The sequence below is a fragment of the Gymnoscopelus braueri genome, assembly GCF_963280865.1.
Source record: "Gymnoscopelus braueri genome assembly, chromosome: 6".
Taxonomy (NCBI): Eukaryota; Metazoa; Chordata; class Actinopteri; order Myctophiformes; family Myctophidae; genus Gymnoscopelus; species Gymnoscopelus braueri.
Window position 1 is genome coordinate 39410302 of NC_137607.1, and position 71894 is coordinate 39482195.

General features: G+C 39.6%; 6 protein-coding genes across 10 annotated transcripts in view; 2 read left to right on the forward strand and 4 right to left on the reverse strand.

Annotated features, from left to right (window-relative positions):
• Positions 1-844: 844 nt before the first annotated feature.
• On the reverse strand, positions 845-6487 carry LOC308086937 (uncharacterized protein; the record flags this gene model as incomplete). The annotated part of the gene is made up of 2 exons (XM_080430580.1): positions 845-2364; positions 5740-6487. The coding sequence occupies 2 exons, from the start codon at positions 6485-6487 to the stop codon at positions 845-847; spliced, it is 2268 nt and encodes a 755-aa protein (XP_080286706.1).
• Positions 6488-6963: 476 nt separating this feature from the next.
• dnase2b (deoxyribonuclease II beta) lies at positions 6964-14015 on the reverse strand. Of its 2 annotated transcripts, none has more exons than XM_080431532.1 (6): positions 13826-14015; positions 13175-13349; positions 11770-11848; positions 10286-10447; positions 8528-8725; positions 6964-7999 (listed from the first exon to the last, which is right to left on the reverse strand). In XM_080431532.1, exons 1-6 carry the CDS (start codon positions 13933-13935, stop codon positions 7665-7667), a joined length of 1059 nt encoding a protein of 352 aa, XP_080287658.1. In that variant the 5' UTR covers positions 13936-14015; the 3' UTR covers positions 6964-7664. The 2 variants fall into 2 exon arrangements, with proteins under 2 accessions (XP_080287658.1, XP_080287657.1); XM_080431531.1 differs by having other exon boundaries at positions 11770-11863.
• A 2671-nt stretch (positions 14016-16686) lies between these two features.
• On the forward strand, positions 16687-24095 carry uox (urate oxidase). Its single transcript, XM_080429973.1, has 8 exons — positions 16687-16749; positions 17548-17760; positions 18510-18626; positions 20053-20131; positions 21507-21693; positions 22385-22508; positions 23352-23435; positions 24018-24095. The coding sequence occupies exons 1-8, from the start codon at positions 16738-16740 to the stop codon at positions 24087-24089; spliced, it is 888 nt and encodes a 295-aa protein (XP_080286099.1). The 5' UTR covers positions 16687-16737; the 3' UTR covers positions 24090-24095.
• Positions 24096-24479: 384 nt separating this feature from the next.
• Positions 24480-28867, reverse strand: samd13 (sterile alpha motif domain containing 13). Its single transcript, XM_080429974.1, has 4 exons — positions 28677-28867; positions 26471-26513; positions 26210-26321; positions 24480-25626 (listed from the first exon to the last, which is right to left on the reverse strand). The coding sequence occupies exons 2-4, from the start codon at positions 26506-26508 to the stop codon at positions 25483-25485; spliced, it is 294 nt and encodes a 97-aa protein (XP_080286100.1). The 5' UTR covers positions 26509-26513; positions 28677-28867; the 3' UTR covers positions 24480-25482.
• A 352-nt stretch (positions 28868-29219) lies between these two features.
• prkacba (protein kinase, cAMP-dependent, catalytic, beta a) lies at positions 29220-44849 on the reverse strand. Of its 4 annotated transcripts, none has more exons than XM_080429751.1 (10): positions 44485-44849; positions 39139-39200; positions 38609-38737; positions 37945-38043; positions 37493-37575; positions 36789-36915; positions 35873-35968; positions 35250-35372; positions 32097-32261; positions 29220-31909 (listed from the first exon to the last, which is right to left on the reverse strand). In XM_080429751.1, exons 1-10 carry the CDS (start codon positions 44528-44530, stop codon positions 31784-31786), a joined length of 1056 nt encoding a protein of 351 aa, XP_080285877.1. In that variant the 5' UTR covers positions 44531-44849; the 3' UTR covers positions 29220-31783. The 4 variants fall into 4 exon arrangements, with proteins under 4 accessions (XP_080285877.1, XP_080285876.1, XP_080285875.1 ...); XM_080429750.1 differs by having other exon boundaries at positions 37472-37575; XM_080429749.1 differs by lacking the exon at positions 44485-44849 and adding an exon at positions 41216-41431.
• Positions 44850-64022: 19173 nt separating this feature from the next.
• Positions 64023-71894, forward strand: part of ttll7 (tubulin tyrosine ligase-like family, member 7) — an 86383-nt gene continuing 78511 nt past the window's right edge. Inside the window, 3 exon segments of the mRNA XM_080430067.1 lie at positions 64023-64076; positions 64782-64913; positions 70420-70541. Coding sequence (XP_080286193.1) covers positions 64052-64076; positions 64782-64913; positions 70420-70541 — 279 coding nt within the window. The 5' untranslated portion in view covers positions 64023-64051.

Here is a 71894-nt window from a genome sequence, read left to right on the forward strand (position 1 = left end):
ACAATTACAAAAACACAAGAGTCAGTCAGAGTTTGTGTAAGATTACTTTCCACACCATTGCTGGCCATAATGTGATAATACAGCATTATTTCATCATTTCAATCAGGTAACTCTACTTCCAATTTAGGTATTTAAAGTAATTATCTTTTACAAGCTTAGAATCATTTTATTTCAAGACGTATGTGAACACACATCTGTTGATTTCATAAATCATTTCAGACTGTTAGAAAGTTGAGCTTTTATTCAAAGCATGGTATCATTTTGTATTAAATATAAAAATTGACTGCATTACATCATGGTACAGTGGAAAGGCAAAATAAAATTAGTAGTTCCATATAGAACCGTGTGATTATCTTTTTGTTCCATAAATCCATTTATTTTTTATTTTTATTTTTTATACAATTAATTGTGTACAATTAATAAATGTACACAATTTTCATAGTCCAGTTCTAAAGTTAAGGAAAACGTGGTTGTAAAAACTGTAGATTACAGACCTGTTGGACAGTATGAAAGCAGTCTAATTCAGGTGCAGTGTCTCGTACCGATACATCATATTAATGGAATCCAGACTTACAGTTCATCCAATTTTTCAGTTTTTTTTTTATGGATTATGTTTGATTTAGACATTAAAAGCTAATCAGAGGCAAATCTGCTATCTTGAGCAGTGTAATTATTGGCCGTGGTGAACGGATCCGCCAGGCACTTGTGTTATAAAAAATTACCATTTTATGGTCCTTCTCCTCTCCAACAGGCCACAGCGCTAATGATCCTTTGCCACAGTAATCAGAGAGAATGTTGGTTTTAAAAGTTCACTGGTAGCTGAGCTGTACTTGGGTGGTCTGGTCTACAATACAGAGTTCTTGCTTCTGCAGCCCAGATTGCAGCTTTCTTGCTTGTTCTTCTGCCAACACACGAGGCCAGTGATGATGCTGCTGGTAATGGCAGTGCACACTACCAGTGTGGCCGGTAGAGTAGTGGAGGTTGATGCTGTAGTGGTGGGGGCCGTAGATGGAGCGGTTGTAGTTTGAGTAGTTATCAGTGTGGTGGTTGTGGTGGTGATAATTGTTGTAGGAGGGGGAGGCATGGGACATATCAACTGATCCTCTGTCAGCGATTTGATCTCCTGCCCCTTCAAATCCTCTGGATGCTCACAGACTTCAGGCAAAGTGGACTTGATTTTATCGGAGTTGGCCTTCATCCACTGGTACAGATGAATCAGCTTGCAGTTACAATGCCAAGGGTTGCCGTTGAGATAGACTTTGGTAAGTTTTGGTAGAGGTGTGAATATATCCTCAGGAAGAGTCTGAAGGTTGTTGTTAGCTAACCTCAGGGTGGACAGAGATGCTAGTTTTTCAAATAAGTCTGCATCCAGTGACTTGAGCCTGTTGTTCATTAGATTCAGCTCTGTAAGCTTCTCAGGGCCCTCAAAATATTCAACAGACAAGGTTTCAAAGTGATTTTTAGACAGGTCTAGCTTTTTAAGTTGATCCAGAGCGCTGAATAATCCATTAGGAAGAGTGCTAAGGTTATTTTCTTTGAAATTCAACTCAGTCAATTTGGGCATTTCTCCAAAGAGCACTGGAGGTAGACTAGTCAGTTCATTTTTGTCTAGAGTCAGTGTTTTAAGCTGCGGGAATCCCACAAAGAACTCTTGAGGTAACCCAGTCAGACGATTCCCATCCAAATACAGCTTAGCCAATTTAGCTTTATGTTGAAACAAACTGGGCGATAATTCAGTTATTTTGTTTGCCTGCAAGTTAAAATCCCTCAAGTTGGGAAGGTTGTGCAATATCCCCTCAGGAAGGGAGGTCAAGTGATTTCCATAGAGTCTCAATATCTGTAGTTTTTTCAGGTTTGAAAACAGACTTGAAGATATGGCAGTGAGATTGTTCTTGGCCAAATATAGGATCGTAAGGCTTTCTAGATCATCAAAAGTCCCTTCCTCGATGTATTCTATCTCGTTAAGATGCAGTTGGATTTCATTTAGGTTTTTAAGGCCATCAAACAAGCCTTTCTCTAGACGACGGATCTTGTTGAGTTTCAGGACAAGCCTTTCTAGATTGCCGAGGCCCCTAAAGACTCCCACTGGGACAGATGTTATTGGAGTACTGGAGATCTCAATTTGTTTGAGGTTCACTAAGCCCTCAAAAGCACCAGGCTGGATAGACATAAGTGGAGTGTCCATGATGTTCACCTTTTCCAGCTGGGGGTTTTCATTAAAGACTCCTTCAGGGATGGCAGTGATCTGACTTTTCACAAAGAACACCTCTGTCACCTTTGTGTCCAGAAGTCGTGGTATGTCAGTTGTACGTGCATCAAAAACCTTCTGGTGTTCCATGGGACACTCAAAGTCACTTTGACAATCTGGAAATGATTCAGATGAATATTCAAACAACAAAGGCAGAAAAAAGAGGAACATTTTGCTTCCAGGCATGCTTCTTCTATAGAGAGAGAGAAAAAAAAAGTTTTGGTATTGAGTTTGGGATCAATCCAGTCATTTCAATGATGGCGTTAACAATGTAAACTGTTTCAGGAGGCAGCTTAAAGCACATCCTTCTCTCACACTTCTTCACCGGAATTGCAAGCCATTATAATAAAGTGAATAGTTTAAAGCGTATAAAGTAAATTGATGTGATTTCAAACACACAAAATATGACCTACCTCATTATCATTTGCTGCACCAGACGTGTTATGGAAGGTTATTTCAGTTACAGAGAGAAACAAACAAGGGTTATGGTATCTCTTTTATGTGCTGTATCTGGGCTGGGGTGTGTTGGATGCCTCTGTGAGGCGTGGCGTCAAAAGGTCTCTGCTGTGTGAGATAAGATAGATAGAATAGAATAGATGGATAAAAATAGTCCCCACTCCTTTGGGTGTTTTTTTTGGTCACCGTATAGTTGCACAGACGTGAAATTCGTCCCTGCATTTTATTAAACCCCAACTACTAGGAGCAGTAAGCATCCATTCTACTGCGCTCGGCAAGCAATTGGGGTTAAGAGTCTTGCTCACACGATCGACATTGCTGGCCTATAGCCTGGCCTGGCACCAAACCTGGGACAACCAGGGCCTCTGGCTTCCCAGGTGGGCTCACTATAACCACTAAGCTCTGGCCGCCCCTAAGAGAAATGAAGGAACATGTGCAGCACTTTCTGTATTCTATTTATTTCTCTGCCTTGTACAATAATCACTGTCAAGTTTTCAAAAAAATGTCAAAGAAATGTAATGAACTCATTTTTATTTGATTTTTATTGTTACTTGGGGGGGGGGGGGGGGTGTCGGCAGTTCTAGAAAGTCCTTGTGCAGTGGTAAACGTCTGTGGAGAATGTGTGGAGAATATCTGAAGAGTGCAAACTGACTGTGGAAAGTGGACTGATTAAACCACTGCACTCCCTCGGTCCATAAAGTTATATATAAACTTCGGTCCTCTGCGTGTGGCGAATTTGAAGTCGACGGGTTGAACGGTTCTCGAGATACGTGGATTACATACGTAAACGTGAAAAAAAAAGACTATGTTTTGCACCCTGTCCATCCGTGCATCTGTCTGTGCGTGTGTGTGTGTGTATACGTCTGTCTGTGACCAGCTAATCTCCGGCACCGTTGGGCCGATCGCAGCGAAACTGTGCATGCACACTCCTGGATGCCAGAGCAGAACCTCTGCCCCAAATCTTTCACATGGGCCTGTTATAGCGCCACCAGGAGGCCGATCCGGGTCTGTCGGACATTTCCTATTCCATCCTGATTGGCGAATTCCCCACAATAACCTACCTGTCCTGGTGGAGACCTGTGCTCCGAGGAGCACTTTTTCTAGTTTATTCTTCTTCTTCTTTTTCTGCCACTTTTGCAGTTCTGGCTTAACCGTGCTGTCGTTTTTTTTTTCAAAACGTATAATTATATGGTAGAGGGTTATGCCAAACTATGCCAAATCTAAGCTCCGCCCTTAGATTTTCTGCCATTTTGAGTAGTTTGAAAAACACTTAAACCCTTACTGCTCCTGGGATTTATGAGCGATCTGCATGAAAAGTTCTACACACAATCTATGGACCATATAGAAACCCAGTTGAAGAGAAGTTTGAAGAATGAGGCAGAGTGCACCCCCCCCCCTGCACAAAATTTTGCCCACCCAAAATGAAAATCCTGGCTACGCCACTGTGCTACATAACTAGCTATTTGTACGCCAAAGGTTTGTGTGTGTGTGTGTGTGTGTGTGTGTGTGTGTGTGTGTGTGTGTGTTTGTGTGCGTGCGTGCGTGCATGCGTGCGTAATAATAACATGTTGAGTGTCTGTTTCAGTGTGTTTGAGACATGCATGTTTCAAACATAGGACATGGAAGGATATGATTAACTGGATTTATTTTATTAACATGAATTTGTTTATTTGTATGGGACAATACAAAGAAACTAAAAACATTGTGGTTACAATAAACATATTGGCTTTTCTTCAAGAAATGATTATGTATAAAAATACTCTAATTACAATAAACACATTGCAAACAACAACAGTGAACACGTAACAAGTAATAACATTCTTAACATGATCATAAAATACATGTGTGTGTGTGTGTGTGTGTGTGTGTGTGTGCCTAGTCTATGAGTATGTATATATTTATGTATGTGTTTATCTATCTGTATGTACATGTTTGTGTGCACAAATGCATGATCAAAGAAATGGTCACAGATTTGGATTGGTTTCAGCAGTGATTTGATTCGGAAAACTGAAAGTTTGTTTAAGCTTATGCCTATGCCAAAAGAGAGGACTAGTGTTTATGTTATGTACAACAGTAGTATAAACAAATGAAAGCCTTTCTTGCCATGTACAGTACAATGGCTGTGCAGGAATTTGGCTTGGTTTCAATGGTGCAGGGACCTATTGACACTCAATGTGACACAAACACAATGTGTTCCCTCACAATGTAAAACAGGACCTCAAATTCAGAACAACATGACAAACATGACATTCTACAAATGCCTTCAAATCAGTAGTTCTCACACTTTCAAGAGTGTTCAAAAATGTGTAGCAGAAAAAATAGCAGATTTACAAGTTCGCAGTGTGGCACTAAGTGACGCTGTGTGAGCTTGTATAATCTGCTATTTTTGAATAGCCAACGCAAAAATCTAAAATGAGACAGATGCTTTTCCGGTTTTAATGGGTTAACTAGTTTTTTCCTAATAAAGACAGTTTTTTGTTGCTGTTTTGTAAAGCGACTTTGAGTACTTAGAAAAGCACTATATATTGCATGCATTATTAATGTTATTATTATGTACAGTATATCTCACTACATGACTGGATACAGCATACTGTTATACCACAATGCAAGGCAGCAATCATGTATGTAAGAATTTATGTTGGGTCTAATGAAACATATTGAAACAACATAATTCGCTTGGTAACGTAAAATCTGCGTTACATATGTCATATCAGTCACACAATTATACCTCAGTGTAATACATCTTTCTTTTCTGCACAATGAATGTTGAAATATCAACTTCTAACAATCACTAATAACAATTATTGTGACAAAAAGTCACACATTGGTGGTGGTAGCCCGCAGAACAACATCTTCATTCTCTCTGTTCCTTGGCCAAATCTTCCGAAAAGAAAAGGCATAGAGAAATGGGTCAATGACTGCACTGAACAAGGGAAAAACATGAACCAATTTGGCCTTTTCTGAGAAATGTTCGATTGTATATGTCACATCAGGGTGCGATGTACGTAGTAAAGCTCCCGCTATTCCCACGATACCGACAATCTGGTGTGGAACCCAGAGAGCTACGAAGGTGATGATGATTCTTGAGATCAGCTGGCTTGTTCGCTTGTTGCTGGACAGAGCCGTCTCTCTCACCTTCCGGTAAAGACAGATGTAGAAAGTTGTCATGACAGAGAAAGGCACAAGGAAAGCAAGACATAGCTCAACCAAAGTGGCAGCCAGGGCATGCCCTTCCATTTGCGGTGGTCGGCTGCAGACAAAGCGCCCATCCTTCAACCTGCCATAGGAGGCAACTGATGGCCATGTCATGAGGCAAGACGCCGCCCACAGTCCCAACAGCAGAGCCCTCTCACCCTTTTTGCCTATTTTAGACCAGCTGTGACGATGAAGTACTTTCACAAAGCGATGGATGCTCATCAGTGTCATAGTGAAAATGTTGGCAAAGAGGCTGCAAAAGTCCAGGAACATGATGACCTTGCAAAGCTCGTAGTTTAGGTCCCATTGTCTCAGCGTGTCAACAATCCACACAGGCACGGTGATAAGACAAAGCACGTCACAGATTGCCAAGTTCAGCATCAAGAGATGAGTGTAGTTGTTCTGCTCCAATTTGCGTAGTAGAAGCATCAGCACAGCCACATTGCCAGGAATACCCAGGACACAACACAGGCTTAAGAGAACCGCTGCGGTCAGATTTGCTGGGCTTACGGTAAATTCCACTTGGCTGGAGGGTGAGGTTGGTGAAGTGAGGAGACGTGAGTTGTTGGAGAGGAAAAGCTGTTCCATTCTGTTCTAGAACACAAACGTGTTGCACCAGAAAGTATGTGGACCGAGGAGTGATTGTCTGTCTTGCCTTAAATGGTGTGTGGTTTATATAGGACAGTAGATGTGTATATTAATGATTCTAAATATAGGCAGGAGAGAGTAGAGAGACAGGAAGTTGCACAGCAAAGATCCCTGGGGACTAGTAGCACTAGTTGAATTAAAACTATGGTGGACCTGAGTAAATTCCTTGAGGAATTCTTCTGACAACCCCAAATGGACAGCCAAGAATAATAAAGGATGGCATTATACATATAAATTGCTTTGTTATCAGACAAAGAAATCAGCAATAACAAAGCAAGTGTAATTTAAATAATCAGAGATTAAGTATTTTGAAATTTTACCTTTTGAGTCACACAGATACTGTATGAACCAGCTACACAAGCATGGCTTCTAATAAGAAACAGATACAGATATCCCCTGAACAAGGAAATAAAATATGGTCATAAAGACTGTTTTATTACACGGTACACTTTAGATACAGTAAAAAAAAGACAACAAGCCACGTGACATTCTGATTCAGAAGTGTGAGATCTAGGTCCCTGGCTGTAACCTATACTATGCATGCTGACTAGCCACACGTTTTATAGTATAGTTACACAGAGAGTTGATGGATGGAAATGTTAAGTTGTAAGTGTAGATGTTCAGTAAACAATTTACAAAGACTTCTTGCAAATGTTTATCATTTGAAAAAATAGTTGACTCACACTTAAAAAAATGTCTACTCAAGGAGTTTCAAATTGATGGTCAACTTGACATAAAGACAGCCTCCTCTTTACAATGAAAACAATCTCACTCCTTTATGCATATCCAACCCTCGTTGTTAGTTTCAATTCAAAATGATGTTCAAAATTGCAAATGACAATACATGACCTTTTAGTAAGTATTCCCAATGTGTGGGTAGTTTGTGAAAAACAACAGCCTTCTCATGGATATAGAAAAGTGGCCAACAATCAAAACTTTAATTTGAGTGGTAATATATGGGATTTCAAAACTCAGACTACTTAGTCAATGTTGGATTCTAACCAACCCAAAGCTGTATGTGTTTCCCCTCTCTATCCTCAGCTTCCCATCTCTCTCATGTCTCATGACCTCTTACAGTATGTTACTCTTTCTCTGTCTGTCTCTTTGCCCATCAGATCTAACAGGCTATGTACCAGTCCACCACCTGTCGGAAGGCCTTATATATCAAGGGATGATGGGAGCACACCAGTCCCCCACCCCGCCAAGCCTGAGCCCTCTCCCTGTTCAGGTCCCCCAGGCAGGCCCACTGGTCCTCATAAGCCTGGGAAACGCACCACTTGGAGTGGTCATAATGGGACTGGAACAGAACCGGCCCGGGGAGCCGCACCCTCCTCACGTTCATGACGTGTTTGGGAAGAGTGCAGTTGGAGGGAAGCTCGTGGTTCTGAGTCTGCCATGTCTCCACCAGCAAATCTGAACCCAGGGCTTGGGCAACCCAACCCGCATAGATATCTGAGGGAACACAAAAAGTATTTGACATGCAGTTCATTGATGAAATATGATTAGAAACGCTGCATGACTTTAATGACAAAACTTACTTCCATTGAGCTATTACAATAAACTATAGAACAGTGTCCTCCAATAGTGGCTTTACTGAATTAAAGTTAATGAAGTTAATACGTTAGTTTAATAAGTTAGTTTGCTTTCTTTGGTAACTCCTGAGAAGGTACTATCCAGGTGTGTTGGTTGCAAAGATAAATTATGTAAAAATGACAAATTACATCAAACTCTCACACTCTCACACAAAGGTCACAGAAACATAGGTCTAAAATTCTTATTTCATCAAATTGTCTCCATGCAAAAAAAGAAAACATTGTGGAAGAATACTTTACTAACGTCAGTACTCCAGCTTTACTGAATAACCATGAATTTCAGTTCAAATATTAATTCAAGCACATTTTTGAACAATTATATACCTTTCCGAACATCAGCAAAATGGCTACAATTAAAATAACAGACTTTCCCCAAGAAATCACTTACCATCAACAAAATGTTCTGATTTGGCAAAACTGACAAACTTCTCTCCTTGGGCAGAGAGAAGATGTTCAACTCTTTTACTGAAGGACAGTGGTGGTTTGGAGCCCTTGCATAAGTGGGCAAGTGGTGTCAAGTCACTCAGGAATGAAGCAGGCACAGAGCAATTATACACACGTGGGTTGAAATACACCAACTGCTGGGCTGTAGGTACAGTAGTTCACAGCAGAAGACAGAGAGATACAGGAGAGAACAGTCATTTTATTGGTCAAGCACCACTGCGTGTACAACAAAATTCACACAATAGAACAAAACAAAGAAAGAAACACGGGCCACTGGTTTGAAATATTACTATACAAATCCGCTTCACAAGAACAATGTTGGTGTAACTTTACAGACATTTTACTGACATTTTTAGTTTTTCCCTTAAATTCATGGGTTACACTTCACTGGCTGTTCAGCCAGGAAATTACAGTGAAAGTAATTAAGAGAGTTATACATAATGCCTAGCCTAATGTAAATGATATAATCTATGCATGCATGATCTATATGCATTCAAAAACTTTAAATAAACAAAAAGCCACCAAAAAGTCACACCAACATTGCTCTTGTGAAGCAGTATTGAACTGCAGTTTAAATATTTTTTTAAGATTGCTAAAATGTACTGTGGAATGTCTGTTTGCCAAGATTTCACATGAGATTTTATAGAACACCATCAATGCTGGAGTTGTGTCAAAACACATTATGAAAACGTGATTCAGCGAACAATCTGGTACTAGCCTGCTGTTGGCTAATGGAGCTTGTGTGTCAGAGAGAGAGAGAGAGGGGGGAGATCTTTTTAGCTTAGCTGGCTTATGGCAGTACAGTGTGTGTGTGTGTGTGTGTGTGTGTGTGTGTGTGTGTGTGTGTGTGTGTGTGTGTGTGTGTGTGCGTGTGTGTGTGTGTGTGTGTGTGTGTGTGTGTGTGTGTGTGTGTGTGTGTGTGTGTGTGCACAGAGAGAGCAAACTAAGGATCATCTGTACTATCGCTATAGCCAACATTAGCTTCATAGTTCATTTCTAGACATTGTGGATTAACCGTGTTCCCCGGTTTAGCCTGCAGTCAGCTAATGAATATTAATGACAAATAAGCAGTTGCAAAAACGTCCTGAGTTACAAGGGCAGAAAGAGGCACCTACGGGAAAACATATTTTTAGTGTAAATATCAATACAATATCAATATCCATCAATTTATTTATAGATAGTCAGGAATAAAAATATATATTTTGACTTCAACACTCTCTAGTGGACACATTTGTGTACAGGCAGACAAATAAAATAAACAGACAAATTAAAATAGTTTTGTACTCTCAGGTTCGCAGTATCTCAACTATTGGCCAGTTTATTTGTTTTTAAGTTCCATGTGCCACAACTTTATAAACTGTAATAATATGGAATTTGTAGTGATTAATGAAGTCTGAAAGCTAATATATAGTATAATCGATCGACTGTTGCACAAACTATTCAGTCACTCAGGGGGAAAAAAGGTATCTTCAAGTAATGTTTCTCGAGAGACAATTGTCACAATGTTTATGGGTCATGGTATAAATTAGCCTGGAGTCTTTCCACATTTTGTGTGCATTTGGCACCCAATAACCTATATGGTAGTCACTGTAAATGTGTTTATAACAAATATAGTAAATAATAAGTGGAAGTTAGACAGGGATGTGTACAGAATGGCAGTAAGGCCTGCCCTGCAGTTGCTTCATCATGTCCTTTCTCTCACCTATTATGGGGAACTGTGCATATTTGTAGGTCACGCACAGTGCCGTCTGGCCGTTGACTTTGCCAGAGGAGGGGTAAAGGTAGCCTCTCTCAGGGAACGAGGGGAAATGAGGTATACTGTGAGACAGCCAGAAGCCTTGGACGTGGTCAAAGAGCAGCACCCCTGCGGGATATAAACAACTATGACACCTCCAGTATACCTACGGAATGTGGAACAGGTCACGTAGGCTACAAACACTCACATGCACCTGTATGCACACCAACACAGTGTATTTCTTTGCAAAATTCAGGTTAGGGGTGGATCACCTTGTAAGAGTATTGACTGCAAAGCAGAAGGCCTGCAACACTCCAGGTTAAATAAAAGTCTTAAGGCGCATGGCTCAACAATGTCATGAAAGTAAGGAAATAGCCACGTTTTTATTTACCTCTCACGGACAGACCGTGAGAGGTAAATAAAAAACTATGTGAAAAGGACATTCATTGTGTGCTGGCTATTTCCTTACTTTCATCACCTCTTAAGAGTGCCTACAACATAAATACAGTAAGACTATATATAGTCTTTACCGCAACTTGCCCGGGTTTGATTCTGACCCGAAGCTATTTGCTGCCATGCCCATTGCCCTTTCACTCTCACACTATCAAAAATGAAAGCTGAATTTCTTAACCTTTAAAAAAAATATTGTATTAGGTTAGTCAGTGATCCAGAATAAACACATTGTATCAGACTTTGCACTGGGTCCTCCCCCATGACGCCACTCATAAAGCACACAAGTCACTGAGTGTTGTGGATCACAAAAAGGAAGGTTGGTTTTCATAGGGTTATTCTCCAACTGTACAATTTACAATTTAGGCATTTAGCAGACGCTCTTAATCCAGAGCGATTTACAGTAAGCAAGGAAAACACAAGGTAATACATCATATGAATAGAAATAGTCTAGGATCATAGGTAAACCAAGAACCTATCAGTCTGAGCAGTATAATATCCAAAACTCCATAATCTGTACATTTAAACTATACACACTATAGGATGCCAGGTCTGTAAATGACCTGGCATCTGTCTACATAACATGCTATGTAAGTTACATTTTAGCCTTTGCATAAGCCTGCAAGGTCGTCAAGGCTAGGGCAAGTGCTACATAATGCACTTGTGCATAATACGTGTGTCAAGATATCTACCCTCCACCCACTGATAGAAGCCATTTCTCATGAGCTTTAGGTCTGGACAGGTTAAAACAGGGTTACACAGGTACAAATGTTATGCAGCCTAGAGAAATAGTGAACATTTAGCAGCTTCATATTTTCCAGGTCTTAGTAGTACAGTGTTGCTCAGTTCCAGAAAGCAGTGAACTTAATTATTTCAGTAATTGCGTTCCATAGATTGTCATAGTTTTTCTGCTCTAGATTAATCAAATCCTCTGTCAGCATAAATTGTATTCATTGGCAAAAAATGGTTTAAAATGTATAATGGAGCCGTGGCTACAGTACCTTTAGTGTGTCCATATCCTCTGATGTATTCCATGTCTGGAGGTCCATCATTGTAGAGAGTGTAGACTGAGCTATTGGACTGAGAAAATATTAGCTGCAGGCGTAAAGTAGAAAAGCATAACATCATAACATAATACAATTTGTTTCTTCTTTTTTTCCTTCTTCTTTTTTTTCTGGATTTGTTTCTTTGGACATACTGTACAGTGTAACTCCCATTACTGTGGATTTATGGGTTAGGGTTAGGGTCTATGGGTTAGGGTTAGGGAAGGTAGTGTTAGTTTTGAGGGACAATACATGTAGGCTGAGGGAACATAGGTACGTTACCGTACTGGCTACTGGCTATACTGGTTTCTATGAAGAAACTTTGAACCTTATCTAACTATCAACCATGAATATAAGAATGGATATGTGTGCAGTCTATCCACAGTCTATTTACATCCATATTCTGAAGGGAGGAACATCAATTACATCACAAATAAAAAGCCACAAGGAAGGAATCAGCTGTTCCTTTCATCCACATGGGGAATTCATCACTGCTTAACCACTAAAGCAGAGGTCTTCAACAGGGAGTCCGTGACCCCTTGGGGGTCCGCGGAGGTACTGCAGGGGGTCCGTGAAATAGTTTTTTTTTTCTTCCCCAAAATGTCAAATTGTCTTTAAACATAACATGAATCCATAGCAAACAGATAAATGGAGGCACAATGCACAATAACATGGTATGTTTATACATATTCTGTAGAGAATCTTTATTTTGCACACCTACTGGGGCAGGTGCGTAGGAGCAGGCAATATAAAACACAATTGTATACATAAATATACAATGTATGTGGTAGCCTCGTAGGGTAGGGGGTCCCTGCTCCATCTCCCCATCAGTTTGGGGGTCCCTGGCCTGAAAAGGTTGAAGACCCCTGCACTAAAGAACAGATCTACATGGGGGCGGCCATAGCTGAGTGGTTAGTGAGGCCGCCTAGGGAGCCAGAGGCCCTGGTTGCCCCAGGTTCGATTCCAGGCCAGCCCAGCATATGTGTCGATGAAATGAAATTTGTCCCTGAGCAAGACTCTTAACCCCTAATTGCTCACAGGTTCTCATTGGAAACAAGAGCGCAAGGACTTTCATGAACGACCTGTTAAAAGGAATTATCCTTACAAGCTCACAACGCCTCGTGTTTGCAAGGCATTGTGAGCTTGTAGATCTACTATTTTCACAATATTTATCTGTGGAAACGAGATAAAAACAAAATAATGCCTCAACTCCTACATTCCAAGTGCTTATCAGGGTGTGGGGTCCCCAGTTCAAATATGATTATTTTGGGGGGTTGCAGCCTGAAAAGGTTGAGAACCACTGCTTTAATGAAGCAAAAATCCCTTGAAACTAATCAAAAAAGAATACGTCAAATGATCCCACCTTGTAGGCGTGCCCTTTGTAAAGCTGGTTAAGTGTGCTCCCCACGGCCCCCTGGCTGCTGTTGACCATAAAGTTACTCATCTGCCAGCTTTCCAATGAGGGGTCCAGGTACATGTAGTCAACTCCACTACCAACCTCTCCAATCTTGTACTTGGGCACCTTGTATATAATAAACCTGTTAACAGTTAGAGAGAATGATTTGCAACCTACTGTATATATTAAGCCCTATATACTTCATTGTATGACGAATAGTGAAAATAGCCAATCTACGAGCTCACAACGCATCACAATGCAATGTGTTGTGAGCTTGTATAGCTATTTTCCCTATTTTTGAAAGGGGGAAAAAAAGCATACTATTAATAATAAAAGACAATTTAGCCTATAACATGGCCAAAATATGGACACCAGGTTAAAAGTGGTAAAATAAGATGTACAAATGGTTACAATACTGTATGCTTGTATGTAAGCACATCAAATGAGCTAATAGTCTAGCAATCAGCATTATAACACAATTCACAGAGTAGAATGTAGTAAGTAGGTCTTAGCCTTACATAAAATGAGAGAAGCGCACACAAAATAGAAAAAATCAGTAAAAGGAAGAGAATAAAATTGAATAATAAGTGCCTCCTCAAATGGACACAATAAACTCACCAATCCACAGGCTCTCCAGCTTCATTACTACAGGAAATGTCTGTTCTACCTGCTGTGAAACATGAAATCACAATAACAATATGCAACCATGAACCAAACCGTGTGGTCATCTTGAGTTAGAGAGAACAAAAAATGAATTTAAAATCTCTCTTTCGCGTTTTGTGTTGTGATTGAGCAACTTATGAAAGTGAATAAGACACATCTGACTGGCGATGCAGAACAGGAAGTCATGAGGAGTCGCATGACAAGGAAGCACCCGTTTAGCGACTAGGGGTTTTAATACTTACTGAACCTGTAGGATGTTAAATAACCAAGAACCTTGCATTAAAAAAAAAGAAACTATTTTCGAGTAACGTTATAGCCCAGATTTACAATACCTCACAACGCATCACAATGCAATGCGTTGTGATGTGTGTCACACACTCACACATGAGATGGGTTTCATTCAAAAGCCTGTTTATCTTAACTTAAAATTTGTTGAGAAGTTTACCCCAGCGGTGTCACTGGAGTTACTGTGTACTGTGTTAACAAAACAAACAAAAGTTGATTGTAAAAATTACAATTCTTACTTCCAGTTTTTTTAGCAAGGCATATATCTAGAAAAGGAGCATCTTTAAGGCTTGACATGGCATTCATTCTGACATACAGTACGTAATAAAACGTAACCACATTGACCCTGATGTTCCCATTATGGGTATGTCATTATAAATGGTAAATGGTGCATTTATATAGCGCTTTTATCCAAAGCGCTTTACATAGATTGTGCATTACATTCACCCATTCACATTCATACACCGATGGTGGGGGAAACTAGCCTGGTAAACCCTCCCTCCAGAAATCTCATTTCCATTTGATTTCAGGAGTGAGGGTTTACCAGGCTAGGGGGAAACCATGCAAGGCACCAACCTGCTCATCGGGAGCAATTTGGGGTTCAATGTCTTGCTCAAGGACACTTCGACACTAACTCTTCTGGGGGAGCCCGGGATCGATCTGGAAACCTCACGGGTTCCATCCGGCCGCTCTACCGGTCACTCTACCCCTGAGCCACTGCCGCCCCATGGTGAAAATGTTCAGAAATTGTAAAAAAAAAAAAAAAAAAAAGTAGCACAAACAGCTGTCAAAAATAGCTCTTGTGAGCTTGTGGATCGGTTATTCCCACTATTCAATGTACAGCAAAGTACTGTGTATAGGACTTAAAGGGATATTTCACTTTCAAAACAACTTTTGGTCATTTTATCGTCTACTCAGGCCTTTGTGAGCCCCCCAGACAGTTTTTAAGTTGCTCGATTCAGTATTTAGACATTTGATATTCATTTTATCAGACACGCCCCCTTCCTATACAAACCCATTGTAACTTCAAACTCCATTTTAACCATGTTAGATTCATCAAAAACACCCGTCCTTGGTTCTGGTGACTCATACCGCCCCCCTAATACGCGAGGGGGCCGCGTTTTTTCAATTACTTTTTTCATTTATTTTAAATATATTTTTTTGAAATTTGAAAAAATAAAATACAATAAAAAAAAAAAAAAAGATAAATAAAAAAAAAAATCTGAAAAACACGGCCCCCTCACGTATTAGGAGGGCAGGGTGAGTCACCAGAACCAAGGACGGGTGTTTTCGACAAATCTAACATGGTTAAAATGGAGTTTGAAGTTACAATGGGTTTGTATAGGAAGGGGGCGTGTCTGATAAAATGAATATCAAATATATAAATACTGAATCGAGCAACTTAAAAACTGTCTGGGGGGCTTACAAAGGCTTGAGTAGATGATAAAATGACCAAAAGTTTTTTTGAAAGTGAAATATCCCTTTAAGTGGTTATGATGGCAAGAGTGCGCTTGAGTCATCTAGCAACCAAACAGCAGACCACTCACAGTGCACATGGGACCCTGCTGGCTCATCCCCTTCATTATCTATGTAAATGTGGTGGCAGTGGATCAGGAGGTAAAGTGGCCACTTGGGTTCGATACTCGGTTGCTACTGGCTTAGTGTTTTGTTTAGGGTGGGGGGCATTTTCAAGCCTTTATATTATTTGATAGAGATAGTGGACATGCAGGAAAAGGATCTCGAGTCAGAATCGAACCTGGGTCGCCTGTGCAAGGACTGCACCATAATGGTGCATAATGGTTTACTGACTCTAAATTTGCTTGCGAATTTACAGTTACAGTTAATACTGATTATGTGCAAATTTGCAACTACTACTAAAGGGGGCACATTTATTGGAAAAGCCAAAGTAGACAGAATGTCAAAGAACCGTCAAACTCTATGGCTGAAGTGGCATCACACATAAAAAATGTTTGGCTAGGCTGTCAGGTAGATTCCATGGACTTTGGGACCACTGTTACAATTATATAATAGGTTAGTTAACAAATGTATTGTTGTGTTTTACATGACAGCTGTAACATTTAGATGTTAATGAGGTTATCATGCAGTTTTGTTGTATGCTTTACCGCTACTGGTTGATAAACCAGACTGACAAATGACCTCAAGCAGTGTTCGCTGTACTGGTTTGTCTAGATGAACCACAATGGAAACAACAAGCCTTTGGCTTTTTTGTGATTATCCATTTGGCTTTTTTAACGTACTGTCTTTACCTTTTAAACCGTCAATACAATATTAAATCAATAAATCGAAATGGTTCTCCACAGGTTTTGTTTTGGACTCAAACCTTATCTTCACGAGGAAGCAACGACCCAATGTGCTATGTTCCAATGTGTCCGTATCTTTCGGTTCACGACCCTCTGGTTGAGGCCTAAAAAACTGTGTACACAATGCAAAGGTAGGACCGCCCTGTCGACAAAATCCTCCATCAGGGGCAAAAGCATCTCTCTCTGAGGATTGTGTTAGTTTGAATAACTAACAAGAACTACACAACTTCTGCAACGAAAAGACTGGCAGATCAAGACACCATGGCTACACAGGTACATAGATTTAATATGTTCTTATTGGCATTCAATTCTAGGGTGAAAAATAAATCATAACATTGTAATACTTTATTTTGATAATTATTTGTATATGTATATATATATATATATATATATATATATATATATATATATATATATATATATATATATATATATATATATATATATATATATATATATATATATATACACGTGTATATTTTTTAATTAACCTTTTTATCACATTTTCATGTCCATCATTAAAACATTTCATTACATTTCACTTCACCCCTCAGCACAAATACAAATTCATTATTATTCTCTCTCTTTGTCCTGTGTTCCAACATACCATCATACCCTCAGTTAATTTGGCACTATATTTAATGGTACAGCATTGGATTTTGTGTCACCTGTGAGGGTCAATGACCATGGAGTCATAGCATTATCTACCTATGTAACTAATCACAACCAATTTCTAAAGTAAACTATCTATCTATAAATCCTAATGCACAATTTGATTTTTATTAATTTTTTACCCCAAAATATTTTCACTTAAGATATATCTTTTCTGATTTCTTATTCTTATCCTCCGGAATAACCAAAAATATAATAATTATTTCTCAGTTGAGCTTTTTTACAATCCTTCAGGAGAGATCTATCAATAAAATGCAAGCATAACCCAATGTCTGACTCTAAATACATTTTCACATTTACGTCTTGGTTCATAATGTAATGTAGTATAATATAATATACTGTAATTAATATAATAATGTACACGTATAGAGTCATAACATTTGTGTTGCCTATGGACAGAATGTGGAGTTTGTGCGGACAGGCTATGGCAAGAATTCAGTCAAAGTACTGTTCATCAGAAGAGAGGGACCCCATCAATCAATTATCGAACTGAATGCTACTGTGGAGCTCACACTGAAATCCCATAAGGATTACCTGGATGGAGACAACTCAGACATCATCCCCACAGACACCATCAAGAACACTGTCCATGCCCTGGCCAAAATCAAGGGGGTAGGTGTCCATCTGCAATGACAAATGTATAGCCAACATAAGGATGCGCCATTGAGTGAGACCCAATGTCATTTTGAAAGCCATTAGCTAGTTGTACGATGCATATCAGTATGTTTGTATAAATGGTTTGTTAAAACGTTATAGACAAATCCAAGATTTGGAATTAACAATAACCACACATCTTAGTTCAGTGGTTCTTTAACTTTTTCATGTCAAGGACCACTAAATCAATATTGGCCACAGATCCCCATCTGAAAATATTTTGTGCCAGGGACCCCATGCAAGATTTGTGTTGTTAAAATATTTAAAAAATATTCCAAACGTTTCAAACATTTTCACGATTTGTTGAAACTAGCAGATCTTCATTTTTCAAAATTGTTCATGTTTTTTTCTTTTCTTTTTTTAAATAGCAGCTCACAATGTGTAGCAATGCGGTTCGTTGAGAGCTTGTAGATTAGCTATTTTCAAATAGCCGATATATATATATAGGGTTAAAGTGGTTAAACTGATTTGGATGCTATATTAACACATTTTGTCTTGTGTGGGACCCCCTGGAACTCCTGAAAAAGGTAGTGCACGCACATCCGTGGTAATAAATAAAATAATTACCAAGTGGAGCTTTTTGCAACTTTACCATTGTGCAGACTCTATTCTTTTTTTCACCCCCTGAACCCCAAGAACCCCTGTGACCCCACTTTGAGAACCACTGTCTCACACTGCACTTTGTTTCGTACATATCATGTATTCAGGTGAAGACCATTGAGCAGTTTTCTCTGGACATCTGTCACCATTTCCTGACAGCTTTTAACCATGTGCTGAAGGCCAAGGTTTCCATGGAGCAGGCTCCTTGGAGAAGGCTGGAGAAGGTATTGTATAGAACTCAGTGATCAGTCCAGAAGTTGAAGACTCCATGTAAAGCCTGGCGTAATGTTTGCCATTCAAGGTCACATTGATGATTTAACAGTTAATTTTGGACATTCTGCTCTTTTCCTTGAAGATCCTCTTTTTTTTTTCTTCTTTTTCTTTTTTGCCTGGGCCCTCATTTACTTTGGACCACAACCAAAGGGTGGGTGTAAAAACGATTGGAATCGGCATGTGTATTGTGCGAGGACCCGAGGGAGTCATGCGCCAAGTGGGAAGAGAATCCATATGGAATACGCTGATGTCATCAATATGATACGATACGATACGATACGATACGATACGATAATACTTTATTGTCAGTTCACACTGAAATTTGTCTTGCGACCCAGCAGCCATGTATGCAACAATAAACAGTACACACATTTGACATGACACAAGAAAAACAAAACAAAATACATACATAAAGACAAGAGCAGTGTCCACCTCTCAGCCTACCCCTGGCCTATAACTGATGTCCTATAACTGATGTCACAGACTGGCCTAGACTCCATATTTGGGCATGCCTGACAAGGAACTCCATATATGGACATAAAAGGGACACGGACAGACAGGCGGGTACGACAGGTTTCTGGCAATGGGTTAACCTCGCGTCACCAGTCTTTCCACCTCAGCAATGGGTACAGCGGGTATTGTATAACTGGGTGGGGAATGCATTTCCAACTTGCATCGTTGCATCATTCCTGAGCAGGCCGGTGAGGCGGCATGGTGCCCGGCATCGAGTCTGTCGGATATAGGCAGTTGTCAGGAACCGCCGATCCTACTGATATGCCCATAATATGGGCATATACTGATGGCATCAGAGGACACAGACAGACAAACAGACTGACAGACGGGCTGACAACTGGATCAACGGGTATTGCATAACTGGATGGGGAGTCGTTCCCGAGCAGGTCTAGTAATTTGAATTACCAGCTTTCCCCTCTGGGCACAAGACATCCGGAGGCAACTGAACAGAACAATTCGAATCATTTTACAGTTAAACACCCACCATTCGTTGTGGTCCAAATGATCCAACAATACGGCCCAAGTTTAATTTGTAATTTTGTATAGGAGTTTTTATTAAAACCCCTTTAAGATCAGCTAAGATAATCACTGGCACGATTTAATTGTCTTAAGTATTGCTCTGGACAACAGCGTCTGCCAAATGAGGTAAATAGTAGCAGATAACGTACAGCATAAATGTACTGTATGCTGCTGTAAGGGATGTATACAATCTGACTGTTAAAGCCTCTAGTGCAATGAATCAAGTATACCATTAGTATTTCAAATATTTGAAATGCTAACCATGCTGTCCTCATTTGCCATTCATGAGTCCTATGATAACTGAAAGAGTTGCCATTCATTCAAAGTCTCTCTGTCTCTTCACAGAATGGGGTAGAGCATGCACATGCATTCATATACAGCCCAGAAGCATGGCGCTTCTGTGACGTTGAACAGGATCTCAAAGGTGCAGAGAAAACAACAAACACAGTAAATGCGCAACACCATTGCATAACACCATCTAAAGTAGGAATACTGCATCGCAGCTGTATGTTTCCACCAACCAGTTTACATCCATGTCTAGAGTGAAGACTTTAAAGGCATTTAATAAAAGGTGATAAATGTATTTTATAGGTGTAGGTTATCACTATACTGTATGATACCTGTTTTGTGAGTTTGACCTTGATCTTTACTTTGACCACCAAATTCTACCACCAAATTCTTCACTTCAAACTGTGAAAATGTGTATGAAATGTGTATGGAATCTTGAGTGGCCAAGAACGTGGTCTGTCAACACATTTGTGTTTGTCAACACATTTGTAACATATGCAATGAAATTCCCTCGAGGCGTTCCTGAGATATTGCATTCATGAGAATGGGGTGAGGTCACAGTGACAATGTTTTATACCCCTTTTAATCCCAATTTGGTTGATCCTCCCACTGCTTGCCCCGGCTGTTGTACCCTACTGGCGCACCTGCCAATGAGGAGCCCCCACCGGGAGGGTGTAGCACCTCCGTCCTACTCCAACTGTTCAACGTTCCCTGCTGACAGGCAGGGAATGTCCCCACATCCCAGCCCGTATTCGTGCAGTGACAAAGATCACCTTCCTCAACCAGCTTCCTTTCCCCAAACACGGTCAATTGTGTTTGTATAGACGCTCAGCAAGCCAAATGCACCACGGTGGATTCCAACCCCTCATAGTGACCTCTGACCACCAAAATCTTCACTTCATTTTATCCTAGTAGTAGATTCTTGTCGTAGCAATTCTATCATAATTAGTGTAATAATTCTTGCGTTATGACTAAAGATGTGTTTCGTGACATCACAGTGACCTTGACCTTTGACCACCATCATCCTTGAGTCCAAGTGAATATTTCTGCCAAATGCTATATTGAAATTGGTTAATGGGAGGGCGGACCACGGCCACATTACTCTGACTGAGACATAGCCATAAACAAACCCGATACGCCCATATATAGGCAGGACTACGGCCATGTCACTCTAACTCAGGAATAACCATAAACAAACCCGATACGGTCATAGGCATGTCACTATGACTCAGACATAACCATAAACAAACCCGATATGCCCATACCCATATATAGACATATATGGAGATCCGGTTAAAAAAAAATATTTAACGACACAAATCTTGTATGGGGAACCTGGCACAAAATATTTTCAGATGGGGGTCCGTGGTCAGATACATATTCATTTGGGGTTCTTTGACATGAAAACATTTGAGAACCACTGGATAATACATTCCACACTCCGATTCTAGGCAGGTATTCAGCATTCCGTGTCAGGTTACAATTCAAACGCAACCTGTCAAATCTCATAGGTGTCCCGGTGGTTCACAGCGGGGTGAAGGACATGACGGTGCTGAAGACGACTCAGTCGGGGTTCGAGGGATTCCTCCGAGACCAATTCACCACCCTGCAGGGGGCCAAGGACAGGTGTTTCTGCACGTCCGTCTACTCCAGGTGGCGCTACAACAAGTTTGAGAACGTCGACTTTGACGCTTCATGGTAACAACACAGTTAATGATCTGTGATGGATAGCAAAGTTATACATTTTTAATCATTGTTTATCTCGATGTTCATCCATGTTGGTGATTGTGTGTGTCACTGAATAAGATGGCAAGCCATCATTTCAAATCAGGTTGGAATGGATTGAGATTGTGATCTTCATTAAGGGAGCAAACTTGTAATCTTAATAATGATGTTCATGGAGTTTGCATGTTCTCCCCGTGTCTCCTAGGGTAGGTACCCTCACAAAAACATGCAGTAATCCTGGTCACTATACTGCCTCATCCTGGCCAGCCGGGGCGCCTGATGGAGGGGAAAGGAACTGGTTGGAATAACGTGTTCCTTCCACGCGCTACGTCCAACCAGGGAAACTCTCCCCTGTCAGGTGACAAGGTGGTCAGTTGGCTCTCATGCATTGAAGGAGGCATGAGCTCGGCCCTGGCCTCCCTAGGTTGGCAGAGGGAAGGTAGTGCCCAGGATTACATAGACAATTGGCACTGGGTGTAAAAAAATAGGGTTACAAAATCGTGGGATAAAAATTTAAGAGAAAACAAAAAAATAATAATAATAATAATAATAATGATGTTCATGATCACTAATGTATTAATCAGTAATCTTCCAATTAGAAATTAAGATGAGATATCTGTATGTCAATTAATACTGCAATCCCACCGTTCCATCCTCGTTATAGGAATTGTGTCAAGGATACGATCATTGAGAAGTTTGCTGGGCCATATGACGTTGGAGAGTATTCCCCCTCCGTGCAGAAGACCCTCTACGACACGCAGGTTATGGTGCTGGATAGAATCCCTGAGGTACACCTGATTTCACAGCAGAACAAGAAGAAAGTAGACACAATCACGTCACATCCATTTAATCGTTCCCACTGAGAGATTTCTCTTGAACATTTCTCTTGTCATCAACATGACAAAGCGTGGTAAATTATCGGGGGAAACATTACATAAACATTAGACAGGAAATCATAGAATCCATTTGGGTGCCTACTGCCTACAGTATGTAACATACAGTTGCAGTGGTGCACACATCTGAACTGTAGGATAATACAATCTTAGAAGAAAACATGGCAAAGCCGGCAGTTCCCATTTCTCTGATCTGATTCACTGGTTGTAACGTCTCTGCAGCTGCTTTACCCGGCAGCAGTCTAAAAATACCCTCTTACTGTGACAAACACTATGGTAAGTTTAACAATAGCAAATATGCAGAGTGATAGTACTCTACTGCTCTACTTTAATGCAGGGTGACATTTCTGTATTTTCTTTGTTTTTTTTTGTTTTACAATGATGGATTATGCTATTGGAACCAAAGGTTAAAGTAAAACATAGATGATCTACAAGAGCCTATTGCTTAAAGCCTATAGATCTCTTATTTTTGCAATTTCGTTTTATTTATTTGGCCAAAATAGGGACACCAGGTTGTAACACATGTGATAATCTCAGCAGTACTGTATTAACTACACAGTCCTGCACACACAGAGGTCCTGCCCATTTCTGTACAAGCCCGATTGGACGGAACATCAGTATGGACGAAGCGTTGTTTGTGTGCACTGTATCTGCATTACCCAGCCAAAACCTTTATTCAATTCTCAATTCTAGCGTACAATTAGATATTCAGTGTATTCGTTTTGTGTTCTCTTTCAGGTGGAGGAAATAGAGATCGTCATGCCTAACAAGCATTTCTTCACCATAGACATGACCAAAATGGGTCTCACAAACAAGGATGAAGTAAGTCCATTTATAACAATTATTCCATCATTATAGGCAAAATTATACTGTGCTGCAACCTCAACTGGAAAAAGGTGTTGCGTCGACAGGTTTTTAATTTTGAAAATGCTATTTTTAATGAGCACTTATTTAGACGTTGTCACACTGGTTTGTACTTTGTCTCATGATAAAGTGTGACGAAGTATAAATAAATAAAGCTACAGGTCTCATAGGGTGTCAAGTGTTGTTCTCAGATGCCGAGTAGAGACAGAATAACACTATGTGAAAGAACATTAACCACTTTAAGCCTGATTAATACTTTGATGCCAAAACCGGCGAACAATGGACTATAAATTGAGCATATAAGCCTTGGCTTATTTTTTTTTGCCTATAATGATATGCCCAAAATAGGGATGCTAGGGTTAATGTGGTTTAAAAAATGGTAAATGGGTCTGAAGCCTTTCAAAGAGTAGCTCCATCTGTGACCTCCCTGTAGTTCTAAGACTAAGGGGGAGGTCAGAGATGGCTCTATTCAGAGAACAGTAAAATACATACTGTCATTGTTCTGTGGCCAGTCATTGAATTTCCCTTCTGTCTCCCAAGGTTCTCCTGCCACTAGATAACCCCTCGGGGAACATCAGAGGCACGGTACGCAGGACACGAGCCAAGCTGTGAAGAGCCTAGTAACACTGAAACACATCCATAGGTTATACATTCTAGAACAGTTTCCCAAACAGTGGGTCGGGAAGTAAATATCCCCCTTTTTTTAAATAAAAAAATCTAATCATTTCCATAAATAAAAAAATCCTATAAGAAGCGAAAATAGCTTCACGCCGTGTTGTGAGCTTGTAGATTTGCTATGTTCACTAGTTTGGGTCCCAGGAAAAACGTCTAATTTATCTTTTGGGTCTTGGGCTAAAAAGTTTGGGAACCACTGTTCTACAATCTAGAATACAGTGGTACAGATTAGAGCTCTATCACGATGTAAAACAGCATGACCAGTCGTCCAATAAAAGAGACAACTGTGTGTTTGTGTGGGGTTTTCTTTCTGAATGAACGTAGGACTGTGAAAAGTAAAACAATCTCCATTATTGTTACAAACAGCACTGACTCAAATGATTATGATTTTATGACGATCCAAGCCACTGACCATGTAATTGACTGTATGATCAAATTAACCCATTACCCATGAATGTTCTTTGGTGAGAAAAGAGCACCATTTATTGCAAATCTCTGGTTCAGATAGTCAAACTCCAGTGTTATGTTGGACATAGACATTGGTCACACATACACTTCAATACACTTTGTCTTGAAGACAATGTTGAAAGCACCACAGGTAAGAAAAATAATGAGAATCTGTCTTTACACATAAATATCTCATATTTCAATTACCTCTAACCAGATACAGTAGAAGTGCAGGAAAACAGGGCATTCAAAAGGATTGGTCTGCTTTGTGTGTCCAATAGGAGAACACAATTCTTCATTGTTGCATGCTATGAACAATCTGTGGACTCGATGCAACTGTGCATTTTATAGCATAAAAAGTGACCGCAGATCAAAGTGGGACGCATCAGGTTATTTTCTGCACGTATCAAAGTTTTCACATACGATGGAACATACACAATTTCAGCTAATATGATCTTATGTACAAATACTTTTTTTTTAACCAACATTGGTCAACTCATTTTGCACGCGCACGCACGCACACACACACACACACACACACACACACACACACAAAATCACATCAACAGAATATCCTCCCCCAATTCCCCTCATATTAAATAATAACAACAATATAACAATATAAAAGAAACATAAAATAGAACTTTCAAGCAGCAGAAATAAGAATGGCTGAAAGGGTAAACAGCTGAGTGCAACCTGTGTGTCTCAGGGTCAACGTCTATAAAATAACATTACAGCAATAAAAAAGAAAAAAGGTTCTTGTCTTTCCGCGAAGGTGCCACTGTGGCCCGGAGGAGTCTTTGTGAAAGCGTTCTCCTCACATGTTGATTGTCACTGAGGGGGGTTTGTGCGCCACTGGGCTGGTCTCTCTCTCTGCACAGCGCTATGAGGCATTGCTCTTCAGGTGCTGAGTCTGCAGCGGCTTCACATGGTACTCGTAGATCTTCAGTGCAGGGCCCAGCTTTATCGACAATCCCGTCAGGACGTCGTTGCGCGTCATCAGGAGCAGGGACTTCCCATCGATTTCCTGACGGATGCAGTGAGAAATGCCTGACTCGTACTCTGTGGTGCGATGGGCGCCCCGCGGCTAAAATAGCCGATCTTCAAGCTCACGACGCGCTGCACTGCGACACATTGTGAGCTTGTAAACTGGCAATTTTCGCCGCGGGACACCATCGTACAACAACAAAATATAAATCAGGCTTAAAGCTGTACTATGTAACTTTCCTCTTCTACCCCAGATTTGAACCCGTTGTCTGCGCAAGTGCTGAAATTTTTACCATTGAGCTAATAAGAGCCTGCCTGCTTGCTCAGGGGATAAATTGAATCTTGACCTTCAGGTCAAGATTCGTGTCAGATCCTGTGTCTAGGTGAGACATGACCTTTGACACAATCTAAATGTCTCAATAGAAGAGCAGGGAGACTAAATACAACCACCCCAATTGTATACGTTATATTGTATTAACACACCATCTTACAGATTGGACGAAATTAGATTTCATTCATAAAAAAAAGTTACATAGTGCCGCTTTAACATTTGATTGACCTGTGGTTTAGTGCATAGTTCTTTTTGTAATCATACAATGATGACACGTAGAGGAAGAAGGTACCTGATCCTGGAAAGCAGTGGCTTGCTCTTCGAACCCTGTTGCTTTGAAGTAATTGACGACGTCTGCTACTCCCCAGTTAGCAGGGTCAGGCAGCTGACCATTCTCAACAGGGCTGTGGGGTCACATTGCATGGAACTGTTTTAGCTACTCTTAAAAAAACAAAAACCACCACGTAGGTACTCTAAAATCAACTCCATAACTCTTCCTTTCAATCAGCCAGTGCAGAATATATTATTACTTTGACACAACAACAATATATACCTTTTAGTGTCAACTGATCCATTGGCCTTGTCATCCATGCCAGCTGTTAAAAGAAGAGAATGAACAATATAAAATATAAATTACATCACAAACAAATACATAAATAAATAATAATTTAAATAAGCAAATACTAGACTAGAAATCTCTATCTTTTTGGAACCACGGTAGGTCAGTATAGGAAAGCCTACACTATAATTCCAAAGCTGTCCAACTATATTACTATATGCATGTGCAATATATACATTACAGTATACTGGTGGTTCCCAAACTAGGAATCGGGACCCCATATTATTTTGGGGGGTCCCCAGATGATTAGCTTCATGGGCAACATTGTTTTCTCACAGTATACGTGTATAAAGGGTATCTCCACATTTCTAAAGTTACAATTTAATGACTTTTAATATCTTTTTAATACCACATTTTCCAAATTGTCGAATATTGTCAAATATTACGTAAGAAAAATTGCCGATCTACAAGCTTGTAGATCAGCTATTTTCACAATGTTTATCTGTGGAACCAAAAAGTAATGCCTACAGTTCCAAGTGTTTGTCAGGGTGGGGGGGGGGGGTCTCCAGTTCAAATATAATTATTTTGGGGGTCGCGGCAATAGAAGTTTGGGAATAGTATACGTATACATGTACTGTAAGTAGCCTACTTGAAGCAAAGCCTGGGGAATAATGGCAAATTCCTTAGATCCTCTCTAACTTTTAAACTTCCTTATAAGGATCTAACTTCCCTGTCTTGCACCCTAATTTATGCTCCATTGTACGACTGTGTCAACCGCCGAAAACAGCAGATCTATAAGCTCTAAATGTTGTGAGCTTATATATCGACTATTTTCGGCGACACCATTGTACGACAAAGTATGGTTTCACAGATATATCAAGAGCAGAAAAGCACTTGAAAGAATAGATTTACACAGAATTTGTTCAAATGTGTTTTCAGCATTAGACCATTATAATAACATGCAAGATGGTGTATTATTGTAAGATGCAAGACAGTATTAAGCAATGTTTATATGTACTGAAGTACTGTACTTGTTATAAGTAATTTTTTTTGAGGTATTTGTACTTTACTGGAGTATTTCAAATTGTCAATACTTTTACTTCTACTCCATTACATCTCAGAGGCAAATATATTACTTTCAGTCCACTACAATTATTGGACAACTTTGTAAAATGTCAATATTATTACAAAACACACATAACCACTTCAGCCTTCAGCCCTATTATATATAGACTTCGGCTATTTGAAAATAGCTGATCTATAAGCTCTATGAGCTTGTAGATCTGCTATATTCAAATGATTTTATACATTTTGAAAACATGAAATGGAAGATTTCTGCATAATGAGTACTTTTACTTTTGGTACATTTTGATGCCAATACTTTTGTACTTTTACTCAAGTAAATTCTGAATACCAGACTTGTACTTGTAACAGAGTATTTCTGCATTGTAGTATTGATACTTTTACTTAAGTAAAAAATGTTCCACCCCAGTCATTTTAAACTGACAGACTGTGACATTTCCAAAAGGACCATTTATGACCAGACATGCACCCATTTTTGATTGGACGGGAAAAGTACTCTCATTATTTGACCAACTTTAAACAAATAAGGATATATAAAAAAACACACACAAAAATAAACAACAAGTGATCATGTAAGCTGATGTTTCAACAAGAATTTGACAGCTGCAAAAATTGCAATCTGTGATGTAAAAAAACAAAACTAACTTATATCAATGTCACCCAGACAACGCTACTCGGTTTAAACGAGTATAACACCAAATGGAATTAATTTTAACAAGCAGAAATATAGTTTTAAGTTATAAATAACGTTAGGCTAAATGACATTAGCAGACGTAAGTTAGCTATAGCACTTGCTGTATATATATACTGGTAAACCAGAAAACTCGCCCCAATACACGCTCACCCCCATTTAGTCCGCGGACCAGCGGTTCTTGTATTCTTGCATTAATTTTACTAAGCATAAGGTTAGAAATAAGTTCACGGTTAGGCATAGTTTTACCGAGGTTACGTTTAACAATAAGGTTAGATTTAGGCATAGTTAACTGAGGTTACGTATAGTAATGCCTGGTGAATACCGCCGGAATTGCCCCGGGGCGACTGTGTTTTGGGGCGAGCGTTTTGGTATTCTATCGCTAACAAGGGATAAGTTAGCAACATTAGCTAATACGAATCTTACCTTATTTTAAATGATTCCAGCTTGACAGCGTGAGTTCAGCCAAGTCATAAACGCAGTTCAGATGTTTAATATCGTTCTCATAACGGCGTTCATTTTCAAGGCAGAAACATCTAATACTTCCATGCAATAAAATTAAGGTTTGGTGAAGTAACAGTCAGTTTTAGCGTATCTTTCCTCGGTTACAGCTTCCTTCGCCCACATGATACTGATGGTTTATGGGAAATGTAGTTTTTACAGCCAGGTGCCAGCGTTTGTAGATTTGTACAAACTACAAACGGGTACATGACAAAGATAAAAGACGATTAACCACTTAAACCCCAAATGGGTAACCCTCAGTCCTCAGGGCTCAATACTACTGTATTTTCTGTTTTCTGTTATTGTGGGGACACAACGAGCTTGTCGATCTGCCATTTTCAGCGAAAGCTTTACGCACAATATACCGATGCTGGGGTTTAAGTGATTAAACCACACAGGGACAATATTATCAGTCACTGCAACATTTGCATATTATAAACCATGTTCTCCTCAAATTAAACAAAACGATTCTCGTGTTTAATACAAAGAATTTAATTTATTACAGTGACATATATCCTTTGTTACATAAAATCTGCTACAGCAAAGTATGTTATACTTCCCTTGCAAATACAAGTAAATATGGGTGGGAAAACGGTGTCAGCCTTCTAAATGACGTTGTGCAAAATATCCAACAAACTAAATACATAGATATTTCATATTTATGGCCCATACTGGCGTGTGTGAAAGAAGTTAAAAATAAACTGATATTCCTTTTGTAGAGAGTGTCAGGTGGCTCGGGAAAAGAAAATTGCCATCATTTACATCAAATAACTTCGACAATCATTACACACACATGAGTTGGGGGGGTTGGGGGGGACAAGGAATTGCTGTGGATTTACTGCACATTTTCTGGAAAGACTTCACACATAGGCAGTTTGGATTGCAACATGCTAATTTCCCAGCGAGTGGATTTTCAGACCATTTTTTCCAGATCACAATGATCTTGGATTCTCCTATAAGCTTCACAATGACATTCTGGTCACCTTCCTTATGCATCTGGGAAAACAAGATTGAAATGCCCATGAAAGCACGAGAATAATTTAGTTCACAATGGGGACTGAAAAGACAAAAGGAGCGAAATTAATGACTTGATTTTGACTAATGGGGGAAGAAACATGACTGACATATGATCCTATTCAGGCATAAGAGAATTGATGTCTATTGACTGGTGAATATGAATATCTCCATAAGGGCAAATGGAAAAAGAAATTGTACAAATAAATAATTATGAAATTTTCACCATTTATAACACTTCTGAAAATAAAACATTTGCACCTTCATACATACTGAGAACTATGCAAGTTTAAACATTTAGAAGGTAAAATTGATTAGACATCGGAGTATAAATAAATAGCATAAAAGCAGTTGTGCCTTAATAAAATAAAAAATAAAAAAATACGGGCCAAATGAAATGGCATGTCGTGCTCAATTTCTGTGAAAAAAACAAAACAAAAGAAAAGCTAAACATATCACAGCTTAAAATTTAGGCATTGCCAATATCTATTTACAGTGTCTTGAAGAAGTATTCAACCCTCCAACATTGATGACAAATCCACCACTCAGGGTAAAATTTACCAGCTTCAAAATCACACCCGAGACTCTTTCCTCCAGTGAAAGAAGAGATGCAAGTCAAACACCTTTTCCAGGCACTGTTAGCTTGTTGTGACACTGTGGCCAAATGTAACAAATGAAGACTAACATGCAGGGGGGAAATGGAAATGAAACAAAAATGGCAGTTACACAATGTCTTCTGAAAAGTTTGCTAAATAAATCTTAGCAGTTAAAAACCAAAAAGTGAGAGATGTCCCAAAGTGGTCAATATACTATGTCCATGTAACCAACACTGTCATAACCGCAATTTCGTACCATCTGAGAAAGAGACATTTCAACAAACTGACCTTTACATTTTAACAGTGTAAAAAAAAAAAAAAAAAAAGCCTTTTCAAAACAATATTATTTATTTGGACATGCCAAAGAAAGATGACCTATTATATGCAACAAAGCAATATATTTAACGCCCACTGGTTTCTTTTCTGGCAGATGAAACTGTTGTACCTGAAAAATATATCTCTTATATTCATTTGAATACCATACCTATTCTGAGGTAAAAGGAAATGCCCCATCACTGGATAAGGGATAAAACGATGCTACAATTGATAAAAACTAATACAGCACATACATGTTTCTGCTTAATAATTAGGCTTGCCACAATGTGCTAATCACGCTTTTTCAGAGCTGAATGCCCGAGAGCTTAACACTGACAATTTCAAGAGACATCATTCAGTGCTGCTGAACACTTACTTCCTTCACTGCCATTTCGTCAAAGTTTTGGTCATGCTTAAAAAAAAAAAGAAAACTAAAAAAAAAATTAAGTGTTGTAAAATCTTATGTCTGATATATGTGTTTCTCTATATGCACAAAGACAAGGTTCTACTTGTTAAGGACAGCAAAAGGTTTAGGAGTATAGACCGGGCCGTTACACTTCATTCAAAACCCTAAAATACACTCAGGCATGTAACAGACAATAACTGGCAAGACTCACTGGCAGGAATTGGAACCTTTCTATTTCCCCCGAAAAACTTAAATCACAAAATGTGCAATACCGGCTAATACAATCAATCACTCTTTGTGCCACTGTGAAATGGGTAGATAATTGGTTTTGTCTTGCTTTGTACATAATCACCTGAACTTAAATAAAGGGAGTAGGGAGGAATTCTAAAAAGCGGCAAATGTAAAAAAAAAAAACTAAACAAAACAAAAAACAAACAGAACAGGAAATAAGAGATAAGAACACATGGTCTAGTATTTTTGTGTTGCAGCACGAGGGGTGTCTGCATGATGTGCCTGTGTATAGGTTAGTGTGCTAGATGCACGCGACAAGGATCATGGCAAGAAGGACTTCATTCAGCCTTGTGGAATGAAGGAACTAGGCAATTGTTTTGAACATATGATGGTCTCAGCTCCACCTTCACCCTCAAAAGAGTGCAAAAATATCCCAATGCATGTGAGCCCTGAAGGGGCTTTCCCACTCACTAGAATTCAGCAAACTCTTTTGCACATTTTTCTGTTTCTGAGACACGAACTTCCTCCTCTTCGTAATCGTCAAAGTTGCTTGTGTCTCCTGGTCCTCTGCACTTTGGCATGAAGGGGGCCTCAACCTGTAAATACAGGAGATAACTAAACTGAGGACACCACTCCAAAGAATATAAAATGATCACACATATCACACATCACACATTTTTCACCCCAAAATGGTGAATATCTCCTTTCAAAAGGAAACACATTTTTTGTGAAATAAAATAAACAAGCAAACAAATTCTTGAACAACAAATAGTCGGGACCTACCTTCCTCTCGTAGATGGCGATCCAGTCTGTTGTGGAGAACCACTTGTGGTTTTTGATGTCGTTCACGCCATTCTTCAAGTTTCCAAATCTCTTTGTCAAGTCTACCTGTAGCAGGTTTCTCAGCAGATCCTTCAAGTCAGAGCTAAAGTGAGAGGGGAATCGTACCTATGGAACCAAAGATGTGGATTGCTGGTTATAGAATATGGACGATATGACACCCTTAACTGAATGCTTCAAACTAGCTCTATTCCACAACTGTGTTGGAATAAAGCTGGGTTTGGAGTAGAGCTCGACCGATTCCAGATTTTTGGGTCCGATGCCGATTTTGGAGTCATACACCACATTTTACCAATGTTTTCAACGATATAAGGGGGGGTACTTTTTGACATGCAAGCATACATTTTAAACTTCGATATACAGACCTGCCAACCATGGGAAAATGTTTTGAGTACCACACACGCGCTTTCGCGCCACGTCCGCGCCGCCTCGCTTTGTACACGGTAATTTCCCACTCGCCTCCATATCACCAAGTTATTCAACGTATGAATCAGCTTCTTATTCTGAGTAATAGAAATGTTGTGTTTGATATCATTATTAATTACAATATCATGTTGATAAGTTATATACTCTGCACATTACTGTAGTCCCGAGTTTCCAGAAGGTGGCGTGCTCATTTCCTGTTCAGCTGCCCATACTTTGATCGACTCAGATTTGAACTGGAGACACATGTGAAGGTGTCATGTGTTTCTGGATCAAACCTGCAGCCAAGCCAATCGAACAAAGCTGGAAACCTGGGACAACAGTAGGCACAGAGCCTACCGACTCAACACAATAGAAATGTTTTCATCAGCATCATCAGCCCCAATTCACATGTATGCCTATTTCCTACATGCATGTACAAGATAAGAAATACAGTCAGACCTCTCACCTGTTCATTAACACCGGAACACCAATCAAGCACACTAGACACCAGAAAGTCAAAGGTAGCCATGCACGCATGCAGACACACAAGGCAGACACACAAGACAGACACTGCTATTACTATAGTATATTAAAGTAATACCATGCTGACAATTCCTTTGTTGCTGATTTATTGGTGTGGCTTAATTTTATCTTTTCAGCCTAGCAGCTCTGATGGAATTGCTATCATTTATGTTTGGGGTCCGAGGTTATCAGCATCGTAGTGATAGCAGGCCACCACCTACAGTATTGCAACACATCATGTGCACTTATTTTCACTCTGGGGATATACCTGAATACATTTTTGTTGTAATTCTATCCCCTTTAATTCACAACACTAGACATTACCAAGACATTGCTCTGAAAATGTATATCATTACTTGCTAATCCATGATGACTGATGTCAATATCTTGCAAATAACATATACAAATACATAGGCTATATAACATTAGGCTAACATTAACTTAATTCAATTCACAATTTCAACTCCCACAGGACAAATGCATATTATATCAAATAGGATATGCATTTGCAACAAAGTAGCCAATCGGGTGCAAGCTATCCGTCCGACCTATGGGATTCCTCCCTACTAGTTGCTCCTGTCCCGTTGGCTGCAAACATGCAACAATGTTGCAACCTAGTTGATCCTTTAATCCTGTAAAGCATTCATTCTCGAGCGCATCTCCTAGTTTCACAAACACTTGTCATTGAGGTGATTTCTAAAGATTGCAACGACACGCAGCATCTCTTCCACCCAGCATCATACTGACAAATACAAAGAGAGGGAGTGAGGAAGCCACGGAGATACAAACATCAGATCCACTACTAAAATTTCTGCCTCCTCCATCCTCCAGCATGGTGGTGTTACGGTGAAATTGGTGACCTGCCAAAATATGTGACCATCTTATGGACTTCAAATAATGCACATTGAGGTCTTGCAATACATGGCCTAAGGCAGAAATTTGAGTATTGGGTTCTGGCTAAAGAGAGACGAAGAGGGAGAGAGACAGAGACACAGAACACGCATCCTGGCAGATCTGCACAGCGCGTAGACTTGAGTACTGCACAATTAAACTCACGAGGTGTAAAGGTTTGCGTACTTTGGAGGGACAAATCATACCAGCATACTTTGATGTCAAAATGTGTATCTGGTACTCATAATTCGTATAAGTTGGCAGATCTGAATATGAAAAGAACATTTAACTTCAATTATAAAATGAACAAGCAAACAAGTAAATATTAAATATACATAAACTGAAATTCACTGCCATTTTAAAAACAGACGATCTACCAGCTCACAACCTTTCGGGACACGCTGCAAGCTTGTAGATCTGCTACTTTGAAAAAATCTTTGAAAACATTGTACATTTTCAACTATAATGGCATGCCCAAAATAGGGATGCCAGGCTTAAAGTGGTTACAAATCAGGACACATCAAATGCATAATTGCTATTACCTGTAGTAATTTTTTTGGCCATATATCTGTCTCTAATTTGGAGCCTTCCATTAAGTAAGCTAATACGATCACTCAAGTCGCTAAGCTGACAATCGTGGACTGAATGGACTGTTCCCAAAAAAAACACCACTTCACGGCAATAATATCTCTGGCTTGTTTTTGTTTTAATCCTGGCATTAGAATTTAAAAATGTTATGCTAACATGAGTCCCTCTCTGCTGACCAAGAGTACTTTGTTCGAGCTGTTGTTTTGGAAATAACTCAACTTTTGAACGAGCTCAAGCCAGAGCTAATCGAGATGAAAATACACTACCTTGTTTACACGAAAATGCAGGCTAAAGATACGATCATTTATTACTCAGACAGTGTATCATGCCTTAAATACTGTAGATCATCTACAAGCTTACAATGATGCTTGTAGATGAGCTATTCTTTGATTCACGTTACATCTACCCACTAGTTTAAATCTTTGTTTTAAAAATGTGCTACTTCCTACAACCTGTTCCTTCAGCTCGAGTCCAAAGGCACAACAGGCTTTCACCGTCGCTCACTCATAACCTCGTCTCATTGGCTATTGTAAATGCCAATCAATATCGGTGATATGTCTCGCCCATAACTGACTGTTTTCAGAGGCAATTAGAACCAAATATGATGGTTTCTGGCCAAGTGATGGGAATTTTATCAAGTGCATATCGAACCAATATTATTAAGAACCGTGGCATCACTACTGTCTGCACCTTGCCAGATACAATCTTCTCGTAGATCTGGATAGGCTGATCTGCAAAGAAGGGAGGATAACCAGCTGCCATTTCATAGATCAGGACACCCAGGGCCCACCAGTCCACAGCTTTGTTGTAGCCCTGGGAAACAAAACCAGGAACATAACAAATATTACATTATCATCTAACATCACTTAAAAGGAGCACTTCCCCCATTTTCAACCCATCTTCATATAATTGGTCCTCATCAATACTCGGGTCTGTGTCTCAGAGGAGGGCTGTGGACAATCCTGCCTACCAGTGACATCGGTAGGGAGGTTTGGCCATTTCAACCCTTTATTTTTTCATCAACACTAGAACAATGGCTTCTATTTCAGCTTACTAACTTTCCATGAAGAGAAAGACTGTAGCTATTAGTTTGGAATCACACATTATGAACTGTCTATAGCCCACCTCTGGTACACAGAGCTGGCAGACAGAAATGGTCTTCTTAATGTCATCTTATACTGCCATTAATAAGGACCAATTATAACAAGATACGGTTGAAAATGAGTGATGTGCTCCTTTAAGGTGCAAACAAACCAAGGATGTCAGTAAATGCTCCTGTGTATGCAGGTTCTGCAGGAACATGGCTGGCTCACCTTGCTGAGGATGATCTCTGGAGCCAAGTACTCAGGGGTTCCACACAATGTCCAGGTCCTGCCTTTTACTCTCTTGGCAAAGCCAAAGTCTGTGACCTGAGGGAGCATAAGAACATCCTCATCATCATCAAATGTTTTGTTAACAAGGCCTAACAGCCTAAGCCTATGACTTTTTAATGAAAAGTGAATTTGCATGATAGTGGCTTCATGATGACTTAAATGATTTAAACTTAAACTTGATTTAAATAGACACTTTGGAGCTTGGAGATTACAGACCAATTACTTTATTGTCATTATCGCGATAACAATGTCTCGATATAATTGTTGGCTATTATAAGTCTTGAGACAACTTGTTATTTGGCGCTATAACACAATTGTATTAATTGAACTATCGCTGCTATGTCCCTCTCCTTTGTAGTGACTCTCTCGCTGAACACTGGTTATTTTGCTGAGCAACTAACCCATTGTTGCTGGCTGTTTGGCTGAGCAACGTAGTCTTTAACCTTTAGCTTAGCGACTAACTTATCTTGGCTAGTGACGATTGGCTTCCCTCCTGAGTTTGCAAAGTATAAAATCCAACACGGCCATACTTTAGTCCAGGGGTCTTCACCTTTTTCAGGCCAAGGACAAACAAAGCAACCTCCTGTCACAAAGATTTGCTGGGTACGCCACCCTAAGAGGTCCCACAACCCCTAGGGTTGAAGACTCTATATTAAGCCCGAGTTAACTTTGTTGCAAAAATAAAATATACCAATATTATAAATTATCAGGCATTGCAGACTACATATTTCAGTCATCATTCACTTGTTGTCTAAATATCGTGATAAATATCCTATAGTGGAGTTTTTTGTTATGGTTGCATCCCTATTGCACATACCATCTAAACTGGACATACAGTACATCACTGACAGCGTACCTGAATGTACCCATGTTGATCTATGAGCAGGTTTTCGGGCTTCAGGTCTCTGTAGATGAGGTCTAAAGAGTGGAGGTACTCAAAGGTGAGCACTATCTGAGCTGCATAAAATCGTGCGTGGTGTTCACTGAGAAAATTACACACAAGAGACAGACACCACATTAAACAAGCAAAGACAAAAATGTAATGGCCTGCATAATCACTTCCTGCTCCTTGAAAAACTGTTCAACAAGAAATGACACTTTAAAGACTTTGTATTCAAGATTTAAAAGGCTATTTATCTAACCTTATTAAATACTTTAGAATTTTAAACAATTAAATGTAAGGCATTTTAAGGCATTTTACTCTAGGGACCTGTCGTCACCTTGGTGACAAAAGGCCTTTTGCATGAATGAGTGAGTGGATATTCAGCCGTCAGACGGGATTTTTTAATTAAATGCTATTAAGCCTTTGGGTGCCCTTCATTTTTTCTAAACATAACTGTACTAACCGTGCAAAACTTAAAATAAAATGATTTAATTAAACACACTATAAACGAAACCATATTAATAGTGCCTAACCTGAACCAGCTGCAAGCTATAACCATATGGTTATAGCTTGGGGTAGATCGGAGGGCCGATCTACCCCAATCAAACCAATCAAATGGGGATGGATCGGAGGGCCGACGGCTGAATATCCCCTACCTTACACGTGTAGACCTGTACCTGAATCTCCCGATGCGTCTGAGGTGTGAGAACATTTCCCCACCAGGAACATATTCCATCACCATGTATAGATTTGAGTTGTCCTGTTAAACAGAGTGAGAGAATTCAATATCTACTGTCGTGCTTTCATGTGTGTCTTTCATGATTGCAAATAAACAATAGCCATCAACCAAACACCAGTGCATTTTCTCTGTTGATGTTATGTTTTTGCTAAACTGAACACATAGGCCGGCAGATACAGTAAACAAATATTTTGTTCTAATATGCAGTATATAGCTGGCTGATAAAACTGTGAAATTGACCTGCAAATCTTGAGTTGTACTGAATACTTTGTCTTGAACCGAAACAGTTTAAGTTTCATGCACTAGGTGACCTTGACAAAACAAATAGGGAGCCTGGTAAAGGGTTCCATGTTATCAGTTACAGTAGCTAGAACAGAGGCAAGTGTGTACTTTGAAGGAGTACTCCAATCTGACGAGGAAGGGGAAGGAGACAGCCTGCAGTATCCTCTTCTCATTTAGTGTGTGTTCTATTTGCTTCAGCTTCACCACCTATGATTCATAAACACACACAAACATGAGCAGAATAGACAGTCGTTATCATATCATTTGGATGTATTCTTGGAGATCTGTACATTTGTTCTGTTAGCTACTAGTGCCACATTGAGCAAAGCTTTGCCATTTGAAGCTGAGGGCCTTTTGAAAACCGTGTTGTGTGACTTTTGAAGTGTGTTTGATGGACTGATAAAGGTCAGTTCACAAAATGTCAGAAAACCAAAGGTAACCAGTTCAAAAACCATGCTACAGAAACTGCTCTTTTTCTGTAACTTATCAACAATGGAACTGGATAAAAAAATGTATTCCATCCATCAACGTCTATGTAGTGAAGACATGCTAATGACTTTCACTTTCACTTCAGTATTTCCAGATATAAGCACTTGTGTGAAGCGCCTCTGAGGTTTTCAGTTGAACCACGTTTGAAATGTACCGATAAATGAGATGAAACTTTCCATTTCCTTCTGTGAGGTGCAGCATTTAGCAACAACATTAGAGTATCACTGCAAAGATTCAGCTCAGAATTGCCACATGATTGTTTCAGTTCAAAACCATCACCCACTTTCTGTTTGTCCAGGATCTTCATGGCGAAGAACTGGTCTGTTGCTTTATGTTTGACGAGCATGACTCGCCCAAACGAGCCAGTGCCAAGGGTCTTGAGCCTCTCAAAGTCATCCAGGCCAGTTGTGCTCTGAGGAAACATGTTATCATTCAAATCGGACATTTCTGTTCGTATACAGTATCTATCTAGAACATTATACCACAACATTTCCACAAGTCATATCCACTGAGGTATCTAAAAGTTTGCAGAGACTAGGATTAAGTTGAGAGGAAATGTTTTGATTGGACACCATTGGCAGGCATCAGGTATACTGTATTGTGTTAAGAAAACAGAACTGAAACACAGAAAAAACTACTCACCAGGCATATGACCTGTTTTTTTTCAGAGTATTATGGCACAATAAAAGTCATGCTTTCAAATCTATATTATATTAAATGTTTTGAAGTAAAGGAAGTGGCTTTTATAATCATTTGCTTGTTTAAGCAAATTAGACAAAATGGTCAGACAGAACTTTATTTCATTTATGTTACCTGTGGTGGACACTCCCATTTTCTTAGAAAATCTTCTTTGGCTTTGGCTAAGAACTCTTTCACTAAGAAAAGTGACAAAAAAAGGAAAAATAATTAGGATGATGGTAAGGGCTAATATGTCAGATGGCTAACTTGGCAGGTAACATGTTTAAGGGAGGGAAACAGTTCTACTCTATCAACCAAATAACTTACAATAAAGGTCAGGGCACTGTCAAGTACAGATGAGGTAGTACTGTATTTGACAATGAGGGAAAATCCTTTATAAACACAACAAATCCAAACACCAAGGCAGGCAATTCAAAATGATAAAGAGATGCAAAGAGCTCTTGTGGGCTAAACAGAATGGGTCAATTCAAAGAGACCATTCTGCATCCCTTTCAAACATTGCTGAGGGGAAAACAGCAATATAAAATAAGCAGAGAAAGACCAAAAGGCAGAGCATAACTGGGTCTGCAGAGCAGGCATTAGAAAGACAGTGCAAAGTGAAAATCACAGCAGACACATGAGCTGTCCATAGTCACAGAGAAACATAATGCATCTTGGTCAAATTGTTGTGGTGCTTTCACAGGAGGTACGTGCAGCCAGTAATTGTATGTGTATCTTTATATCTGTAAGTGTATAATCTATATTTATAACAGGTAGCCTAAATAGCCCCCAATCAAACAAGAAGTTGTTGGAAAACATGTTGGCATATTTAGGCTAAGTATAAGGCCTATGATGCTGTGACAAAGTACGGTCCACACAAAATGTTCTCTCTGTGATTCAGGAAAGCTTATGGAGAAATAAGCATACCAAAAGTCTCTACAGTTCACCAAGGGTTTGCAGGAACATTCACCCACATGGATGGAAATGATGGAGGAGAAAGAAAGGGAAGAAAGGTTTATGAAGTGCAAAAAACAAGAACATTGTAGTCAAGTGGATTAGATGCAACACACAACATAATGACATTGAAGACGACAATGTACACCTTCCATGTAAATGAAATAAAAGCCTGAATTTGGCTATTCTGGATGTTTATAACTTTTTCCTATGTCCATGGAAAGAATGTAGCCTAAAAAACAAACATACATATTATTGTTTCAATTGAATTGACATTGTTTTTTTTTGTTAAAGCTAAATGGTAGGTCAAATCAACATTGCAGTTCTCTGTAGTTAGGTGACAACAATATATATTTTTTCCAATTCAGATTCTGAATTCCCAAGCAAGCTTTAGATTCTTTAAATTAACTAACTTGTGAATATATTAAGTTCTTCTCATTGGCCTACCCTGGCGAACATTGATACAAATAGAACAGCTAAGACAAAGAACGAAAAAGCAAAAATGACTGAAAAGATAAAGAAGATTACAAATAAAAAGTTAAAACACATTAAGACATTTCATACTTAGAAATAGAAATAGCAGAGAAAATGCCAGGACTAAATATTATGATGAGGAGAGAAACTGAAGCACCAACTATGTTCTGCACTAGTACACAGTAATCTGTCCCACAGAACGTTTCAGAGTAACCCGTTGCTCCTGAGCACAGGCCATCAACAGAGAAACCAAAGTGAGTGACATATTGACAGTTGGACAGAGCTCTCAAATAAGCCTAAGTTCAACTTCCTGGTTGATCCGGAATAACCAAAATTTTCTTTACGAACTTCAATCAAAAAGGTTTGCTGATATAACAGACTGAATGACTTCTTTGTTCTTTCTTGAATTCTTAAGGCCTGCGAAGTGATCTTACGAAACCTTCATTAGGAAATATTTTGAACGTTAAGGAGGAAGTTAAGAGAATCCTGTCTCTGACAGATAAAGACAAACTATGAAAACAAGACTGTTGCTTGTGGTTTTGAGACGTGACGAAACAATGGAGACCGACTACCAGAAGAAACTGAGACACCAGTGAAAACGTAGAATAATTTCAAAATAAAATGTGGATGTTTAGAAAGATTTTCGGTATAAACTATCAAACACCAGTTACCCAGAGAATTCTAAGCCTATACGTTTTTCTTTTTTAAGACAAACAAAACAAACTACAGCTCTTAGCAAGAGAGGAAGACTAACACCTGCATACAAACACAGCAAGACACTTACTGAACTTATCCCAAATGATGGTGAACTCAGAGACATAAGGCACCTCACTCTCTTGTCCTTTCTGATCTTGATTGCCCTTGCGATATCTGTGGAACAGTCGGCTGGCCAAGTCGTCCAGTTTAAGAAAGGGGTGATCCTTCCCCTGGGCCATTTCACACAATTATTTCCCAGGCGTGTGACTGACAAAGCAAGCTCACAGCTAAAGTGGCGCTTTTTGACTTATGGACTGCCAAACACTTCCTGTATGCAGTGAAGTGCAGTGTGTGATGCTTGGCTAACCACATACATTATAGCGGAGCTTCCTGTATGAGTGCTCTACTTCAGTTTGAGCAGCGTGCTGCAAATGTTATTTTCTTAGTTATTACTTTTTTTGATGAATCGAGTAATCAATTAGCAATTTGATCATTCGTTTTATCTTTTATACATCAATGATCGCGTGAAGAACTTCTAATAGATTTTTTATCATCGACTGAAACGATTAGTGTGATTATACCACTTAAGCCCTATGCTACTAGTGACGCATAAAAATAGCAAAACGCCAATATACAGCTTGTAAATCTGCTATTTTTGCTTTAGTTTAAAAAAATATGTATTTTAAAACCTAAAAATCAATTATTTTTTATAATCAATTCAAATTGATTAGTTAAATTAACGGTTGCACCCCTATGAACATCCAACTGCACATTTGTTTGTTGTGTTAGTTGAATTCATTTATATGATTTTCATGCACAACTACGTTTTCTGGCTGACAAGTGCAAAATATGCAAAACACACTAAAACAGTAGAACCTTCTAGGCCTAATGTCAAAACACTGCACGGCTGTGATGCCTTAAAAGTACTGATAAGGACAACAACGCCCTCTAATTAGCCTTGAGACAGCTAACATAAAAGGTGATAACCAGGGTTGGGTAGTAACTGACTACATAAAAAGATTATGAAAAATTAAGTAACCATAATCTGCCCAGATTAAATTTGGAAAACATGTAATTAGATGATAGTTAAAAAATAGTTTTACAAATTTAGAATATGCCAATTTTCAACTCCCACCTCTGAAAGTTCAGCAGGACAGTCGGAGCCTCAATCCAGACCCCCTCTGCTAGATAGCCTCTCTCTGTGTTTTATTTTCATTGATGTTTTTAGATTTTTAACCAGTTGAACCCAGCATCCATATTCTGGGGGGGAGCATTAGCCAAAAATAGACAATCTGCAAGCTCACAATGCATCGCTTTGTGATCTTGTAGATCGGCTATATTTTGTGTAGACGAAAAAGCGGTCTAAGTACAGAGCCAACTCTGGTCCAATTGACTATGTCAGGGGGTTTAAGTGGTTAAAGAGAAAAGTGAGTTTGTGGAATTCAAATTTTTGTGAGTGAGTAAATTGTTTTGTATAAAAAAGGTGCAATATTTTCAATTTGCAGCCATCCAAAAGTATACAGATTGGATTACATTTTTTTGTAATCCAAGGGACTAAATGACTAACTTCAAGCCATGTCATTTGTATTCATAAACTGACTACATTTCAAAGTAATCTGACCCAGTCACCCAACCCTGGTGATAACGCTCTCTGGTGGGAGAACACAACAATGTAATTCTTGAGCCCACTTGCTTCATGTCAATAACATGTGTAGTCCTCACTACTGGCTACTTGCAGTGTGTGTTCTAGTCAATTAAGATTATGCTATTGTGAGGGCGCCCGCTGGCCTAGCGGTCCGGGCACATCATCACATAGGCTCTAACGCAGCCTGACAGCGTGTCGTGGGTTCAATTCCCGATCCCGACGACCTTTACTGCGTGTCACTTCCCTCTCTCCTGTCTATCTACACACACTTGTACTATCAATAATTATAAAAATAAATAAAAAAAGATTATGCTTCTGTGGCACTCATTGTAAATCAGTAAATTGCTCTGTATGCCATTGCCAATAATGTAAATTTACCCCCCAAAAAGGGCTGGTATCTTGTCATGAGAACCCGGGTTCACAAAAATGAACCCGGGTTCTCCTTGTAACACAGCATCACCTTAACATCTAATCTAACGTGTTTCTGTGTTAACTCTGACACAGTTTATCAGAAATGATGTTACTGTACACAAGCCCAGCTCCTCCTTGTAGAAAGCTAGTCACAGGTCTGTGTAACAACACAGACAACTGCCAATGAGAGAGCAGGTTAAGACCGGGATTCTCTAGACAGGCAACAAGGCACGGCAGTTTAGTGGATTAGCTCGGTCATTACTGACAAAAGCATTAAAAACAACATTATTGCCCTCTGGCTATTGCTTTTCAGGTGACAGGATGAAAGCAAGAGATAGAGAGAGCAATCTGGATAATGTTAACATTTCTTTTCAATTAGGTGCATCCATCCACAAATATATTTAGTATCAACACAATGAGAACAATCTAAGAAAGCAGTGACCCTAACATTTTGATTTACTGTAAATTAAAGGGGAGTGGAAATTGCTTTTCTGTAAGCTCCCAAAGAATATGGATAGCCGACTTTAAATATTGTTTGCCAGTTGCTGCAAGGGTGTGATGTATGGTTTTGTGTCAGCTAGTTGGCTATCATCAATCCTTAATCTAGTTATTATAAACTAACAATAGAAATCAATGAATAGCAGCTGTCTGTATCAGCTAAATCAATAGCAGCTAACTAGCCAGCATAGCCTGTCGCTGCTATCAAATACCTGTTGGTGTTAGGCAGGCCTTTCACTGCAGCTACAACAGAACTGCTGATGTTATCTGGCTGGAACAGCAGCTAACGTTCCCAGCTATAACGTAGTCAGTGAGCGACTACGTTGTGCCCTTCCTGCAACCGTTAAACGCCAAGATATCCATCTCGAACATTGGCAAGCTAATTTGAAAGCATCTCACCGCTGACTGAACCAAAGGATCCAGTCTCTTCGAAACCACTGCATGAATAAAACAGCTGACAGTGTGTGTGTGCTGCAACGGTGACACTTGCCTGTGCTGCTGCCCCAGTGTCACATTATAACACTTTAATTATTGATGCATTTAGGACGCGAAAGACCATTGCCATCGAGCTAAAAAACCTGGCCGTGGTACAACAGGGGGGACCCTTTGCGACCAACAAGGGGGTCCTAGTGTAACTGTAACAGCTAACCCCAGCCTGCTAGCTCAGCTGATGCCCCACCAAAGATGGTCCTCCTCTAACAGGCCTGTGTTCTTCCAGCTCTGTGCCAACACAACGGCTAAAAACGATGCTCTTCTTCGGTAAACCGGTGCATTCACGGTCATTGTTTTGTCAATAAACTCACCGCTTTCTTGCTCGTTGCCTTTCTTGGCCGTGGCTGCGTTCCCCATGGTAGGAAGACAGGGCGATGATGCACAACAGCTGAGCTGAGCTACAGGCTAGGATGGTGTGATGGTGGTGGTGACGATTAGCTAACAGCTAGCTAACGAGATTTCAGCTGATGTTAGCTGGCTGGCTAACAACAACAACATCAATAATGTCCTTGTTTTCTCTTGGAACGTGGACCCCTACGACCGTGTGCTCCGCCAAATGCCCTGTTTGATCGGCGCTTGTTCTTCTGCACGACGCAGTGTGATATTTCTAAATTAAACAGACCTCCAGTGGAATGAAAACATTCTCCTGGACTTGTCACCTCCTCCTCAGCCTCTATGTCGTTGTACCAGTGGACAGTGTTGCCAGGTTTTGCAAGAGAAATAAGCAGTGCCATCTAGAAGGCTCTGGAAATAAGCAACCAGGTCTAGGAAAACAAGCCCAAAAGAAGCGACTGGGCACTCTACCCTTTGGCTAAATAAATAGCAGATCTATAAGCTCACAATGCGTCGCGTTGTGAGCTTGTACATCTGTTATTTTCAAAGAAAAATCTTGGAAAAAAGAGAACATTTAGGAATATTTTAAAATCCACAAAATCTTATATGGGGGGTCTCTGGCACAACATCTTTTCAGAAGGTTGGATGTACAAATATATATTAATTTGGGGGTTCTTTCTTGACATGCAAATGTTTGAGAACCACTGGTTTAAACAACATTAGACAGCAAGCCCAAATAAGCAACTACATTTTAGAAATAAGCACAAAAAAACACAAACCGCAATACCAATATTTACAAGGAACTTCACAGAAAAACAAGCCCAAAGTAGCTTATAATAAGCAGACATGGCAACACTGCCAGTGGTGGTGTGGGGAGAAGAAAAAAAACAATTTAGCACCGGAAGTTATGTCATCGTCGTAGGGTGTCGCGTGCCAGAAAGAGCTGATCTACAAGCTAACAACGCCTCGCGAAGCGATGCGTTGTTGACTTGTAGATCAGCTCTTTCTGACCCGAGTGACAACCTCGTACGACGCACTATAATTTATTAGGCCTTTTTAGTCATATTAATATATGACTCATATACTAAATCTTTGGCAGAACTTTTACAGATTTGTCCTTGACCATTGTTTATGGAGATTTAGCCTATTTATTTTGTATTTTTAACTACATACTTTTTGGATAGTATTAGTTTAAGATTAAGAAGCAATATTTTTTCTTTAATCTAATTAATCTTCTAGACAAATTTGACATAGCCTAGCTAATACAGTGTAGATTTTACCTACAAAAAATATGTTTTCAAACAGGTATTTAAAGTGTAATAACAACATTCAATGTCCTCAATAAATAAGAAAGTGGTCAAAATATGTATGTATTTATTTATGTATTACTTTATTTTATTTACAGACCCCTTATTTATTTACTTGTTTTTGCTCGCAGGTTCTCATTGGAAACAAGACCGCAAGGACTTTCATGAACGACCTGTTAAAAGGAATTATCCTTATCCTTATTTCTGTATCTATTGTTTCCTAATACTGTACTTGGTATTGTTTGTAATTTTGTTAACAAAAAATAAGGCAATAAAAAGGAATAAGTTGCTAATCTCCTGCACACTTAATACAGGGTCCTCAGGTCTAAGTCACTAGGGGATTTTCAGATGTTTACTTTAACATTTCTCAAAGTGTTTTATATGTGTTTAAATTGTATTTTATCAAACAAATTCCTGAAAAGCACAGTTTTCAGAAATTATTAGCCTATTTGGTGTGATTTTATGTGGAACTCTTTAATGTGGAACAAATCTATTTGGGGGTTTCTGTGTGAAAACGTTATAACTTATATATAATTAGTTAGGACTGTCATTTTGGCTGCATCTCTCCATCAACCTTAACAATTACTGCAGTTCCCTCGGTTTGTGTTTGCCAAGATGCATCAAAGAAAACTTTGAGAAGGACGCTGGAACAAGTATGAGAGCATACCAATAGGTAGTCGCCTAAAGACTCAACAGCTGTGTTGTCTTTGAGTGATACCCCCCATTGTCTTTAAGCCCTATATACATTGTATGGCAAATAAAAAAATAGCCTGGCTTGTTAGATGGTTTCTAAGCTTAACACCAGAAATGACCCCCCCCCCCCCCTGGGCCCTCAGTGTTTACTGTATATATATACGTTTTATTGCTACTAGCGTTGATGATGACTTTTATATTATTGTATAGTATTGTATGTCTTTAAATGTCTCGATGAATTGAATACACAGGACCACAATGGAAACAAGGCCTTAGGAATATTTGTGTTATCCTTTTAGCACCATTGCATAATCGTTGCATAACCACTGTACTATTTGCAAACTGTTAATAAAGTATTCAATCAATCAATCAATCAATCAATCACAAACTTTTTTTCACACACACACACACACACAATTCAATTCAATTCAATTCAATGGGCTTTATTGGCATCACACACACACACACACACACACACACACACACACACACACACACACACACACACACACACACACACACACACACACACACACACACACACACACACACACACACACACACACACACACACACACACACACACACACACACACACACACACACACACCCACACACACACACACACACACACACACACACTGGCACAATGAAGGTGATTTCAGCTTGCGCATTGTCATGTGGGCTGTTTACAAAAGAAGCACAAAAGAAGTATTTACACATAATCCCAGGAGGGAATGGCTGGTCAGGTTCTTCACCCCATCTCGTATTGTGAAGCAAATTCTCAGACAGTATAGGCAAATTCTCAGACTATAGGCAAATTCTAATTACAATCTGAAGATAGAGGAGGGTTTCACCCTGCCCTCCTCCCCCTTCTCTTCATCATTTGAGTTCTGTGAAGGTGTGAGACCTTGGGTTCTCCTGGCCCTGCCTAAATAAAGGTTAAAAAATAATAATAATAATAAGAACAGGGTTTATACATCCTCAAAATGAACATCAAGTTGGACATCACAATTCAAATCCGACTCACAATAATGGACTCTGTTATGTAGCCCAGTGGTTCACAACCTTTTCAGGCCGTGACCCCCCAAAATAATCATATCTGAACTGGGGACCCCCCACCCTGATAAGCACTTACAATGTAAGCGTTGAGGCATTCAATTTTGTTTGATGCAGTTCCACAGATAAATATTGTTATATAGTGATGCAGTCTTTTCTTTTCTGTCTTCTTTTTTTTAGGTAAAAGTTCTTAAATTGTTACTTCACTGTCATCTGGGGACCCCCCTGGGGATCCTGACCCACAGGTTGAGAACCACTGATATAGCCCATTTCCATTCATGGTGAGATCTGGGGTCCACTTGCCAACCAAGATTTTACTAAATTGACAAACGCAATGTGGAAGACATAAAGACTCATTGTTCCATTGTGTCACTTGTTTGAACAATATCATGCAGTGCAAAAAGTTGTGTCTTTATAAGTGACACACAACTTGGGAACGTTTGTGATCACCTGGCAGGATGCTTTATTATGAGATTGCCTTTTTGAAAGAATATGCTGAGGTGTAGAAGCCATTCACCAGCGCTCTAATCTTGACCTTCTGCAAAGCTAAAATAATGCTTCTTCGGAATCCTCATCCCCACGCTAATTACTCTTATGAAGAATCTATGTGAGAACAGAGCTGCAACACGTTTTTGAGCTTATATCATTGGCACCATCTGGGCTGGCAGCAATAAACACACACTTTGCACAATTGATCAACAAATGAAAAAGAATTGCAACAGCAACCATGCACAGTTTCATTTGTGATGGCAGTAAGAAGCTGAGAGAGAGAAATATAGGCAAACTTGGTGTCAAAGGCAACCTGCCTGGATGCAGTTAATGATTCTGTGCCCAACATCAACAACATCAACAACATCAACATCAACAACAACAACAACAACAACAACAACAACAACAGTATGACTTTGACATTGTCCGAAGGTGGTTCCTTCAGTTTTGGACTTGGACACTCCAAGGCCAAAGATGGTGTTGCTGATGAATGCCGGAAGTATTTAGAGGGGTAAAGTCTGGACTGCCTTAATGACTTTCCAATCGTGAAGAGGCTCTTTCTCAAATCCAACACCATATTACCCTTGAGTGCACCTGCTGAACGGCTCTTCAGCCATGGTGGCAGCATCTTTAACCCCCAGAGGAACCACTTGACATTTAGAGTGTTCCTCTTATGCTATACAACAGCAACAATGTTTTTGTACGGCTAATTTGATTTGACCAGCTGTAAATGCTGAATATTCATAATGTTTTACAAATGGTGATTACAAATGTTGAGACGTTTTAAGAGAAAAAGAGAATTTGTGGAACTCATTCTTTACTATGAGTTCTTTACTATTTTTTAGTATAAGCCTGGTCCAATCCTTTCAATGTGTGATTTTGAAGTAATCCGAAAATAATCAAATTAGATTACAAATGTTTTGTAATCCAAGAGATTATGTTACTTATTGTAAAATTGCTATGTAATTTGTATTCGGTAAGTGACAAATATAAATAATCTAGCCCTGATCTGTGGGCTGCTAGTCAGAATATTGCAAACGCAGAATAAATCAATTATGTAATATTCGTAATAAAACCTGTCATTCTGGGGAGAATTGCTAGCCTCTTTCCGAGCCACTCAGTAAAATATTTCTCTTATGGTAGGGTAAGTGATATTTTTTGGTAAAACATTTTCTTTTGTTAAAAGGTTAAAGTACTATATTCTGATAGTAATCATTGCTACAAAGTGTTTGTTCGGTCACAGGGGTCTCTCCAGCTCTAAACAGGAATATAAATACATTTTCACCATTTAAGCCAATCAGGAGAGAGCACTGAAAATACATTTTCTGTTTAATAAAGAGCTGGAGAGACATGGGAGACTCCTTTTACTGAACAAACACTCTATAGCAATGAGTACTATCAAAATATAGAGCTATTTAACACTTATTTTAACAAAAGTAAATCACTTACCCTACCTTTAAAGTACCAAAAGTAAAAGTACTCATAATACAGAAATGTCCCATTTCAAGTTTTCAAAATGTATAGAAATCTTTTGAAAATAGCAGTTCTACAAGCTCACAACGTGTCGCATTGCGACACATTGTGAGCTTGTAGATCGGCTATAGAATATAGGGATGAAGAGGTTAATGTAGGCTATGTTTTGTAATAGAAATCAGCAAAGTAACTAGTAACTAAAGTATTCAAATAATTGTAGTGGAGTAAAAGTACGACATTTTCCTCCAAGATGTAGTAGAGTAGGCCTAGAGGTAAAAGTATTAAAAAAGGGAAATACTCCAGTAAAGTAAAATAAATACCTCAACATTTTACTTAAGTACGGTACGTGAGTAATTGAGTAAATGTACTACGTTACTTTATACCCCTGACTGAAATGCTTGTGTCAGGTGAACGCTGGTCGGGTTTGTCTGATCCAGCACCATGGTCAGCGACACAGACAGTTGCTAGGTAGTGTCCTACGTGTTGTGTTTGTATCAGAGCAGCATTGAAACCTAAACAATGCCACATTATAGGTGGATGTGACATCACTCTAAACCGTGGTAAGACACATTTCATTTCCAGAAACGGCACAGACACAGACGTTCTGCCATAGGTCACTATAACATACACGCTCTACCGTGTAATACAGATGACGTTACGTCGTATTCGAGGGGAACGCAAACTTCAGCTATTTATCCCACCCCCCTCTCCTGTCGGAGGAATGGTTTCGCCCATGGATTCCTGTTCAGCACTGATGGCACACCACACTACAAGCTAAGGGACTGTATTGTCCATAAGAAAACGTCATTTTATTGTCTCTTTACATTACGGCATTGTTTTTCCCGAGAATACTGGGCTTTTTTTCATGTAGATAGCTGCAGTCAAAGAGGTCAAGAGGTGTATTACTGTGTTGTTGGTGGTGAGAAGATGATAACCCAGCAATGCACTGTGCCAGTCACTCACTGGGAATAAACGAGGTAGGCTGCCTTCGCTCTTTTGCACTCAACCATCCTTATAAAAGCTAGTGTGGCTAAACTTGCTTGCTAACTAGACAATAGCGTGCTGCATTACTCGTCATTTGCCTTATTTCTTTTTTTGTATCGTCCTAGAAACGGCATTTTCTTCGCCACGTATCTTGAAGTAGCTGTGATTGCTGCTGCTATCTATCGTGGCAGGTTAAGTTAGCTCGTCGTACCGTTGTAGTGTATGGAGCACAGAGACAGTACAGTGTGTCACCTGACCTTAGCAGCCACTGTTTATTATAGCCGTGTTATAAAGAGCAGCGTTGCAACACATTGATGTGATCCGCTGATGTCCTGAACGCACCAGGAATCGTGAGCGGGATTTATGAAATTAAGCCGCAAACACCTAATCCTAAAATTGAAGACATTAAACGAGATCTGCGAGATGGGATGGATGGCCATGGCCTATAGATCTACTATCCTCCAGTGGTCTGACTGGAAGATACCATATTGGATGTTTAAGCGTGGCAGGTCCCTTACCCTTTAGCTGCTCGCAGCATATACTGTAGCCTATAGCATTGTTTCCCAATCAGTGGGTCGGGACCCATTTGTGGGTCGCGAACACAGTTTTATGGGTCACGAGTAAATATCCCTTTATTTTTTGTTTCCCACATTTTGTTTTAAATTATTATTATATTTAAAAAAAATTAAATTAATCCCTCAAAAAAAAAGAAAAAAAGAAAAAAAAACTAAGAAATTCCATAAATTCAAAAACAAAGCCGATCTTGTGAGCTTGCAGATCTGCTATTTTCACTAGCTTGGGTCATTCTCTTTTGGGTCTCAAGCTAGAAAGTTTGGGAACCAGTGCTTTATAGGCTACTGTAGCATCTTGGCTCAAGATACTTTGCAAGGTTTCCTAACAGCGAATCAATCTCGCCGGCATATATGCTGCTTGTGCTGTTTCTTTCTAACCATTGAAAATACAGGGAGTATAATAGTATTTTGAGATCCTTTCTCTCTGAATTTGACCTTAACCCGATAAAGTTAATTATATGGAATTTGGAGATAGCATTCTCATATTATTGGTCTGTGCCATATTATCTACAGACCAGCACAGCATCCCATCTGAAGATGACCAATCCCACAGATTACACAATCACTGCAAGCATAAAATAGGGACTCCAGATTATTGCCTACTACATGTTGACATATCCAGACCATAAGCATATTAAAGGTGATTTGATATCATCAGTAACCATTGAATTGATCCAGACTGCAGATGGGATCTGTAATATGTTTGATGCTTAAAGGGGGAGTGGTGATATATTCAGCAATACAAATCTAAAAGTAAACACTGAAACCACACTTTTTTTTGCTGTTGCCCAGAAGTCTGCCAGTTGGTTTGTGGAGATGTAAACCTAAAGTTAATGGAACTAAGCATATTTTATTCTATATTATTGTACTTAACACAATTTAAAATACAGTACTAAAGTACATGCAATGACAAAAATATAAAAAGTGCCAGGAGAAAGCAAGAGACCCAGAAGGGCAAATACTGCATTCACATGTTTGACAATCATTATAAAATTACAATGGCAAATAACTGCATTCCCTTACAAGCCTTTTACATGGCAACATTCTATTTCTGGAAATAGCAAACTTATCACTAGCCTACAACCTTTGCAATGCTAGTTTCTAGTTTAATACTTAATGCTTAATTTATAGTCTGCCATACGACGATGTCACACATCGTATAGCAGAGACAAGTTCACATTCTGAGCTTGATAATCGGCTATTTTCGGAGAGTGTGACACCGTGGCACTAAACATAAATCAGGCTCCAGCAACAGGTTCACCTTTCCATATGGATTACTTTACCGGGTATAATGAAGAGTTCACTCATCAGGTTTAGGACCGGGCCTTCCTTATGCAATGACATGACTTTTCAAGTCACTGCAGCCCCTGAAAAGGTTATCTGACTGTAGGCCCCCTTGCTGCGTTGAAGCCCAATCTAATCTGGCAATAATCACACAAGGATTAAAAAGGTGGTTTGGGCTAAGCGCTTGATTAACAGTTTGAATCCATATTCATATGCGTTGATAATCCTCCCGCGAGTGCAAAGTCTGTACTTAGAACAGCACAATGATTTTCACACACTACAGGTCTATTCTGTTGGAACATTTTCTGTTCACTCAGATATATTTCCCCCCAATTTTGTCTTGCAGCAAATAAGGTCAGACGAGGGTGTCACCAGCATCAATGTTTAATGGTATTTTCTGAAGGCGCTGTGCCTGAATTTTGTGTTTGACCGTTTTTTCTGGATATAGCATTGGTTTGTACAGTGTTTGTTTGTACAAAGCTTCTCGATAAGAAAGCTAAGTTTGGCATTCGGCTCTGCTGGTAGTACATTTCATTTCTGTGCCCGTGGGTTGCCAGTTCCCACGCTTGCTCCTACACACTTTAGGATGACAGCATGAAGCCAGAGCTAGGTCATCAGTTGGGTCTAATTTTAGATTCACTGGCAATTCTAAACCAACGTGTTCTCTTGTGTCATGAGGATGTCCCCCGAAAGGACAACTTAAGTAGAAGCAGACGGATGGAAACAGAGCCTATGTTTATACACAAGTTTCCCTGAAAGTGTGTGTTTCTGGCCTTTGTGGTGGGGAGTAAAATTGGCATCATTGTCCTCCTTACTAGAGGTTATTTAAACAGCAGAAAAAGCCCAGCAATAAGGCCGTTTGAGCAATCATATCACTACACAACTCAAGAGTCCATTTACTCCCTGAAGATGCTTTTGTTTAAATGTGCTCGTTATTATCCAGGAAGTGTGGTAATGTGTGGCTAGCCTCTGCTCCTTTTAAATGACTACAGATGGCCAGCGGCCTTGCTACTGCTGAAAAGGCAGGACCAGGGTGTACCACGAGAGCAAAAGCCCACCACCCCCATCCTCCCACCCACAAGCAGTGGTGGAAAGTAACTTTTGTACAACGCGTCGCATCGCGACGCGTTGTGAGCTTGTAGATCGGCTATTTTCAAATGTTTAGTACTTTTACTTTTGGTACTTTAAGTACATTTTGATGCCAATACTTTTGTACTTTTACTCAAGTAAATTTTGAATTCCGGACTTTTACTTGTTAAGTAAAACATTTGAGTACTTTTTCCACCACTGCCCACAAGTCACTGTAATACACAACTTGCTAAGTGGTGTTTCCCCGGGCTCCGTCTATTGATTCTGCGTTTGACAGTTGCTATGAAGATGCACTTCCATGTAAGGCTACAGTGAGCACAAAACAACACCTCCAGGGACGTTCCACGGGTTGTTCAAGGGACTCATCCTCTATAGGTGTTTTGTCAACCCTTGTCATGTGTAAATAGAGTCAACCTTCCCTTTGTCAGGTTACTTGTGAAGCTATTTGCTTTGTCGTTGTGATTTCTTGCCTTTGAAGTAAAAACATAAGAAAAGAGAAAAAAAGTAGTTTGTTGCCATGTGACAGTAGGCTACTGTCTATGACTACATTCACTCCACTATGCCCCACCATGCAGAATATCTGTAATTTGACACTCCTGATAGAAAACCAACTAAATAGCTTGAATGGCATACAAGCAGAATGTTCTTAAATACAAGGCCTGAAATACTATGTGGCATAGTACACACTTGCCCACATGTGCTAGTGTACAACACTTGTGGGTGAGCAATCGGCCCAGCACTTTTACCCTGACAGACAAGGTTCCATTTGTTGTGAATGTGAATTTGAGGGGCTGCTGAATGGAGAGATGCACACGAGCTGCTTAAAGAGCTGACTCTCCACAATGAGGTCTTTCTCTACTGTGTGGTGGAGGATGAAGACATGAGCTCAGCATCCATAGTAACGCTGGACACAGTGTGGCACTGCCGTCCCTCCAGCTTCCTCTTGTGGAGATCTGCAGAACTGCAGCAGATTAGATTGACCTTTTTGTCTAAAATGCTTTAGTTAACACTTTGGACTTTAACCTTGACTTTAACCTTACCAAACATGCTATATGTAGGTCATTTAATGCATTACTGTGCAAGTAGCTGTGATGGCTTATTCTGATGCTAAAGCACAAGGCATGCTCAATTCACTATTATAAAAGTCTCTCAAAGCATATGGGTGCTGTCAAACGGGTCAAATAAAAAAGAAGGAACGGCCAGCACACGCAACAAACAAGTAATTTATTGACACAGTTCCATCAATGGGCTGCTGGACATAACTGAATGTGCTTACTTTTATTTTATTTTAATTACGTTTTCTAGTAATAATTTCCTTATTATTTAATGGCTGTATGAGAAATGGAACTTCTGAACTGGATATTATACTGAAACTTTGAGCACTTAAAAATACCTTGAAGATGATTTATTTGTACTTTTAAAAAGTACAAATAAAGAAGTTGTTTGAGAGTCTTCAAACTTAGTTTTTTCATTTCAAGTAATTCTTCATGTAAAGTATACAAAGTTATAGTGTTAAAAGCAGCGTGAATGGGCAAATAAGTAAGGGACAATCAGTGGTGGAAAAAGTATTACATTTTTTTACTTAAATAAAAGTATCAATACTGCAATGTAGAAATACTCTGGTACAAGTAAAAGTCCGGAATAAAACATTTACTTGAGTAAAAGTACAAAAGTATTGGTATCAAAATGTATAAAAATCTTTTGAAAATAGCAGATCTACAAGTTCACATTGTGAGCTTGTAGATCTGTTTGCTTGTGAGCTTGTAGATCGGTTATTTTCAAATGGTCGAAATGTTTATAGGGTTGAAGTGGTTAATGTATGTTTTGTAATAATAATCAAAATCTACAAAGTAACTAGTAACTAAAGTTTTCAAATAATAGTGGAGTAAAAGTACAATATTGAATGCAGTGGAGTAAGTAAAAGTACTGAAAACTGGAAATACTCCAGTAAAGTAAGAGTAACTCAAAATTGTACTTGAGTAAATGTAGGCCTACTTAGTTACTTTACACCACTGGGGACAATGTACAGTGAGGTGGTCATTACTGGAAAATAAACCCTGACAGGATGACAACAACACCAAGTGGAGGTCATGCTTCACCCTGAAGGGATTACACTTTCCAATAATGACTGCTTCAATTTACATTGACCCGCTTAGTACATGGCTAGGCTACATGAGGAAAATCAATAACCTGACATGTAATATTGACTTTAAATTGTTTTATTAACTTACAATATTTCACTATCATAGCAATGTAAACAGAGGCAGTGTAGCAGTTATTGAGAACAGCAGTCTGCTATTGAGAATGAACAGACCATTGGGTGCCGTGACTGACCAATCACAATTGAGTATTCAACAAAGCTGTGTTATAATGAACTATGAAGTATGCAAGTTGAAAACACCTTATGGGAGCTATAGAACATACCAATCAATGGTCAATGTCACTGTTTAGCCAACAGCCACATAGCCCATGCTAGTTAGGGTAAATGCTAGGGTAAGCCTTTAAGGTTAGTGGTCTTTGTAAAAACAGAGTTTGAATGAAACTCCTTCTTCTTCTGCTTCTTCTTCTTCTTCTTTAGACAGAACGGTTGCGAGAGACAGGTAAGATGGGACAGGGTGACTAGATGTATTGAGATGGACCCACATATCAGTCACTCTCTGTGGTGGAGGTACAACCCGATTACAATCTCTACTCGTTTTGATTACACTTCCAGCCTGCCCCGTTCATATTGGATGCAAGTGAAACTGGGACATCTTGTGGTCGAGTAGGGAACTGCCACACCACTCAAGCAAATGAAGGGACCGTGAGAGAGGCTCTGTTTATGTTTGGAAATTGGAATGGATCATTTGTCAGCACACTACCAAGTAATGCAGCTCTGGGACCCAAGTCAAGTGTGTGTGTGTGCGTGTGCGTGTGTGTGTGTGTGTGTGTGTACACACACACACACTAGTGTACTGTATGCAATCTTTGGCTAGCAGACAAGCACAAGGGAGGATGGGAAAGAATAATAATAAAACAGGAATACTCAACCTTATCACCAAAGAGAAATGATCATGAACATGGTGAGTCTGTCAAAGCTTTCTGTAGTATCGCTGAAGCAGGAAATTGAAAGCAACGGCGATGTAGTTGAGTGGACAGTTCACGTCAAAACATCTAACATCAAAACTTGCAGCCATTCTCCCCTCTGCCACTGGGGTCACAGCCACTAGAGCAGTGGTTCCCAAACCTTTTATCTCGAGACCCAAAAGAGAAATTAGATGTTTACTCGGGAGCCGAACTAGTGAAAAAAGCAGATCTACAAGCTCACAGCCCTTCGTTTCGCGCAGCGTTGTGAGCGTTGTGAACTTGTAGATCTGCTATATTCACTACTTCTTAAACCTTTTTATTTATTTATGGAAATTATTAGGTTTCTTCCATTTTATTTATGAAATACTTTTGAAAAGTTGTTTAAACTTTATTTTAATATTATATATATATATATATATATATATATATATATATATATATATATATATATATATATATATATATATATATATATATATATATATATATATATATTTAAATGAAGGAAACGGTAAAAAGGAGATATTTACTCGTGACCCATAAAAATTGGTCCGCGACCCAAAGATGGGTAACAGTATAGCCTGATTATCAGCCTGAAGCTAAGAGGCAGTCCACTCAGACAGTGGGCTGGGTCTATGGTTTGGAACCAGGCTAGGGTAACAGTGCTATAAGGCAATGGTCTTCCTTGAGGCCTGCTTGAGAACTGTAAGCCTTCACAGTGAATTCTGGGTATTGTAGCATCAGAAAATATAAAGGTCTTTCAATTCCTTGTATGAAGTAAGATTAGCAGGTTGGCCATGTTTATACTTACATATTCTGTGTGTGTGTGTGTGTGTGTGTGTGTGTGTGTGTGTGTGTGTGTGTGTGTGTGTGTGTGTGTGTGTGTGTGTGTGTGTGTGTGATTGATTGATTGATTGATTGATTGATGTACTTTATTTAGTATGACATGAGAACAACAGTACATGGAAGTACAAATTCACAATACAAGGTCTACTAAACTGGAAGACTCATTAAGCACTGAGCTTGTTAAAGATGAGATCCCCATGCACACAAATCATGATGAAATATAAGAGACAGACAGATATACACACTACTATACAGAACGTCATACAATCAGCTTACAGGTTACTGGTATGAAGAGTGAAAAATATGTACGAAAGAAGAAAAAAAGGGGAGGGGGGGAGGGGGGTAGGTTAAGACTTAGACAGGGGCCATTTTCGAATTGCAGCCTCCTGAAGGTGTATCTTTAGGGCAGTTTTGAAAGTGAGTAGGGTTTTACACTCCTTTACTCCTTTTGGTGGGGCATTCCACATTTTTGATGAATAGCATGAGAACGAGTTCATACCCTTTGTTGTGCCAAATCTGGGTTGAACATGATTCGTGGCGCTGCCTCTGGTGTTATGATCGTGTGTGTGTGTGTGTGTGTGTGTGTGTGTGCGTGTGTGTGTGTGTGTGTGTGCGTGTGCTCGTGCGTGTGTTTTTTAGAGTTCAAAGCAAAACTAAATAAAAGCCTGGCCCTAGTTACTTACAGAGCATTTGGCTTCACAGGCCCAAACGCAACACGATGTTGGCATAATTGCCAATGTTTTGTTAAATTTGTGTCCTGTTTACCGCTGCAACCAAGTAGGCCTGCTGGTAGGCTGGCTGGATATAACATATCTTGTTTGTTTACAAACATTCTGATTTGGATTGTAGACAAAATATCTATGTTTAATCTGTAATTTCTTTGGCACAGAAAACACAGTTTATATCACAATTGTTAACAATGGAGAATGGAGTATTTCTCTAACATCAAAGTCAGTTGTGCCCTGCAGAATAGATGTAGTATAGTGCACCCTGACAGTGTTCATTTCGACATACATTATGTAGTTGTAGTCATATTTTAGTTATCTGAAATGTTTGTTTTAGTATAGTTTTAATTGACTAAATATCATAAGATTTTAGTCGACTAAATCCTAGAGATGATTTAGTCGACTAAAATGTATTTTGGTGTGCTGTGATGGCATCGTATTGCCTGATTTATACTTGGCTGCACGCTCACATCGCGTCTGTGACACGTTGTGATCTTGTAGATCGGCTATTTTCGCAACCAAGCATAAAATGACATGTCTTAGTTCTACTGGATCTCTTCTCCACTAGTCCCTCCCTAACATTTTAGTCTAGTTTTTATTTGTTGACGAAATTGTCAATATATATTTAGTCATAGTTTTAGACATCATAGCTTAGTTTGTATTTAGTTTTTAGGTTAGTTTTCATCAGTGAAAAAGGTTAGTCTACGGACATTTTTTTTCATAGTTTTAGTCGACGAAATTAACACTGCATCCTAGGCATGTAACGATTCACTCAACTCACAATACGATTCGAATCACGGTACTAGGTTCACGATACGATTTTTCTAAAAAGTTTCCAGACAAATGACAGAGAAATCATTTAAAAAAAGATAAGAAAGATAAGAAATAACATTAAAAGAGAAAATACTGGATTTGTGTAAGAGAAATTCTCTTACACAAATCTATTATTATCTAGTATTTTCTTCTCTTTTTTTTTTTTTTTTTTTTTTTACAATACTGTGTTTTCTCTTATCCTCTTTTCAATACAGTAGCAAATGACCGAAAACTCTTTTTAAAAAAAAATCAATTCTCTCTCTTTTTACTAAATCGAAATTGTTACCAGTTTCAATCGATTTGAATCGGTTTACGATAAATCGTTACTTGCCTACTGCATCCTGACCCCCCTACACTGATCCCAGTCTCAGAGTTGATCAGGCAGTCAGTGTAATGGACTCTAGTACTACCACACCTGTGAGGAAAAGCCTGGTGTCAGCGGCTCTATTCAGCTCAGCGCCTCTCTCTCCATCTCTGTCCTTTCCCAGGATCAATGACTGCTGGCTAGCAGAGGCAGAACCAAGGGTCTTGATGTGGAGGGCTACTTGAGTGGTCGAGTAATGTGATTGGATGGTTCCTCCATTCCAATTTGTTGAGCTGACATAGACGGAGTCAATGCGGTCACTCTCCAGGTTGACACAAATTTGGTTAGCACAGTGGTTCTTAAAGTGGGGTCCGGCGACCCCTAGGGGTCGTTGAGGGGGTTCCAGGGGATCCCCAGCAAAATTAGTTAATAGCCAGTGGTGGACAGTAACGGAGTAAATGTACTTGAGTACTGTACTTGAGTACAGATTCTGAGGATCCATACTTTACTTGAGTATTAGATTTTTTAAATACTTATTACTCTTACTTGAGTACATTTCCAAGAAAAATATTTTACTTTTACTCGAGTACATTTCTGGGAAGGCTGTAAAGTACTGAGTACTTTTAAGCCCACTCCACAGCCACACCAATGATTCGCCATGCAACTCCTTGCAACATGGAACTACTGGCAACTACTTGTCTTGCAACCATTTCCCCCAATGGCAGTTGCAAGGAGTTGCATTGGTGCGGTTGACCTTAAAACGGTTTTGTTGCAAGGAGTTGCGACTAATTGCCTTGGTGCGGTTTGGCCTTTAGGTTGGCTGTTTTCTTGTCTTCCCTAAAATGCAATTGGCCTAACTTCTGCTCTCACATTGGCCGTGTTTCTGTCTTCCCCCTCCGCTCGCCTCTTTGTTACATCTTGTATGGGTGTATAGGAGTAGAAGTATTTAGTTCTGGTTCCTCAGTCATTTCTATGTTTTTATAGGGTGTTTCTGCAGGCTTTGTATAACGTAGTAGTTCTACAAGCACATCAGTGCATGCAGTGCTGTGCTGGTTTCAGTGCCGAGTTACAGTACTTCTCTGAAACAAGAGTTACAAGGTCCTATAAATTCATTGTGAAAACATTACAGCAATTCGTTGATCTAAAAAATAAGAAATGTACTTTTACTTTTACTTGTACTTTAAGTATTTTTCAAAGCATGTTCTTTGGAATAAGTATAAGTATATTTAAAGGTAGGGTAAGTGATTTGCTTTGGTTAAAATAAGTGTTAAATAGCTCTATATTCTGATAGTACTCATTGCTATAGAGTGTTTGTTCAGTAAAAGGAGTCTCCTTGTCTCTCCACCTCTTTATTAAACAGAAAATGCATTTTCGTTTCAGTTTCATTTCCAATTTTATCCAACCAGGACAGAGAACTCAATCAGGATACAGATTAAACAAGTGCAATTGGAAGTGATGACACTAAGAAATGAGCATGCAAAATTGGAACTGGAACACTATAAAAATTAAGCTTAAAAATTGGTACTTTCTCCTGATTGGCTGAGATTTTGACACCTACCGGAAAATGTATTTTCTGTTTATTAAAGAGCTGGAGAGACAGGGAGACATCTGTTACTGAACAAACACTCTATAGCAATGATTACTATCAGAATATAGTGCTTTAACCTTTTAACAAAATACTTTTTGTTTTAACCAAAAAATATCACTTACCCTACCTTTTTAAGTATATTCAAAAGCAATTACTTTTTTACTCTTACTTGAGTAACATTTTGACTGAGCTACTTTTACTTATAGTGGAGTAAATTTGACCAAGGAGTTTCTGTACTCTTAATCAAGTACTGGGGTCGAGTACTTCGTCCACCTCTGTTAATAGCATCAAAACCAGTTGAACAACTTTAACCCTACATGATTGGCTATTTGAAAATAGCCGATCTACAAGCTCACAATGCCTCCGCTCGCGATGCGATGTGCTAGCTTGTAGATCTGCTATTTACAAAAAAATCTTTAAAAGATTTAACACATTTTGAATATTTTTGAAAAATTGAATAACACATCTTGTATGGGGTCCCTGGCACAAACTATTTTCAGATGGGGGTGTGCAGCCAATATCATGTTAATTTGTCGGTCCCTGACATTAAAAGGTTTGAGAACCACTGGGTTCATGGATGCACGTGACAGTGTGCATGTGTGTGCGTGTGTGTGTGTGTGTGTGTGTGCGCGCGTGTGCGTGTGCGTGTGTGTGTGCGTGCGCATGTACTGTACCTTGTGCTGTGTGTAAAGTACTGTATGTGAGCTTGCAGAAACATTTCTAGTAAATGACTGAAGAAGTGAGATGGGATGGTTGGTGCCTAACATTCTCACCACTAGATGCTACTCTTGATCTCTTCATGAAAGGCAAGCGAGGCACCGTTGCAGACCTGATGCTATAGCCTGAATTCCTTATGGAAGTCTGTACCACAGTATCAAAAGGTTTTCACTTTGTACTATTTTCTTCATTTTCACTGCAGTATCATTAAGGCCGGTAGCCAGGCATAAGAAAGTGGCCATTACATATACAGGCAGCAGCAGGTACAGTGGCTGGTACTTCCCAAAATGTTCCTGTTGCCTTAACTATTATCCTAGCCAGCTGTATACGTTTTGTTTTATAACAGTTTTTTAGTCTGGCATTTCTGCTTTATTTTGATAGCGACAGTGAGAGAGACAGGAAAGGTGGACAGAGAACAGGTGAATGACACACAGTCAGACAGGAATTGAACTGGGGAAATGAAGCTATTTGTTCCAAAAAGCTTTATACCAAGTTATGCTTACATGTATATATAACTGCTCCTAACAGCAATTGCACAATTATTTTTAACACGTTGCCTGCCGGCAACGTGTTAAGATGTGTTTTGGACATCTTTTGTAGCCTTATTGAAAGCAACAGTGGAGTGAGACAGGAAATATGGAGAGAGAAAGTAGGAGGATCACATTCAGCAAATGGTCCGTCCATCCCAGAATCGAACTGGGGACTTTCCGACCAGAGCATTGCACCATGTGTTATGCGCCTGCCCTAAAACATTTGGGCTATTGAGTCACCCCGTTTTTAAGTAAGATTATTGACATTTTATACTCTGTCCTTGAGATGGGAGAGTGCAGAGAGACAGGAAACCAAGGGCAGAGAGAGGAGATACATGCGATATGAGACAAGACGGTAGTTGGATTCTAAATTGGGTCCACGCGGCTCCAAGGAACATATGGTCTGTGCACTAACTGGCTGAGCCACAAGTTACCAGCTAGCTGTATTTTATTGTGTGTAGATATATGATTATTGGGTGTAGAATCTCTTAATGATCTTCAGTCACCTTCAAAGGTTGCTGGCACAGAAGGAAAAACTTGCCAGCCGCAGCCAAAAAATATTTCCCAGTATTTGGCTGGTGTTCTGTGGTGGTGCGTTGCCCTCCAACCCTTCCCTCAGGGCCAGCCTGAAGCATACTTCATCGTAACCTCTAAAAAAAACGGCATCTGTTTGAACGGATTGAGCACCAGCCATAAAAGGACGCACAGCTGACACAGCCACGAGACGCATGAGATTCTGCACAGCCTTCTCTTGACATCCGCATTAATATTTCACGAAGCCTTCATCGAATACCAATTAGTCCAGCGTACACCGCCTGGCATTAGATCATTTCATTAGGATTAGCACAGTGGCGGAGCTCTCGCTGAAGCGGGTACGGTCAGTGTCACATTGACTGATGTAGCATGAGATAGACCTGTGTGATGGTGATGCTGCTGATGGGGCCGCGCTAACATCCAAAGCATCCCCATCAGCAAGAAAACCACCGCCTAGAGAGAGAGAGACAGAGACTTGAGTAAAAGTACAAAAGTATTGGTATCAAAATGTACTTAAAGTACCCAAAAGTAAAAAGTACTCATTATGTAGAATGTTTTCAAATGTTTTCAATGTATAAAAATCTTTTGAAAATAGCAGATCTACAAGCTCACAATTGTAGATCGGCTATTTTCAAATGGCCAAAATGTATATAGGGCTGAAGTGGGTAATGTATGTTTTGTAAAATCTACAAAGTAACTAGTAACTTAGTTACTAGTTTTCAAATAATTGTAGTGGAGTAAAAGTATAATATTTGTCTCTGAGATGTAGTGGAGTAGAAGAAAAAGTAATGAAAATTGGAAATACTCCAGTAAAGTAAAAATACCTCAACAATATACTGAACAGTACAGTAGTTGAGTAAATGTACTAGTTACTTCACACCACTGGACATTGGTGTATATTCTGAGTGTTAATTCAACCTGAGAGTTTACAATTGTAACTTATGTACCCATGAGAGTCCATTTGGTTACATTTGTACATTTGTATTAACACTGAAGATTTGACTGTGTACTGTTTTGCCATCCACCCGATCAACTTCATCTCCAACTCATCTGCAGTGCTATAAAAAGAAATCTCTTCTTTTCTTCCTCCACAGACTTTGCCAACCATCCATCCATCCATCCCTCCCTCTCTTTCTCTCTTCTCGTTCTTCTCTCTCTGTCTCGCTGTCTCTCTCTCTCTCTCTGCCTTTTCATCTGAGAGGTTGAAATACGCCTTGGCTGTGCGGACATTTTCCTGGAAAGGCCCACCCTCCCCTTTCCCCCCCCAAAAACGGACTCTGACGCTGCTTTCCATGACGTTGACTGCCTCTGGCCACAGGCTCCGATGATCCAGTGGCCTGACCAGATCTGTATCGGGACGGACAGGGAAGACTAGAAGCAGAGAGAGAGAGAGAGAGAGAAAGAGAAATTGCCGCTGGCGGAGCCTGGGAGAGAGTACGGCTTGCAGCTTTAATCTTCTGCAGGCCTCTGACATGCCCTCTCCCCCCAATGATGGAGGTGAGTGGGACACATCAGAGTCTCCTGGGTGAGAAGTGAGAACACACACTGGCTGACCGGGACATGAATCCAAATTGAACATGTAAAATATGCCTGTAGTCCAGTGGTGTACAATTTTGAGGTATTTTTACTTTACTGGAGTATTTCCACTTTTCGGTACTTTTACTTCTACTCCACTACATCTCAGAGGCAAATATTAAACTTTTGCTCCACAAAAATGATTTGAAAAATGTAGTTACCAGTTACTTTGTAGATTTTGATTATTATTACAACTGAAGCAATCATGAAAAAAGTATTTCATGGACAAAAATCCCACACTGCTCTTGCTCAGCAGCATCAGTTTTTATTCAAATTGACAGACGTTTCGGTCCCTCTCTAGACCTTCATCAAGAGTGAAGACACTCTTGATGAAGGTCCAGAGGGACTGAAACGTCGCTTTTTAGAAACCTGTGAAATAGGACCTTCTTACTTAGTACTTTTACTTTTCGTACTTTAAGTACATTTTGATACCAATACTTTTGTACTTTTACTCAAGTACATTTTTTATTCCAGACTTTTACTTGTAACTAAGTATTTCTATATCTATCACACCAGCAGCAGCAGTATTTCCATATTCAATATTGCAGTATTGATACTTTTTACAGTACTTAAGTAAAAAAAAAAGTACTTTTTCCACCACCGTTTGCTTGCAATCTTCTCCTCTAGAAGATCAAGGACCATCCCCCATGAACGGGCCATCTGCAGGCTCCTACCAGAGCAGTGGGAAGAGGAAGGCACGCCGCAAGAAGAAGAAGGGCACCATCACCGCCAACGTGGCTGGCACCAAATACGAGATTGGTATGGCACCTGTCGCAAAACCGTGTAATCATAATCACACTTGATGTCAGTACTGTCAGTGCTACTAATAGTACACTCCACTAATAATCTCATTTGTTCGTGAAGCACCATCCAACCCAGTGTTAAAAAAATACTTCACAGACAATGAAACACTGATAAATGGTTTAAAATGAGATAGAAGATAAAAGTCTGGCATGAATTTAAACGGGTAGAATTGAAATGTATTGAACTGGCAAATGCAATCAGAATCACAGACGGAACACACAACGACATAAAGGCCCGTCAATAAAGAAGGTAGATAGACATCAGAGATTCAAGATTCACTTATATGTATTTGTCACGCGTTCATACAAGTATGTACTGTGCAGTGAAATATTGCTGTGGCATGCACCACCAGAACATCCACTGTGTTAACACATTCAATCCGGGATCACATCTGTGTCATTTTTGGTTTCTTTGGCTATTAAAAAATAACAGATATACAAGCTCATAGCGCGGCACTCGGTTCCGCGCTATGAGTTTGTAGATCTGCTATTTTTGAAAAATCTTGAAAATTTATATATTTTTTAAAGCGAACATTTGTAACTTCAATCTTTGCTTCCCGGGGTCCCTGGAACAAAACTTTTTGAGATGGGGGTCCACGGCCAAATACATATCTAAAAATGTATGTTGCTATATCAGTGGTGCTCCAACTTTTCCATTTCAAGGACCCCCAAAATGATACGTATTTGGCCGCGGCCCCCGCATCTCAAAATATGTTGTTCCAGGGACCCCAAGAAGCACAGATCGGAGTTAAAAATGTTCGCTTAAAACATATATATATATATTCAAAGATTCGCACAAATTGTCCACCATTTAAAAAAAAATAGCACAATCTGCATCTCACTTTGAGCTTGTATATCTGCTATTTTTGAATAGCCAAAGAAATCGTAAAATGACACAGATGCATTCCCAGTCATAATGGTTTAATCATTATGACAAAGCCCCTGATTTTAAAGGTTCATTCCAAGGTACAGTGTCAACTTCATGAAGGGGCAGGACGGTTGTATTGAGGTAGTACTAGAGCAGTAAGACAAACAAGTTGTGATGTAGTGAATTTTGTCTTAATCCACTGTTTGGGAAATGGTTCTCGACAGCGGCTCAGTTAGTCCCTCTAACCACTGCAAATCCAATCACAATATTGGCTCAACAGTAAAATCCAATTTGCGTCGGTAGATCGTTTAGAAGAGGCAGCTGTTCTCTAATATCTTAAACGAGTCTTAATAGAACCACAATTCAAGCCGGTGAAAACGCTTTACAAGTGAAAGATAAATAAATCTTTACTGAGGTAATTGAAGTTGGCAGCATTTTCTTTTTTTTTTGGGTGAACAGCCAAAAGAGTGGAGTAAGCACTCTTCACATTTTCAGTATAGTGTGTCACGGCACTGCTCTCAGGGGTGAGCTACAACCCTTGAAAAGGAGAGAGTCAGCAACAGCCAGAAGGGGTTGTGGGCTGGCGGGGAACCTACTGTTAGCAGGAGGTCTAGCGTTGAATCGCCTTCCTATAGCTGTGAGGAGACCCCCGTGGCAGCCATTTTGAGAGTAAAATGAACCTGAACGCCCATATGGACGGCACATTACTCTTGTTGCCCCCCTCCCCCCAAGTTAAAAGACCAAAAAATCTATAGCATTGCAGGGTAAAGCCTGATTTATTTGTCCTATACGGTGTCGCTCACCGACTATAGCCAATTTACGATCTTGTAGATCGGACTTTTTCGATGGAGTATAAATTAAGCATTAGGTGAAAGGTCGGCAGATATGCTGTTGAAGATTTTCTCTAAACCCACCGAGAAGGGGATTGAAGCTATACTGCCTCGAGGATGCCTTGAAGGCAACACTTTTACTGTAGGAAAGGATTGATTGTACTGTGCCCTGTACTTAAGAGCCATGACCAAGAGCGTACAGGTAAACTGTAACGCTGAATTCACACCAGCAGCAGCAGCAAGCGAATGTAAGCAGTCCTGGATGTTGCTAAATGGACAGGTCCGAGGTATCCGTTACACCCTCCTAAATAAGCAAGTTGTGGTCCAATGAGAGCGGCTCAAGTGTCTGGCAGGAAAGCTCACAGGCAGGGAGGAGAGGGTTGGTGCCCGTCTCTGGCAGCCTTTTTGCAAACGGTGTATACATTTTAGATAAGCTATAGGGCATAGCAGTGGCGGACATTTTCTGATTCCACTTCAAAATAGTCAATGCATTTTTCCCATTGACATTTCCAAAAATATAAGAAATTTATATTTAATTATATGATATACTATATTTAATAAATACCCTTTGTTTTGCCGTTTTCAAAAAAGTTTTTTCACAGAATCAAACGTTTTATGGTCATGATTCACCAGGACCCTGGATGGCTTGATTCTAGGCTTAAAATAATTGATATAAATATTTTTGGAAATGTCAATGGGGAAAAATGCATTGACTATTTTGAAGTGGAACCAGAAAATGGTTCTGCTATGCCCTATAGACCATGCAGTTGCCCTAGGGGGTCCTCAAATCTTTGGGTGATAGGAACTTGTTTTTGTTCATTAACCACTTGAACCCTAGCATCCCTATTCTGAGGGCGAGGCGTCGTGAGCTTGTAGATCTGCTATTTTCGGCAAAGAGGTTTGGTGTAGGGGGAAAAAAGAGCAGACAAAGTACACGTTTTCTAAGTATTGAGGGTTTAAGTTGTTAACTGTCTGAAAATACATATTAACATAAATCCAACACAACGCTTAACATTGACAGTGCTGTCAAACAAGTCTATGAAGCTATCTATGAAATCTATGAAAAAGTGTACATAATATTATACAATATGTGGTGGGGGGTCCCTGCTTCATCTCTCTCTCACCTCAAAAACTTTGTTATCAATTTTATGTGTATGCCTAGTCCACACACAGAGCACAGTGAGCTTCTGGTTGGCTGGCGCTCTGTCTCGTCAAACAGCAGCAGCATCAAAGTGGAACTTTTCTCCAATTTGCCGCTCCGCTTTTTGCTGGCTCTGCCTCCAGCTACGATGGGGAAAGCAGCAGTCTCTCCTCTCCATAGACAAAGCATTGCACCTCGCCGCTTTCACAGAAAGCGGAAGCGAAATACCACTGCTGGAGTGAATTCAGCGTAAAGCATGGGCCTTTTGCCATCTAAAGCCGGATTTAGACTTAGTTGCGCTTCAGTGTCGCACACTGAAAATAGCATTTTTTTCTTTTTAAATGCAATTTTTTGTGCGCGACACCATGCACCACAAAGTATATCAAGCCCTTAAACCCTCCTCTGCCTGTTTCAGTTAGCCAACTGCTATTAGACTTTGCTGACATCGACAGATGAATGCAGTCACGTCGGAAACATCTTTTTCCCATTCAAGCGCCGTCACGCAACATTAAGCCTGCCGTCTCCAGGTTGGCAAAGGCTTTCACGAAATTAATTAATACCTCGTTTCGTTAGGCCATATGAATTTTTCATTAGTCACTGAATAATGAATAGTCGTTGGATTAATGTCCAAATGCGCCCGCCACCTATCTCTCATACGTTCAGGGTTTCCAGTGGGACTTGAATGCATTACAGGCCATTAATTCATCTTTTTGAAGAAAGGCATTACGAACGGCTGCTCTGCAGCCATCCCGCTGATGGTAAATATAACTCTGTGAGCTTTTTTGTTCCAGACTTTCAAGAACTAATATCTCTCTTAATGTATAGACAAACACCACTGGAATCCCAAGAAATATTTATAAGCAAAACACTGATCCCAGGGTTTCCAACATCCTCTCTTAACAGAGTTCATGGATGTTCCAGACAGCATTCTATTCCTTCATCTATTTACTAAAAGACTACCAACATGTACTATGTAGTATGTCCCCCTGAACATGCACCCTGACTCGAGTCCCAATCCCCTTTTCTCTTTATTGTTTCTGTGTGCACTGTTCGGGATGTCCTTTCTGCCTACAATACGATACTCCATCAGAATCAACAATTCACAATTTAAAATTCACTTCAAAAGAGGAGTTTGAAGTGTTGATTAACTCCAATCAGTATTTAGTTAGGCAGACATTTTTAATAAAGGGCAGTGGAGAACAGGGCCTTATTACCTACTAATTCATGCTTATTACAAGGACCTTCATATAAAGTGTTACCAATGTGTTTAAACTGGATAAAAGTAGTCAGATTTGGTATCAGTTCCTCTGGATGTTTATTCCAACTATGTGTGGCATAGTAACTAAACACTGCCTCACCATGTATTGATATAACCCAGGGAACAGTTAATAGACCCTGGATGACCGGCTGAGACTTTTCGAGGGTTCATAATGTAAAAGCAAATCAAGAGATGTATTTTGGCCTTAAAGGGCAAGACCACTTTGGTAGAGGTTTGGGTTGTGTAGTTACCTTGCCATGATGTAACCCCAAAGGTGGAAGAGAAATAAAAAATAATTGCTCCATTGATTAGAAATTGATAATTCAAAATATGCTCCTCATTGACTTACATTGTACAGTAAAACAGCTCTCAAAGTCACTCTTTTAGCACGTAAATGAACACAAACAAAGTTGATTCAGACAATATAGAACATCACCAAACCCAGTACTGTTTTTTTTTTTAATAAAAATGTCAACTTCCTGTTGATTTTGCCATTTTTAATAAGTAGAAAACCTGGACTGGATCCGCGGATCCGGATCCAGATCTTCAAATGGTAAAATCAACAGGAAGTTGACATTGTTATTAAAAAAACAAACAGTACTGGGTTTGGTGATGCTCTATATTGTCTGAATCAGCTTTGTTTGTGTTCATTTATGTGCTGAAAGAGTGACTTTGAGAGCTGTTTTACCATACAATGTAAGTCAATGAGGAGCATATTTTTGAATAATCAATTTCTAATCAATGGAGCAATTATTTTTGATTTCTTTCCCACCTTTGGAGTTACATCATGGCAAGGTAACTACACAACCCAAACCTCTGCCAAAGTGGTCTTACCCTTTAAACCACTGAGTGGTTTCTGTCTGTACTGTACAGTCCACAAATTATTCTATGATGGTTATGAGTACAGACACCTCTAAATGTAATATATATTAAATACTGTATAAACGATGTGCTCAGTAGAGCACAGAACTCCATCAATGTGACAGTTTGTCTGTAAAATGTTGCACTGCTTCTGGCGCCACATTCCCTTTTGGCCATAGAACTTCATGATGCCGACACATGGGGTACACACACACAGCAGCCTCTGGATGTTAACACTGAAATGGTGACCAGTAAATCAGTTCTCCCTGCGCCCATCATAAAGTTATTTACATTTTTAAGATATTAAAATTATGTATCTGTCCACAAGCTATGTGCTTTTTTGTGACAGGCTACGCCCCCTTTGGCCAATTGTTGTGAAAAGTTAATCAGTTCTTCCTTGGTCCAATTCATTATGCCCTTGGCAGAGGTAATGACTGTAGGAATTCCCTTCCTAAGGTAAAGTCAAGTTTTATTTTTCTTCTGTTTTCATTATACCGTTGGCAGTTCGTATTGTCATCAATGAAATGGCTTTCCTCAAGACCAGGGACGAGGACGAGACGGCTAACCTCATCTGGAACGACTCAGCGGTGCAGCACGAGAAAATCGCTGAGCTCAGGAACTACCAGGTACACTCCACTCCACCGCAGCCAGTTCAGTCATCCAGTCAGTACAAAGTCAAGTCATCATGCACTGTATACAGCCTCAGTTAAGTTCACGTCATCACTTGAGTTTTGTCGCCAAAAGAGAAATGTGGTTGCAGCAAGGTACAGTATAGTTACATGCTCACAGCTGCCAAAATACGGAAAAGCTATAAGACACATTTTTAACACACAGGATACAAATGGGCAATTGATTAATTGATTGATTGAATACTTTATTATACAGAAATGTAAACGGCACTAGGTACAGTCAGACATTTGGGCTAAAAGGATAACACAAAAAGTTCAGGGGACTTTTCTCCATTGTGGTCCTATGTATTCAATTCATCAACATAGCATAAAAATAACACCAAAATACAATATCATCAACAAATTCAAAACACTATACGTAAAAAGTAGAAAAAGGGAAAAGAGAAAAAATGGCATACCTTCTCCTTCTAATGGGAAAAATTAGTTTACCGCCCCTTTTGGACTCCTGAAAAATGGATTGATGGACAGATGCAATGTAAAGGGCTGTGAGGGAATGATGAAATATTGCAATATGCGGTATTCATTCATTCTCACTTGAACTTATGAACGTGTTTCTCCAACTGAGGGCTCTGGGAGTCTGGAGACGGGCCTAAAGGCTGAGGTGAGGTTTCAAGATAAGCAGAGCTCACATCTGTTGACCTCGGACCTGGCTGTGATAGCCTGTGGCTGTAAGATCAACATTTCGAGGGAGATACATATTTTAGGGGAACTCAGAGTAAATATTCTTATCATGTCAGCTGTTGACCCAGCCTATGGGGGTCTGTTCTATCATATCCAACAGCGCTAGAGGTCACAGCTTCTGAGGCTAGCAGATAGCGGTCCTCTCTTTGTAAGAAATGTATAATTTGAGTTGTAATATAGAACGACGGAAATTCTACACCCAAAGGACCTATTAAAGTCTCATCATATTATTTGGTGGCTGTTGTTAAGTGGGTCGAGAGTCTCTCTGTTATGGGCTCTGTTTTGGTACAGGTGCACTTTCGTGGGGCAAGCAGTGCCGGGGGAAATGACAATTTCCCGAGACACGTGGTGTTTTTTCCCTTGCCTGCAGGCGTATTTCGGTGACACTCCATGTGCTGATGTGGGAGGAGTTGCACAATGAGGGGTGTGGCATTTGCAAATCAGCAGCACACTGCTGCTGATTTGCCACAGTTTGCAAGTTTGTGAGACGGGAGATGAGAGCATCCATCTTAACAACATGCTATTTAAATGACATACTTAGCATTTGTAGACAAGCAAACCGTATATCTAAATAACATACATAGATAAATGTGAACAAGTAACCAACAT

Bases quoted from the DNA above. Each gene is read 5' to 3' on its own strand.
- dnase2b (XM_080431531.1), bottom strand. From the start codon at position 13,935: ATGACCACACGGTTTGGTTCATGGTTGCATATTGTTATTGTGATTTCA. The intron at 13,350-13,825 runs GTGAGTTTATTG...AACTGTTAACAG, and splicing joins GCTGGAGAGCCTGTGGATTG to GTTTATTATATACAAGGTGC. The intron at 11,864-13,174 runs GTGGGATCATTT...TTACGCCTGCAG, and splicing joins ACAAAGGGCACGCCTACAAG to CTAATATTTTCTCAGTCCAA.
- uox (XM_080429973.1), top strand. The intron at 18,627-20,052 runs GTATTGTATAGA...GTCTCTTCACAG, and splicing joins CTTGGAGAAGGCTGGAGAAG to AATGGGGTAGAGCATGCACA. The intron at 22,509-23,351 runs GTACACCTGATT...GTTCTCTTTCAG, and splicing joins TGCTGGATAGAATCCCTGAG to GTGGAGGAAATAGAGATCGT.
- samd13 (XM_080429974.1), bottom strand. From the start codon at position 26,508: ATGGATGACAAGGCCAATGGATCAGTTGACACTAAAAG. The intron at 26,322-26,470 runs GTATATATTGTT...GTGACCCCACAG, and splicing joins GGATCAGTTGACACTAAAAG to CCCTGTTGAGAATGGTCAGC. The intron at 25,627-26,209 runs GTACCTTCTTCC...TGCATCCGTCAG, and splicing joins CCACTGCTTTCCAGGATCAG to GAAATCGATGGGAAGTCCCT.
- prkacba (XM_080429748.1), bottom strand. From the start codon at position 41,366: ATGGCCCAGGGGAAGGATCACCCCTTTCTTAAACTGGACGACTTGGCC. The intron at 35,373-35,872 runs GTGAGCCAGCCA...TTTGTTTCCCAG, and splicing joins CAGAGATCATCCTCAGCAAG to GGCTACAACAAAGCTGTGGA. The intron at 31,910-32,096 runs GTAGGTCCCGAC...CTGTATTTACAG, and splicing joins TCGCCATCTACGAGAGGAAG to GTTGAGGCCCCCTTCATGCC.